Below are 52796 nucleotides of genomic sequence, written 5' to 3' on the forward strand. Positions count from 1 at the left end.
AATTTAATTTCTTTGTGTGACTTGGTGCTGAAGATATATAACGAATATAACTTTCAATTCATTTATTTTAATCATTTTGTCAAAGTTTTTTTAACCCTCTAAATGAAAAAAAAAGACATACACTAATTAATTCATATATGTTTATATAATATATTATATGTAATTAAATCACACGTATAATTAATTGAATTTTGACTCAATTGGGTGTTTTTCTAATAGGTTTTGAAAGCTATTTGTTGGAGATCCTACATCGACTAGAGATGAAGACAATTCATTGTATATAAGTGGATGCAAACCTCAACCTCATGAGTCGGTTTTATGGAGTTGAGTTAGGCTTAAAGTTCACTTCGTAATATAGTATTAGAGCCTTTTCGATCCTATCCTAACGATCCTTTTAAAAATTATGGATGATTCATTGTGTTAACAAGGAAAAATAAAATAAGAGAAAAAAAATATGTCCACTATTTGACAAAGAAAACAATTAAAATATGCTTTCATGTTTTTTTTTCAAAAACATTTAGATCATATATATATATATTATTTTTTAATTACTTTCTAGATAACTAAACAAGAGAAAATAATTTTTATGTTTTCAACTAAGAAATTTATAAAATTGTCTCACTTTTCGTCTTTTTCCTTTGTTTTATTTTACTCTATAAACATAATACTTAGTATCTTGTGACAAAAATAAGAAAATAGAATAATTTGGTAGAACCTCTTTAATAAGTTTATTGAAAAAATTATTAAATAAAAATTAATTTTATAAAAAAAATAGTTATTAATTGACTAAATTAGATATTATTTAAATATTATAAAATTAATAATATCTAAAATAATTTTTATTATTGATAAATAATTTTTAAATTGATATCTAATTAGGTAACAAAATTTCAACTACAAATTATTATTATTATTTTTTTATAAAGCTTTCATGTTAGGCATCATTGTACACCTTGACATCCCAATTAGATTGACACCCCAAGTAATAACAATAATTTGTCATCACATGAAAAAAAATATTATTAAAAAAATAAATGAGAGGATTAGACCAAAACTCCTTCTTTTAAACTTCTTCCATAACATCTATAAGTCCGTAAAACTCAATAACCAAAACAGTTTGAATGTGAATAAACATAAAAAAAACAACCAATAAACTTTTCCATACGCAAGACGAGAATATGTAGAACAATATATAAACAAAAATTCACAGACACATGGAATATATAACTCTATATTACATTAATTTTGAAGATAAACATGAAGATGTATATAGTTGAATATTTCAAATTGTGGTGTGAACCCAATTCCTCATTTCTCTTCATTATTCAAATGTTTGGATGAATGGTCACGAAATGTGTATTGAGGGCAAAAAATCATCAAATTCGTCACATTATATTTGGTTGTTTATGAGAGGAATCTTTACTTAAAATAGAAAAATTCCTTCAACTTGTTCTTTTTGCTGAAATTGAAATGGAAAAGAAAAAAATTGTACTATTTCATCATATGATCCATCAAATCCATGCTAAAAAAAGCAACCTAAAATATTGGAGTATTTGTTTATATTTTACATTGCTTCAAACCCCAAAAGAATAGATTTTGCATGTTGCTTGGTTTGACTTTCCAAATACACTAATATTTTTTTATTGGATTCCAAGAATGAGTGAGAGAAGAAAAAAATAACAATTTTTTTAAATAAAAAATTGTTTTCATGGAAAAATATCTTTCTAATATGTCCTTAGTTTTGTTCTGAAATTATTATTAATATTTTATTTTAAGAACAAATCAAATACATGTTTCATTACTACACACAAGTTTAAGCACTACAATAACCAAGTTGGTTTTATTTAAATCATTACAAAATCATTTATTAAAAAAACAAATTTTGAGATAAAAAATAATTAATCGTTATATTAATTAAATTAAATATTATTTTAAAAATTAAAAAATATTGATATATAAAATAATTTCTATTATTAATAAAAATTATAAATTAATTTATAAATCAGTATCTAACTATTTATCGATTTTACAACTGAATTTTATTGGTAGGTAACTATATATCAATTTAGAAACTAGTTTATAAATTTTATTAATAATAGAAACTAATATAAATATCAATAATTTTTATATTTTTAAAATAATATCTAATTTAATCAATTTAATTAATTATTTTTATTTCTAAAATTAGTTTTTATTTAATAATTATCTTGTAATGAATATGTGTTTAATGCTCTAGCAATTTTAGATAAAGTTTTCTTAAACCTAAAACTAATGTTCTTATGTGCATAGCTTGATTGTAAGACAACCCTTTTAATTTAAGGGACTAAATAAATGAAGCCATGAAACTATTATTATTTTGATAAAATAAATGTAGTTTAAGAGGATGAGAGGCTCCCACATGAACCCTCCAAAGTAGGGCACCATAAAAGAAAGAAGAGACACACACAAACAAACACCTCTACATGTATTGGATCAACTACTTTTCTCATCATCTCACTTTGATTTTTTTTAGGTTAAAGGATGAATCATCCAAAGTAAGATTAAGTTGTGGTGAAGGGTTAAGAATTTGAGGTAAGAGGTGATGATTTGTAGTGATCCACAACAATAAAACCTTTGAAAAGGTGTGTGTTGTGTCTCTTTCATTTTGATATATAATCAAAGTATATGGGCTAGGGTTTAGAACAAGTCATTTTCCTTCATGAGTAAACCCTTGTTGGATGAAGACATAACATGAATACAACCATTGGTCAACATTAACAAAAATCAACACATATTATTTAATATCAAAATAATAAACCCTACTTATGACTTTTTCTTTCATTCTCCTACACACATTTTTTCTTTCTCTTTAACTTAATGCACTTTTTGTTGCCTTTGCTGAGGGTTCTTCTTAATCATTTTTTTCTTTGCTGCAAATTAATGTTTTTAATTTAGTTTATCCAATCATAAAAAAATATCCAGTCATAAGTTAGGATTCTGGTTCAACTTTAGAGATTTTTATATATATATATATATATATATATATATTTTTGCTAAAAAGAATGAAACCTTTTTATTCATTTAAAAAAAAAATTGCTAGAAAAATTATTAAATAAAAACTAATTTGAGATAAAATAATGACTATGTTAGATATTATTTTATAGCATGAAACCTTTATATATTGAAACTTTATTCATTTAAAAAAAAAGTTATTAAAAAAATTATTAAATAAAAATTAATTTGAGAGGAAAAAAATAATATTAACTATATTAGATACTATTTTATAGACTAACAAATTATTGGTATAGTTTTTAAATTAGTATTTAATTAGTTAATTGATATCTAACTAAATACTAATTTTAGAATTTAAAGTAGTTAGTAGTTAAAATCTTGTTAACTAATTAAATACAAATTTAAAAAGTAATTTATAAATTTTATTAATAATAGAAACTACTTTAAATATTAATAATATTTTTAATTTCTAGTATAATATTTAATTTAATTGTGTAATTATTTTTTTTACTCTAGAATTTGTTTTTATTTAACATTAGTTATTGTAGTACTGGTAAAACTTTGTTATTAGAGTATAATTTTGTAAATTGGCAATAGATTAATCAGCATTAAAATTCTTCGTTAATTCATCTGCATGAAATAATTTATTTTTCGGCTCTGATAATAAATAAAATTGAACTCAATTATGTACAAAATTCAATTGTTTTTCAACTGTATAAATATTCTTTTTATGTTTTTATAGTTCTTATGTTTTTCATTTTATGATTGTTTTATACCATAAAACGACTAATATCGGATATTAAAGTATAGAAAAATTACTCATACATAGAATAAAACATAAATGTTTTAATTTAAGTATTAACACATTAACGTATGTGCATCATGAAATAATTAATTAAATCCTCAACTAATTAAGAACAGTAATTAAGCATCTTCGTGCTGTATCGTTTATTTTTTCTGCAGGAAGAAAGTATATAAACAAACAGAATAAATAGTGCAAAATGGAAAGTTTGATGAATAATTTGGTAAATTTTTCTACTAAACTATTTTTGCACGACGATAATACTTATTTTACATAATTAACATAAATTTAAAATTCCTCAAAATAAAAATTTAAAAAAGACCATGTTTTCTTATGTTAAAACCATTTTAATATGTTTTTTAGCCCTAAGTATGTTTCAGGTTCCAACTTACTTTTATTTTGAATACCAATAAATTTTTTCTTTAAATTGAATATTTAATAAATTAAATTTTTATTTTAAATCTCCTTGGTTGTAATGGTTGATAAATTATTTGTATTAACTATATTTCGTTTCTTATATTGACCTAAGAAGTCACCAAAAATTGGAGTTGTTACAATAAACAAAATATTGAAGAATTAAAAAAAATTATAATATTTTCTAAAATTTTATGTACCTTTTTTTGTTAATATATGAGTTTTGATCTAATCTCTCGTATTTTTCTTTAATAATATTTTTTTTCATGTGATAATAAATGATTGTTGTTATTCGAAGTCAACCTAGTTGAGATGTCAAGTTTCATAATTATATAGAAGATTTTATAGAACAAATATTTTCTAAAATTTAAACCAGAATAAATACAAATAAAATTTGTATTCATAAACTTAAACCACATTTTTAAATTTATTATGGTTTAATTTAAAAAATATTAAATATTAAAAACAAAAAATAGGAGAGGTTGAACATATTTAAGTTTATTGTTTTATGAACTTTTCTACTAAAAAGTGAGTAGTAGTAAAAGACTCATTACTTTTTATCTGTCCAACACTAAAAATGGCAAATATAGAAAATAATTTACTTAGCCAAATGGAGTAGTGTTGAATTGAGTTATATGATATACACCATGAAAGATGGTTAGTGACAAACAAAGTGGAAATTTTTTATTATTTATTATTATTATTATTATAATAGTTGTTGAAGAATGGTGAATGGTGAATATGGAAGCTTGAGCATGAAAGTGAGTTTTTGCCACTTCCACTTCAAAACCATTTTGTCCTCTTGTTGGAAAAAAGAGTGGCAAATATCACCAAAGACAAAAATTAGTTTTGCTTCAAATAACCAAAGGGATTTTTTTTTTAATTATAAAGTATAATGCAGATGTTTGTGCATCCTCTTCATGAAAATAAATTTATTGACTTTTTTAACTACTTTCAACAAATATATTTGAAGTGATTTTTGATTAATTTACAATGTAAAAAGGTTCCTACATGTGCTGAAATCAAGTTTTCATCTTCCAGTTTGAGTGTCATGTTTGGTGTAAATTTCATAAATTTGAGGTGAATTTAGTTTTGTTCATTTCTAGTTCCTAAGAAGTAATTTTCAAAGGTCTAAAACCATGTTTTAAAATTTGAAAAGTATTGAACTTTGTGAAAAGTTAAACACAAAGTAAAGCTGTGTTCAATTTCATGGCATTTTGAGTTTGGAAACTAGAGGGTGAGAAGAAAGGAAGAAAGAAAAAACCAACAAGTGGTGTGTTTCATTGGTTGTTGTGTTTCCCACCAAGTTTACCTTTTTCTGGGTCCTTCAAATCCTTCTGCCCCTCTACTCAAGTGGGTCATCCTTTGTGGCCCCTACTACTTCTTCCACTTGTTGTTTTTTCTCTCTCTTTCTCTCTACTCTATTTACAATTTACCCTTTTAATCTTCTCTTAAACACTCCACCCTCCTTCTATTTTTGTGCTAGAAAGATCCATCTTTCTCAATCTGGGGTGCTCAGTGATTCTCGTTTTTTTTCCTCTTTCTGCTTCCTAAAGATGATGATGATGAGGATGTGTGGAGTGGTGTAATAGTGTTACAGAACATTTGAAGTTGGTGGAGTTGAGGCTGCACATGTTTAATTCAGTTGGTGTATTTTCTGAGACTCTCAACAGTGTTTATCTGTTGTTACCTGGGGTAAAGGAATCTGCTCCATTTCAATCCAAGGCATCTGGATCGCCTTGATTGGGCAAGGGTTGAAAAAGGGTACTGTTGTTTGATTTGGTATTTATTTGGGTTTAAAGAGCCAGCAAAAAAAAAAAAAAAAGAAGAAGCTTTTTCTTTAATGGTTCTTCTTCTATGAGAAAGTGATTTGGATTTCATGCTTGGTCCAAGATCATTATGGAGGTGTTTCCACTTCTCTAGCATTCAGTGCTTTTGCTCAGTGGAAAGATATGAAGAACCTTCTTAAGAAGCTTCACATCATGTCTAACCGATCAGAGAATGAACAAGGGTCTTCTTCATCCAAGGGCAGCAAGTCCAATATTGGTTCATCTTCCAAGAAGATTCTGCGCTCAAAGCCCACTCAAAGTTCTGAGCAAAAGCCCTTATCTGGGCTCTCCAGTTGGTTGCATTCAGTTGCCAATAGGCAGAGTCCTAGTCCTCCTCCCTCTTTGAGCCAGGCAGGGGGCGTGAGAATGGAGGCATCTGATGCAGTGAGCAGTGGTGGTTTGGATGTTGTGTCAGATTCAGCTAGGCTTGATTCAGAGTCTAGTGCTTCCAGGGATCCTGAAGTGGAGGAAGAGTATCAGATACAGTTGGCCTTAGAGCTGAGTGCAAAGGAGGATCCGGAGGCTGTGCAGATTGAAGCTGTTAAGCAGATCAGTTTGGGATCTTGTGACCCTGGTTATACACCAGGTGAAGTTGTGGCCTACCGGTATTGGGTAAGTCACTTCATTCACATTCTTCTTGTTTTCATGCTGCTGCTGGAAGAAAAGTCATTGGAAGTCGTAAGTTTGATAATCAGGTCATTCTTAGCGGAATATGATTATACGAGACTTCTAGAATTTTGAAAAGATTTTCAGATGTGTAGATTGGTACTTCATTCTTCATTGGCATTGTTTGGACTATGAAGTTTTAATTAGGGGTATAGATCTTAGCATGAAGATGAATGAAGAGAAAAGAAAAATGGAAGAAAGGGTATGAGACTGTATTTACATCACATGCGATTGCACTTATTCATGTGGGGTTTTTCCTTTGACCTTTCTTACCCTTTTGGTATGACAGGGATAGCAAATCGTGATAGTTGGTAGAATTTGGACATTGTTAAATATATTAGTAGCATTCTGAACTATGCTTTTAGGGTGGAAATTCTAACATCATTCGGCATCAGCTGTATTTCTTGAGAAGTGATGTTTAAATCATGGCAAAGATGCATTGCATCCTTGCAGTATGGACTAATCTGGCGTACAACCTGGATATTAATGATGGTTTAGAATATAACAAATTGATTGGCTTCTCGATACGAAAATAAGGGAAAATTTCATTTGGATTTTAGAGTTAAAGTTATGTTTAAATACAGAGACCAAAATATGATTCTTTCAATGGAAGTTTAAGGTCTTTGGCCCTTGAATAAAGGAAAAACTTATTTCTCTTAAGATTCTGAAACCACTCTGATAAAATGATGGACATAATGTTATAAATGTTATGAACCATTTACCGGTCCTTTTCACCTAGCAACTTAAGCTTTGAGGGATGTTTGGTTCATGACAGAACAAACTTATATTGTCTAGACTTTGATTTGCAGCCCTAATACGATAAATTTCAGCAAAAGTAGGTGGGCTTGTGCATTATCAATGCATCTAGCTCAAAGGGTTCGGGTGAGGGCCTGCGGTAGATATGTAAGAGACCATTTGTGTCTTCACCTAATAACTTAAGCTTTTGGAATAATTGGTCCATGACACATTAATCAGAGAAATAATATTAATTCTTATTTACATAACTTGCATATAGGTATTTTCTTGTTCAAATGCCTCTTAAATTGTTTAGTGTCCAATCCTTAATCTTTTAGTCATACAAAATGTTTGTATAGAATGTTGCTAGCCTGGTATACTTTGCTGGGATGGTTTCCATAGAGCTTATGCATTTGGAATTATTAGTGTTATTCTAAGCTTTTTATGAGATCTTTGGTTATAGACTTGGAGTCACGGTTGTCCTTTTATAGAGATAATTGCAGATCTTTTTTACTTTCTTTAGGCTTCAAATGCAGTTTTTGGTTCTATGGTTTAGGATTTAGTATTTACATAGATTGATATATATTGTTTTGATTGTTTTAGATGATGCATGCATCAAACGGTTGTTATATAAGGAACTTACTCCTATGTGTCATCTGGTTAGTTGACCCTATTTGTCCTACTTATATTCCTTTCTAACTTATCTCATATCGTAGATTTATCCGTGCTTCACAGAATTACAATGCTCTTGGTTATGATGACAAGATCTTGGATGGTTTCTACGATCTGTATGGGAACTTAACTGAGTCAAAGCCTACAAGAATGCCTTCCCTTGAAGATTTGCAACTGCAAGGAGCATCAATCTCAGGTAGTGCTTCGTGCGAAGCTGTCTTGGTCAATAGGGCTGCTGATTCAAATTTGTTGAAACTTGTGCAAAAGGCCCAGGAGTTGACTGGCAGATCAAGTTCAGATATTGAAGTTATAGATAGCAATTTGGTTCGCAAGCTTGCAATATTTGTGGCTGACTATATGGGTGGACAAGTTGGAGATCCTGAAAGTATGACAAGAGCATGGAGGAGTCTTAGTTACAGTCTCAAAGCAACCCTTGGTAGCATACTTTTGCCACTTGGTTCTCTGACTATTGGATTGGCTCGGCATCGGGCATTGTTGTTTAAGGTATTTATCCCACCAGTTTTGTTTTGTGGTTTGAGTTTCAATTAGGAATTATCCCATGTATTAGTTGTAGAAGGCTCTAATGAAAGTTGTTGTTAGGTTTACACCAAAAAAGTTGTTAGAATATGTCAAGGTTCAAGAGAAGGATCAATTTTGGGTGAACTACACAAACTCTGATGTCTTTATTATATTCTCTTACTTCTTAGTACTTCACAATTTTACTATACATTTATGATATAACAACAAAAGCTTTTTCCTGTTGGTTTGGGCTGTGTATATGGATCAAGCACGTTATTATGTCTAATATAGCATAATTTTTATGTTTGTGAACTTTCTCTATTCTCTGATGTATTTTCCAATGAGTCCTGGTATGCAGTAAAAAATATTGATTTATAATAAATGTAGGTTCTAGCTGATAGTTTGGGCATCCCATGTCGGTTGGTGAAGGGGCTGCAATATACAAGTTCCGACAACGTGGCTATAAACTTTGTCAAGATTGATGATGGAAGGTAACTTTCATTAGTTTTTATTTATAGTATTGGCAAGTACGCTGAATCTTTTTGTTTATAATTATCTGCACATTGCCAATGCCATTGAGATATTATCTGTCATCAATTTTCTATTGGATAGAAAACACACGGAATGGCGTCTCTCAATGTTTTGTGTCATATTGTTCTAGGATAGAAGCTGTATTTTAACATGTGCTTGATTTGAATTTCAGGGAATACATTGTTGATCTAATGGCAGATCCTGGAACACTTATTCCATCTGATGCAACTGGATCACAGATAGAGTGCGATGAATCTTCCTATGTGGCCAGTCCTTCATCTAGAGACCTTGATTCCTCACATGTAGCATCATCCAGCAGTGGTGTTGGAAGTTCATACGAAGAAACTTTGGATTTGGGGATGTTGGACAAAGGAAACAGATCAAAACATATAGGTAAATTATCTGATGTAAGCGTGCCCTCTACGGGAAAGGAAGAATCAATAAGACCCTTGTTTGAATTTAAAAGCCCTCACAATGTTGAGAAGATCGCGGAGCAGGAAGCTCCTGGCAGACCTAATCATCCACATGTACATGCAAGATCTCCATCTTGGACTGAAGGGATCAGTTCTCCTGCAGTACGTAGGATGAAAGTCAAAGATGTTTCTTTATACATGATTGATGCTGCAAAGGAAAACCCTCACTTAGCCCAGAGACTTCATGACGTTTTACTTGAAAGTGGTGTGGTTGCTCCTCCAAATCTATTTTCTGAAATTTATGATGATGACTCAGGTTCCTCAACTGAGGCCTACTTTCCAACAGAAGAAAATGATGAACCTAAGCAGGGAAGTGGACAGAAAGAAGCTGAGCTTGATGGTAATCTCTTTCATGCTCGAATTTTGCCTCCTTTGGCTCACAATAGAGTTCAGAGCAAAGCAAGTTCTAGTGATCAGGTAGAGCATTCTAAACCTGTAGAAGGTTTAGGAATAAACCTTCCTCTTTATACAAGGGAACCAGCTGTACAGCATATACCATCTCAGGTAAAATATGGTCAAAATGTTGCTGCTGCTGCAGCTGCCGCCGCTGCCGTTGTTGCATCTTCTATGGTAGCTGCGGTGGCAAGATCTAGCATTGACTCAAACATAGATCTTCCAGCAGCAGCAGCTGCTACTGCTACTGCTGCAGCTGTAGTAGCAACAACTGCTGCTGTCAGTAAACAGTATGAACAAGGCAGTCGAAGCGATGGAGATACAGACAGTGCTGGTTATGACCTGAAGGGTAGTGGTGATGGAGAACATATAGCTTTAGGAGCAAATTCAGAAGCTGACCGAAGATCTGATAGATCAGTATTAAGTAATGATAGCACAAAATCTGACTCTGCATTAGATGATCAGGATGTTGCTGAGGTTGACATTCCGTGGGAGGAAATCTCCCTCGGTGAGCGTATTGGACTTGGTATTAACTGTACTTTCTTCTATAAGAACTGATTACATTATTTTCTTAGATGGTAGGTACTATTTATCTGGTTTTGCACGTTTGATATGCAGGATCATATGGGGAGGTGTATCGTGGTGAATGGCGTGGAACTGTGAGTTTCTTATATTCTTGAACTTGAATCTATTGATATTGTTATTTTCACCAAGGCATGTGTTATCCAACTTTATTTTACTATTATCCTTTTTTTAAAAATGAAATAAACAGTGTCAAGACTTATTACTGATGCACTTGCACCTGGGTATGTGCTACAAATTATGAAATGTAATCTTTTTTTTAGTTGAATGTGCCTGTGCCAATGCCAAGAATTCTTGGGCTTTAGTTGCATTCTGATCTGAACAAAATATTTTTTTTTGCAATATTTACTACTAGCTCACTTCACATTTTATTATTGTCTGTATTGTTAGGATAATTTTCTGCTATATTATAGATTATAGAATTCTTACACCTACAGTACATTTCTGCTTTTTGGTTCGTAGGAAGTTGCTGTAAAGAGATTTCTAGATCAAGATATATCTGGTGAATCACTTGAAGAGTTCAAAACTGAAGTACGCGCCATCTCTACTTCCCCACTGTATTTCTTTTGGATTGTTTACTCATTTTTGCAGTGTGATCTAGTGGTTTATGTTTTCAGTTGCTTGCATTGATGTGATTTGTGTGCTTCACCTTCTTAACAACATATAATAAGGCTGCAAATTTTTTTTGTTAAGATTACTAAACTTTTCACTTTTCTAGTCTAATTTGAAAATTGTAGTATACTTCGATTAGTGTGGATTTTAGCTTTTGCTTTAAAATATGAGTATTGGTTCAATTTAATTTCCGCTTTGTTTACAGATTTGCTAATTTATTCAAATCCTAATTCCTCAGGTGAAATTTAAAAGTTTTCAGTGTAGAACTCCCTAAACTATTACAAGGTTTATGTTTCTATTTACCAAATAGATCAAAAGTCATCCCAAGGTTGATGAAGTCTTGAGAGGGTTAAGAACACGGGACATAAACACGAAGATAAAGAAATAAAATTTCATTAATAATCCAAATTAGAGATTCAGGAATTAGAATTATATTGAAATTCACCCAACCCTAACAAAAAGGGTAAAGCTAGACACAGAAAATAGAAGCAAAAATAAAGAAAAGGGACCCCTTGAAGAGACTTGAGTTTCCACCCTTTTTGTCCTTCCCATACCTTAGCTTTTGGAGAGATGATGAATGCTCTTAAAAGTGTGTGAAAAAAATCAAAATATCCCAAATTCTTTCTTTAATCCTATTTATGAATGATGATCTAGAGGTCCAGGCTCAATGCTTTCAAAAGCTTTAATCCTTTAAAACTCCAATTTTTCATCTTTATTTGTTAACTTAAAGTATAAAGAAAATATTGAAAATAAATAAAACTTCTAACTAAATTTTACAGATTATCTCTTTCACTCTAGTTTTCTAAAATTTATTTTGTTCAAAGCAAACTAATTTTAAATTCAACATTAGTGGCTTAAAATCCCTTTGAATATAAAAGGAAAAATTAGATAATCCAACAGATTATGATTATCTATTTTCTACTTTCTTTATTTACGAGAATATCTTATGTTTCTCTCTGTTAAAAAGTTATGTCTTTTCTCTAATCAAATTTTTTCTTTGATGAGGATAAATAAAGCTTTATGTGATACAGTCCATGTTGATAAACTCATTTGTTTTGTTCTGCTATTTTTTCTGATGTATATTCAGATACTTTACAATGTGTCAGATTAGATCCACTTTCTGTGATTTTCATGAAGCTAATGTGCATTTTTACTTTGAATGCCAACACTATTGTGTAAATTAAATTTCAGAAAGCTTATGATATTAATTTCAATAGGTCAAAATAATGAAAAGATTGAGGCATCCAAATGTTGTTCTCTTCATGGGAGCAGTAACTCGACCTCAAAATCTTTCAATTGTTACTGAATTTCTTCCCAGGTACTTCAAATTCTTGATTTCTCAGTGATTCATTAGTTATGTGGGATTGTTTATAGTCAAATTGAATTTTTTTCCAGAAATTGATATTTCCCTCCTTTGAAATTGTACTGCATGAAATTTTTTGTATCTATATAGGAGAATGTTTTGACAAACTTCTCTATAACATTTTTAGAAAATTGAAAGAGATAAAACGAGCTAAAATTAGCTTATACATTGGTTAAAAATAAGAATTTAGAGAAACTGTATTAGAGAACTTCTGCAAATTGGCTTATGGAGAAACTCATTTCACTTTTTCACATTCTTCTCTTCTGTTCTTCCCAAATTTGTTTACTAAATGATGTGGGCAAGTGGCATATAGCCCCAATGCTAATTGGAAAGAAATAGCTAAACTTTCTGAGATTTAGTGATTTATTTGTTTTTTAATAATCTGAATTGCATATTCTAATAGATGAATATTCTACACATGCATTTTCAAACTTTTTGTACACACTTTTACATCTTATTTATTTAAACCTAACTTGTCTTCTGTCACATGTATGAATATTGACATAACTTTTGTGTTCAAATTTTATTAATTTGGATCCCTACAACTTCCTTTACACTTGTGTGTTTCCACAGGAAATTTGACAATTTACAAGACCATTTAAATTTATTGGGTTTTAATTTTTTCGTTTGGATAAAGTAATTCAATTACTACCAAATACACAAATTATTTAAATATCAATTAATAATTAAAAAATATCAATATTGATGATATTTTTTAGTTGATCTTGGTTGATTTTATTTTTTGGTCAAATTTTGTCAAGATTTTTCAACTGACATTGATGAAGTTTTTTATCAATTGAGTCGACCAACACTTTTTTGTCGACTTTTCAGTTGATGTCAGTTGAAAAATCCCTCCAAGTGACATTGATAAAAAGCAATTGTAGTTAACATTGGCTGCAATTTTTTCTAAACAACATTAAAAAAATTCTAACAAATTATTGACAAAGAATAGCACTAATAAAAAAAAATCACTACAAACATTGACAAACAAAATAGACATCAATTTGTATCCGCCAAAAAAAACCTCCTTGGCAAAGAAAACCTTGACTCGAGTGAACAATAAAAGTGGTTCACAAAAAAAAAATCCTAACAATGTAAATAAAAAGATAACTCATGTTCTCTTAAACAATAAAAACCATGGTGTCAACATCAAGCAAAAAATATTGCTCACAACAATGTCTCGGTTCAAACCGACAATGCCCCAACCAAAATCAAGTTGAGGAGAAAATATAAAAATAGAAAACATGAACTTGAGAGTATGAAGAAATTTAAATTCTTATTTTTTTAGGGTGGAATTTGAAATTCTCTAATTTTCTATTAATCCCATTACTCATAAAATTCTAAAATTTCAATTTCTTTTAACTATCATTACCCAAACAACATATTTTGTCACAAAGCATTTCAGATTTTCTATAAGGATGGATTATCCTCTTAAAATCCTCTATCTAAAACACTACTATGGTATTTATTTAATGTGATTGATTAATACTTTTGGAGGGCTTTTTTGTTTTTTTGTTTTTCTTTCTTCAAATACTGAGATCTAGATTATCTTCTGCAGAGGAAGTTTGTATAGATTGCTTCATAGACAAAACAATCAATTAGATGAGCGAAGGCGTTTGAAGATGGCTATTGATGCTGTAAGATTTATTGTTTTTCATTGATGCATCACTGATTAGAAAGGAACTGCTAATTTGCTATAACCAACCTATAAAGCTCATTTGATATAATTTGTTTCTTTTGAATCTCAGGCTCGAGGTATGAACTATTTGCACAACTGCACTCCAGTGATAGTGCATCGGGATTTGAAGTCCCCAAATCTTCTTGTTGACAAAAATTGGGTTGTGAAGGTGCAATCTATTTTCATGATAAAAAATTATTGGTATCATGGAGGATGCTTTGTGTTGACTTTGATGATGTTTGATTTGTCTGTTGAATAGGTATGTGATTTTGGCTTATCACGAATGAAGCATAGCACATTCCTTTCTTCCAGATCAACTGCAGGAACAGTAAGCTATCTTAAAACTCTATTCATTTCAGCTTATTTATTCTTTCATCCCTTTGCTTGCATGGTTGTTCACAGTGTTAAATGTTTAATTGAAGTCATGCCATATATGCATCTGTACATACACATACAATAGTGAAAAGTGTTCATGAATGCAATATCAGAATAAAACACATCACATTATAGGGCAGGTAAATGCTGGTTAGTGTTTCAGCCAGCGATATTCATCTATGTATATGGTTGTCTCTTTTTCCACGTCTCGTATTTATCATAGGTTTTTTCTTTATTTGAGCATTTCCTATGCATTCAATTCTTGCATTGCCATTCTTTTTACGTCTCATCTTATCAATAAAAGATTGTCCAGCTAAATATATTAGTTAATCCATTTTTCATATCATGTTTTAGGCTGAGTGGATGGCTCCCGAGGTGTTGAGAAATGAACCTTCAAATGAGAAGTAATTTTTTTACTCAAGTTTGTCACTGTTAATATTATTTTTTATTGTTATTTATCTGTTACTATTGTTGTTGTTATTGTTATTATGCCGGAGGGGTACAAGGTGCAGTTGCATCCTTTCTCTTCTTTCAACTCCTCCTTTACTTAAAATTGTCACTAAATGATATGCTGCATATTTGTACCACATGTGAATATTTGTTCTGTTAAGTGTAGCATGTGTAGGCTTGTTAAGAAACAACTATTATTTTGCATTGTTATACAATAAATCTTTGGCAAGTAGTAACTATCTATTTTTGCATTGTTATATGGATAATTTCTCATGAAGAAAGCTTGTTGGAGTCCTTGATATTCTAGGTGTTGTCTTTCTGCCCTGTTGCCATTTTTCATGATTTTATTTAATGGTTTCCTAAGAAAAAAAAGCTAAATGTTGTGGTATTGTGCAATGTCTGTTGCATACAGTTGAAGCAAAACGCCTGCTCTTTCAAGGGTGTTTTGTGTATCCTTTGATATGGTATTGAATAGGGCTTTATATACGTATTACTGTCATTTTCAAACTTGTTAGGCCCAAAATTTTCTCTTAGCTTCCTTTCATTGTTGTAGTTACCTTTTTCCTCTATTTAATACAATATTCTTTCATCAACAAGAAATATTTGAAGCTTGTTTACTTGTTCATATTGGCTTTACCACTTTTTAAAAACCCTTCATGGTTTTATGATGCTAATAAGGTGTGATCCAATATCTAGGTGTGATGTATATAGCTTTGGGGTCATATTATGGGAGCTCTCTACTTTGCAGCAACCCTGGGGTGGAATGAATCCAATGCAAGTTGTTGGTGCTGTGGGTTTCCAGCATCGCCGTCTTGACATTCCTGATGATGTAGACCCTACCATAGCAGACATTATCAGGAAATGCTGGCAAACGTGAGTAAACTTTTCATTCTAAAATGTTTCTAAACTTTTGGTGCATTTTTTTCATGACAGCATTTGCTACATATGTTGGTTTGCTTTGTCTGAAATAAACTAATCTCGGAAAACATGTTCATGTATTATGAAATTGAACACGGTTTTTAATAACTTTATTGACAAGTGACTGCAATCAGCTGGTGTGTGCATCACTATATAAGGTTACCAGGTAAAACAATAGTAGGAATGATATGATTCAAATGCTTCTGTAGCAATTGTTTCAGAACACAACCAAGTTATCTTGTTGCATAGTGATACGTAACATGAAAACTTTTATAAAAAAAAAACCAAGTGATCTTACATGGATGTGTCTCGAAAATTTTCTATTTTGCTTAATTGGGTGTTTTTCTTTTTGTATTATAGAGATCCAAAGTTGAGACCTACATTTGTGGAAATATTGGCGGCTCTGAAGCCATTACAGAAGACAATTTTTAGCTCTCAAGTGCCTCGACCAAGTGCATCGGGGAAGCATGAGAAGGGTCAGTCATCGCGTGTTGTAGAAGACACAGCAAGATAGGAAACAATCATACAACTAACCAAATCTTTGTTCATTTTGCTGCTGAAAAGGTGGAGAACAAGTTGTCAAGTTGTATAGAATTTTTTGCAATGAAAAAAGTGAGTGGTTGAAACCATCACCTTACTTACATTATTGTCCAACTTGTGATTCTTTCCACTCTTGTTTCTTTCCTTTTTACTTTCTCTCATTGTTTTCTCTTTTGTTGTTGGTTTTCCTTTTGCAATCTGCAAGTGCAGTCATTGTCAGGTTGTCCCATTTGTTTGTACACAATTCTTTTGTAATTGTGGTAATATCAATTCTCAATTTTGCTGTCCATAAATAATTATGAAATTTTGCAGCTGTAACTTTTAACAGTTTAAGAAAGATGCAGAAGGAGTGAAAAATTGTTCAAATGCCTTAAATTTTGTGTGCCTAGTTTGAGTGTGCCAAACGTTTTCCCTCACACTGCATATCTGGTATGTGAAAGTGAAAGGACATATTTGGTGTGTGAAAGGACAAAAGTAATACAAGGTGTTCATATTTAATATAACTTTGTGGTGTTTTTCTATACCAGAATTAAACCTTTACTTCCATAGCACCTTGATTTTTAATAGGGTTAAATATTTTTTTTCGTATATATACTATATAATACGAAAATAGTTTTTTGTTTTTAGTTCAAATTTTAGATTATTCAGGTGAATTCTTGGATATGTGAAATGATTGTTAGTTTTTTCAAAGATTATTAACTTTTCTTTAATTCGATGTTATTTTGAATGCATATTGATGTCCCTTAGAACTAATTTTAGTGGATTGATGAGGTGAATTTCAAATGAAATCAATTTCATATATAAAAGTACTTATTCTAATCATTTTCATATTACAAATATTTATTCTAATATTTTTATATTACAAGTATTTAGATGGTAAAAAAATATATTTAATCTTTTTTTTTGAGAGAAATTACTAATATAAAACTCTGATTCTGACAAAAAAATATGAAAAAGAACACTGAAAGGAGGTTGGTATGAGGTAAAATGAACTCACATATCAAAGAAAATCATTTAATAAAGTTCTCTATTTTTTAATGTGATCTGACACAGAAAATGCGAATCTAGTATCTGTACATAAAAGGGGATCGATGAAATAATTCATCACTTAGGAAAAAACTAACACTACCACAAGATCATACATACATATATCACATATGAACTAAAAGGAAAGTGGAGAAACTAAATGGGAAGAATCAAGAGCTGAATGATCAAAGACTCTTGCAAAATACCAAAACTTCATCATGTAAGCTATAATCATGAACAGCAATAATTAGGTTGTATAGTAGCAGTGACTTCATCAGCTATATGGATTTCCTTCCCACTAGGAAGATTCAATGATGTGCCATTCATTTTGATTTCCAAACTTTTGTGGCTTATGATGTCATGAATCTTGGTGATCATTTCTATGAATGCTTCCTCAACATTCTGATTCTGCAGAGCAGAGGTTTCCATGAAGCATAACCTTTCTGTTTCTGCATACCCTTTTCCTTCTTCTTTCTCAACTTCCCTTGATTGCACCAAATCACACTTGTTTCCCACCAAAACAACCACCATGTCATCTCCTCCAAACTCTCTCAACTCATGAAGCCATTTTCTTACATTCACAAAAGTTGCTCTCTTGGTTATGTCATACACCAGCATTGCCCCCAAGGCTCCTCTGTAGTATGAACTTGTGATAGCCCTAAACCTACCACATAATTGTTCACAAGTATTTCAGAATCAGATATCAGAACAAAATTATATGAGTACACTGCTATGTAAATTCAATCAAGAAAATCCAATCAAAATAGTCAAAAACATATTCTTAATATTTTCAGATCCAAATCAAGCAAGAAAATGATGTTAGTGCTTCCACACCTTTCTCAATCTCATCATTCAAATTGATCAATGAAGCAAGGTGCATTGGTTTGCCAACTTTTCAATTATGCTAGAGGAGATAAATCATTTTTAGCTAATACACTTAATTTTAAAGTTTCATTAAGTCTTTCTAATTCCAACTCTGTTCAAAATTTGACTTAAATTTCTTTTCAAAGTTAGGTTTGGTAATAGTCAATTCAGATATAAATGTATTAGGTTATATTAAGTGAGCCAAACAGCATCTCAACAAATCCAAACACTTTTTTTTATAACAGAAAATCAGGAAGTCAATGAGAATTTTTGTGGAGTTATAATTATTGTTTTTTGCCATTTTAATAGTATTCATAATAATTATGCTCAAGATTTTGTATAAAAAGTGAGAATGTTATTAGATGTTTTTATCTTTAGAGAAATGAGATTATATTTAAAATAGAGAAAATTAATTTATTGAGAAGAAACTTGAAATACTAAAAGTATATGTAGTTCTAGGAAAAACAAATGTAATTGAACTTAAAATTTTAATTCTTTTAAAGTGAGAAACAATTTACAGCAAACTAAAACTTTTCAAATGTTAGTTTTCTTTAAAAGAGATCACATAGTATAAGAGTTTTTTTCCTACAAACTAAGTGCATCTACTTTTCTTTGACATCAATTCAAACATTAAATTTGCTTAAACCTAACTACTTTTTCTTTTCTTTTTGTTGTCTTAGAAAAGTAGAGGCCCAAAGTAATTTTTCAAGTGTTTGCTTTAGAAGAAAGCAACCAAGTCTTCCACAACTCAATGATCAACAAGTGTTCATTTTATGGGCATTTTTTTTATATAAACCCTAAAAGATACATGTAAATCCTATGTTGAATTCAACCATGATCATCTCAGTGTATCAAATGTGTTTAGGCCCCACATAGAAGGATTTCTAGATATTTCTTCCACACCCAAAACCTAATCTATATTCAATTAATCTATGACTCAGTAAAGAAGAATTATGAGATATTAAATTCAAACTTCATTATCATTATTAAATAACAATAAAACTATACTCAATTGGCACCCCTCTGAATTTTTCATTGATCTTTTAAAGTGATCTTTTTCCATTTCTTTTTCTTTTTTTCTTCTTGCTTATATTCTTCTTTCTTTGTGTTCTCCTTTCTTCTTTTTACGCTTGTTTGTTCTTTTTTCTCTAAGAAACATTTTTTCTTAAAGAAAAAAGAACAACAAAGAATAAAAAGAAGAAAGAAGAACACAAAGAAAAAGAATAGAAGCAACAACAAAAGAAGAAAAATGATGTAGAGGAAGAAAACAAGAAGTGAAATACCAAAAGAAAAAGTAAGAAGAAAAAAGAAGAAAATGTAAAAGAAAAAGAATGAAGAAGAGAAAAGAGAGAAGAAGAAGAAGAAATGAAAGAAAAGAAAGATTAGAAAAGAAGGTTTCGGGATTTGTTTTTCTAGGCAACAAGGTAATTACTTTACATATTTTTTTTCTATATATGTTTGAATGCATATATTTCTCCTTGTTCTTCATTTTTCTTCTTATTTTTTTATTCTTTCTTTCTTCCTCTTATCTTTTTCTCTTTTTTTGTTTGTTTTTGTAAGCTAAAAGGTAATTTACATTTACATTTTTTTTTATCATGTATATCTTTGAAGGGATATATTTATTCTTCTTGTTCTTCCTTTTTTTTTCATATTTTTTCTTCTTCTTTCTTTCTTTCCTTTTTCTTCTTTGTTTTTTTTTTTTGTTAAGCTTCAATTTAAATTAATTTTACATTTTTTTCATGTATAGGTTTGAAGTGTTATATTTCTTCTTTCTTTTACCCCCTTTCCTTAGTCAACTATTTGAGAAATCCTTTTAATTATAAGATATTATATTCAACTAAAAAAATAAGATAATTAATATAATATAATATAATTTGTTTAATAATATATTATACTCTTCACATTACTTCTTAAAATAAGTTACGAAAGTTCCAAATATTTCAAAATTAATTTTTACTAAAAGTTAAAAGCAGATATAGGTAGAAGTACTTTTTATCGAATCTAATATTTATTTATACAATATTTTAGGCTACAAAGTAAATTAATTAACATTCATTTTTGTGTTGTATAGGTTTGAAGGCATATAGATCTTTCCTTTTTACATCTTTCTTTTTTTCTTCTCTTCTACTTTCTTCTTTCTTTTTCTTTTGCTCTTTCACTTCTTGTTTTCTTCCTCTACATCATTTTTCTATTTTTCCTGTTGCTTCTATTCTTCTTCTTTGTGTCCTTCTTTCTTCTTTTTATTCTTTGTTGTTCTTTTTTCTTTAAGAAAAAATGTTTCTTAGAGAAAAAAGAACAAACAAGCGTAAAAAGAAGAAAGGAGAACACAAAGAAAGAAGAATATAAGCAAGAAGAAAAAAAGAAAAAGAAATGGAAAAAGAAAATGTAAAAGAAAAAGAATGAAGAAGAGAAAAAAGAGAAAAGAGAGAAGAAGAAGAAGTCAAAGAAATGAAAATGAGAAAATAAGGTTTCCGGATTTGTTTTTCTAGACAACAAGGTAATTACTTTTAATTTTTTTTTTCTATATATGTTTGAATGTATATATTTTTCCTTGTTCTTCATTTTTTTTCTTTCTTTATTCCTCTTACCTTTTTTCTCTTTTTTTTGTTTGTTTTTGTAAGCTAAAAGTGATATATTTCTTCTTCTTAATTTTTTTCATCTATTTCTTTTTTTCTTTTTTTCTTTCTTTCTTTCTTCTTCTTCTTCTTTGTTTTTAATTTTTGTAAGCTACAATGTAAATTACTTTTACATTTTTTTTCAATGTATAGGTTTGAAGGGATATATATATATTTTTTTTCTTTCTTTTGCCCCCTTTCTTTAGTCAACCATATGAGAATTCTTTTTAATTATAAGATATTATATTCAACTAAAAAATGTAAATATAAATAAAATAAGATAATTAATATAATATAATATAAATAGTTTTATAATATAATATATTTTTAATTTTTTTGGATATGTTTGAAGGGTTATATTTCTTCTTTTTCTTTCTTTTTTCTTCTTTGTTTTTTTTAAGCTATAAGGTAAAATATTTTAAAAAAAAATTCTTTTTTTTTCTTTTTTTTCTTTTTTCTTTCTTTTTTCTTCTGTGTTTTTAGTTTTTTAAGTTACAAAGTAAATTATTTTTTATTTTTTTTCATATATAGATTGAAGGAATATTTGTTTTTTCTTCTTCTTTCTTGTATCCCACTTTCTTTTGTTAACTGTTTGAGATCTCTTCTTAATTATAATATATTATATTTAATTAAAAAAATATAAGATACAGGTACTCAATCTAATATTTATTTATACAATATTTAGAGTAAAATATATATATATATATATATATAATTTAAATAAATAAATCTAACTGGTCTTTTTAGTATATTATATTCTTTTTTATATCATGTTTCGTTATTCTGTGAGTGCTTAAAATAATAATAATAATCACTTAAAATTATACATTAATTAAGCACAAATATAGGTGATATTTGAATCAACATTTAGATGAAGATGTGTATGCATGTGTCTCATTCTTATTTTAAATTATTAAATCACATTTAATTTGTTATGTAACCTGAAAAATATATTTGTAATTATTTCTATGATCTTTATTTTGTTTCATTAAAAGAATATTTCTTTTGGTACATAATTAAAAAAGTTTTGTTTAAAGGTGTATTGTTTTTTAGGAAACAAATATTAATTCTATTGAATTAAATTATTTTCAGATATTTATGTTATTTATAGTGTTGTGGTCGAAAAGATTTGATACATGAAGACAGAAAATCAATATAAAATGTTTAGCCAAAGAACTATGGGTAGCACCTTTTTAAAGGCATAAGATATTTTTTCTTATAATATTTGTCCTTATTCTTTATTTTTATTTTCTCCTTTTTTCTCAATTTGGCTATATACACTGAACGGAGTAAAAGTTTTTACACTAGTAGTTCAAATCCAACCGAAAAATCTTCTACTAACTACTTTGATTCAGCTTTTCTGGAGAATCTAAACTTAAAATTAAGAATTAAAAACATGAATGCACGACGTTACGAAGTTACGAATCATAAGAAAAGTTCAATTTCTTATTTTCCATCATGATTCTGATTCGATCTAAGTCTAATATTTCAGTTCCAGTGGAGCAATTCACCAGAATGATAATTATACAGATAGAAGAAAAAGCAAAAGAGGAAAAAAAAGAAGGAAAATCATACCACGGAAGTAGCCACCGGAGACGGCGTCGGAATTTCAATCGGCGGCTAAGACTGATGAACTGAGCCATTGGTGTTCTTGGAGGTCATCATCATCGTCTTGAACTCCTCAAAGTTGACGAATCCGTCGCCGTCGGCGTCGACGGACTTGATCATGTCGCTGCATTCATCGACGGAGCACTTGAGGCCGAGGCGGTTGAGCGCGAGGTGGAGCTCCTCAGCTGAGATCAGGCCGTTTCTGTCGCGGTCGTAGAGGTCGAAGGCGTCGTGGAACTCGCCGTCACCGCCGTCCGCGGCGTCGGAGCGGCAGAAGGCGGCGAACTCGGTGAGGCTGATGAAACCGTCGCGGTCAGTGTCGAGGTCTTCCATGACGCGGCGGAGGTCCTCCGGCGAGACGCCGGATCCGAGCGTCTTGAGAACGCTGCCGAGCTCGTCCGTGGAGATCTTGCCATCGCCGTTGGCGTCGAAGCGGTTGAAGACTCTCTCGAGTTCGTTCATGTCTTCGAAGTAAGGAAATGAAGCGGGATCCGATTTAGGTTTCGGGTCGGATTCTGAAGGCACGGGTGGGTTCGTTGTTGCCATTGCTTCTTTCGTTGGATACAGCCTTTGGTTTGAATGAACGGTTGAGGGTGCTTTTCAGTGTGGTTTGGTTTTATAGTAGTTTTGTATTATTACTGTTCGGTGTGGGACTATAACAGATTCGCAAAATACCACTTTTTCGACTTTTTTTTTGGTCAATGTGCTTTAAAAAAAAAAATCAAAATGTACAAATCTATTTCACTGATTAAAATTGATTAAATAAAATAAGGTTTACAAAAGTTATATTTTCAATAAATTTTAATAAACATATATTAAAGAATCCATTACCCATTTTTTTCACTCATTTTTATGGTATATGAAGCACCTATAAATTAATTTGTTAAAAATATCTTATATAGTTTATTTAATATTTAATGATTAATTTACACCTAAAGTAATACTAAACTTATAATGTGAGATTGTTGTGTTGAGTGACAGTGTTTGTGATAGAGAAAGATTGCCAAAAGAACAAGAATGGCACATTTTCATGCCAAAAAAGTTAAATTGATTGCTTGAAGGATGAACATTGGAATTTATAGTTGCCCATTGAGAGTATTCAATGAACATTGAGTGGACTTTATGCATCACTGCATGTGATTTAACTGCCAACCCTTCAATGCATGCCTTTCAATGTGGAGACCACCTACTATTCAATATTTTTAGATTTATTTTAACACCATGCATTATTTTTAATGTGATATAAGATCTCAAACATCTCATTTAATTTTGTTTTTTTAGCAAAATTCTATTGACAATTTAATATTTTAAACTATAATATTTAAGATTATATTTTTTAAATAATGATTTAAGATTATCTTTGTATAAAATAATTAAAAATTCAAGAGATATTCCAATCTTATTACACCCAACAAACATGAATATGCATAACAAAAAAAATAACTTATGACCTGTAAAACAAAATCATCATTCTCTAAATCATTGTACAAGACTCCTATATACCTAGTTATTCTAAACATAGAAGAACTTGGTACATACAAAAGCATAACTCCAACCTCAAAAAACAAAAAACCTGCAGAATTGGATAAGGGTTTGGACATGAAGTTATACCTCTCTCAAGATAAAAACTTGCTAAAAATAAGTACCTCTCAATAAATCATATCATTCTTAAATATTAAGCTTACATTAAATGGAATGTATCTCAGACCTTGCATAAGTGAGAATTAATTTGAAAAAATGTCAACTAATTTTTGTACTAATTGTAGATTTCACTTAGATCTTAAGTAACTTTTTGGTGGTTCTTTAAAATAAAATCCTACAATTTAATTTTTAGGTTGTGAGAGTATAAAAAATATATATTTGTTGAGATCTTGAGAGTTCTTTTACAATAATTTATCACCTATGTTAAAAATTATTAATGTGACTTTAGTGCAAGATCTTGCAAAATAAGATATTGTAGTTAAGATCTCTAAGTGAAGATCTTACAATAATGGCATTAAGATATGAGATTTACTTTTCTAAAAAAAAAAAAACTGACTGTATAAAGGATAGAATTTTATCTTGATATGAGACTTGTTCAAATATCAAACTTAGCTTGAAGATAGAACAACAACCTAGTATACAAACAACATATCTCCAAAGATTTTGAATGCTTGCTTCTAGTTATATATGTTGCAACCTTATTATACCTCCAAATTCCATTTAGCTTAAGTTAATTCAATAAACATAATTTTTTCTAAACAAATATCATACACATAAAACTTTACTTCAATCCAACCATCAACATTTTACATGTCTAATTTAATATTAACTTTTTTTATTATGTATATTTTTTATTTGTTTTTTTATCGGCAAAAAATAAATAAAATAATATGGAACTACATCAACCAAACCTACAAGAGAAATTCTGATAAAGAGAACATCAATCAAACCTATAAGATCCAAGAGAACTACATAGTCTTGTGTCCCAAAATCAACATCAACAAAAAAGTTCATCCAAAACCCTACTTCACTAATAATTTCATGAAGAAATAACTGCTAAGAAGTTTTATTTCAGATATACTTAGTTGTCCCACAACCTTATACAAAACACAATATACTAAAGATATGGATACAAAATACAATCACATTAAGACCATAAATATGTTTAAACTTCTAAAAAAAACCTCCTCAGAGGCACAACTTTCACTTAGCTCATTCAAAAGAATAATGTTCAAGCTCAATTCTGCGTACAAGATTGAATTGCACAATTTTGTAAAGATGAATGCAGCACCAACATCTTGCATCTAGTCTGAATCACCATATCAAACTTTTCTAGGTAATGTATTGTACCATGCATTACTAACAAAAAAACCTTTTTCGACCAGCTAAATTATCTATAGCTTAAAGGAATATATTTTGCAACCAGTCATACATCTAGAAAAACAATAATTCATTAAAGAGATTTTAAGTATAAAACGGGGTACATTGATCAAGAAAGAGAAAGAAAAAAGTTGTTAATTTGCATTTCAACCTCTGTCGAGATTTGAGTTGGGTCATTTGCAAAATTTTCTCAACATCAATAATCACTTATTTGAACACAACACAGTTTCTATGTTCTCATATTTGCCAAACTATTGCAAACCACATCACATGTCAATATTGATTATGCTTTTACTCAACAAAGCTAAAGAAAACTGATGAAAGTGATTAAAGAGATTATTGTGTTGGACTTCCTAAATACTCACACACCTAAGACGAGAGTTTCAAACCTCCATAACTATGCCACAACCCAAAAATAAATGATAGAATGTGTTCTTACCGGAAATGAGACGGATAAATATAAAATGTATCATGTCTACTAGTAAAATTGTTCTTATATATCTCCTCGGACCTATATTTACCAAAACTTTAAATCTAAACCATTAACATCTCATTTTAACACCATGTATTACTCTTCTTATTAATGTGATACGAGATCTCAAAAAATTTATTTTGTGTTAAAAAAAACATTTGTTCTTCACTTTCTTTTCTTGATAGTCTTAATAAATGATATCTCTATTTTCTTTAGTTTATATACTTGAATTTGGTTAATGAAAAGTTGATTAGGATAGTGTTGTCTATATTTTCAATTTTTTTTAATGAAATCAAAATACAACTTGGTATATCATATCTTTTTTTTATGACAATGCTTATGAATATGTGTTTAACCAATTTCAACAAATCATGAAAATTCATTGATATCCTTCATAAAACTTCGTGTCTTCATACTCCTTAACAAAATGAAGTGAGTAAATACAAAAAACATACATCTTATTGAAACTATTAGAGCACTTCTTCGTCACTATTCTTGGGGGTGTTGGCCTTACAACATCTTATCTCATTAATCGGATGACATATTTTATCCTTAATCATGAGAAACCCTGTTTTGTCCCTTTTTTCTCATTCCCTTCTATACATGTTTTTTGTTCCACATGCTTTGTACCTAACCTCAAACTTGATGAGATAAACTTTCTCCTCAATCATTCATGTGTTTTTGTTGGATATCATTACTCTTAAAAAAGATATTGATGTTTTTTTTAATCTTTATAGGTATTTTGTGTTTGTGATGTCTCTTTATTTGAGTTTTTTATTCCATATGATACATTTGTTTGTGCGATTGGTGACACATGTAGTCACCTTCCTACCATCGTCATTTTTCTCTCATCAACACCAGATGACTTTGTCATAATTTAGGATGTTTCTCTTGCATCACTTTAAGAAATTCAAGGTTGTTCATGACTTAATGATATAGTGGAGACCAAGCTCACTTCTTTCAAGAAACCATCTCCTTAGAATCTGATCCTATCTGAAAATGATGTTCCTATTGCTATTCAGAAATGTATATGTTCTACCCGTAATCCTTCTTTCCATTTTACAAACCTTAATTATTTTAGGCTTTCTCCCATACAATATACTTGTCCTCATTATCTTCTATTCATTTTCCTAAGTCTCTAAGTGAAGTTTTATCTCACCTGGAGTGACAACAAATAATGATTGATGAGATGTGCAATAATGGTACTTGGAAATTAGTTTCTCTTATAGCTGGCAATGCAATTGTTGGATGTCGATTGTTGTATACTCTTAAAGGTTGATTTGTTGCCAAATGATATACACAAATTGTTTCCAAATGATATACACAAATCTATGACCAATATTATACTCACATTTTCTCTCATACTACAAAAATGACATCTATTCAACTTCATTTTTTTACTACAATTATTCAACATTGCACTCTATTTCAAATTGACATAAAAAAAATGTTTCTACATGGTGACCTTGATAAAGAAGTCTTTATAGTGACTAATTTAGAATTTAAAATAGTTAGTAGCTAAAATCTTTGTAGCTAATGTTAGGTACCAATTTAAAATTAGTTTATAAATTTTTATTAATAATAGAGAAATAGTTTGTTTTTTTTATGTCTCTACTACTTTTCCAAATTAATCTCGTGGATACATATAAAGTGATTCATATTCAACATCTTTTTCGTTAATCAAGGGTTCTAATAATTGATATGTTTCGGCAAATTACTTTAGATATGAGAGACATTTGTCTCGGCATCTCTCTTACTCAAGTTTGAAACCATAGCTTGACCAATATGCTTTAGTTTAAAATATAGTTTGAAAACATTAAACATTGTATGTAATTATTTTTTTATCAGCAATAAGCAATTAAATTAAATCGGTCCACTTAAGGGATATATTCACCAATTAAGAAATCATCATCGATTAAGAAACAACCTAGCACATGGAGATGGCAAATGAATCTATCTCTGTATTGTTCGAACTTGTCTTGATTTTAATGGAGATTCGTCATATTAACTATGTAAGGGTATGAGTATGGATAACACACAGTTTTTTAAATTAGGTACGGGAATGAGGATGTGTATATGTACATATTCACCACATCCTTATCTCAATTCTCATTCTCGTCCTTGTTTTTTTATTCTTAAGTTTTTTAACTTATTTCTAAATCATACATTTGATCATTTTTACTCTTTTTTATAATTATTTAACCTTTATTCAAATTTTATTTGATACTCTCAGTTGATACTTATATAGTTATAATTTCTTTCTTCGATATTTGAGAAAAGAAAATGTGTATCCTTTTGGCATTGAATACTTGATAATATCATGTTTTTTTTGTTGTAATTTTTATTTTTACAAACAAGTTATTTAATTAATATTTGAAATAGTAGATAAACTGTTATATATATATATATATATAATATAAGAATAAGATGAAAATAAATTTTTACTTCGAAGATGTAAATGAGATAGTTAAACGCGTGTCTATCATGTCCCATTATCATCCTACTAGCACACAAGCAACATAGTAATTCTAGATTATGAAAATTTGCTTCCACTTATATGTTTCAATTAATAAACTTATTATACTTTTGTTTAAAAAAAAAATCATTTGTATCTTCCATAAATGTTGTAAATTACTCCAACTCTAAATTGTATTTATTATTAGTTAATTCATTAAACACCATTTTGTCGCAAATAGATATATCATATAAATAAAACTCTACCTCATTCTAACTAACAATACATTTCACACACTTAAGTAACATTAATTAACTAGATGAGACTTAATTAATTCTCCTTATCAAGATGTAAATGTCTACTTCCAACAGTCCAAACTATATTACTATATCTCCCAACGTTTTAACTCTACCATTAACACTTCTCCTTAATAAAAATTAAAGTTTTTTTTAACCCAACAGTAAAAAAAATTGAATACTTTATTTTTAAAAAGTTAGACTATTTCCATTTACTAATGAATATATATATATATATATAAACTTTTAAATATATAATATTTGAATAACAAATACCTTCAAAACATTGAAGCTTAAAAATAATTTAGAGAAAATACAAAGTTTAGAAAAGTTCTTATAATATAAAATAAAGAATGAAACAATAATTACCTATTTATACATTTTTTTTTTTATCCATTAAAAATTATATGTTTAAAAATTCAAATCTTACAAAATATGTCAGTTGAATGACTTATTAATGGTTTAGAATGTTATTGTCTGGTCGTAATCTTAAAAAAATATAAGAAAAACTTAGGCATTATATTGAGTTTTTAATCCAAAACTAAGAATCTGAAATGTCAAGAAAATTCGTTTTTTATTATTACTCAAAAAATTTATTATAATTTTTTTTTCATATGTCTAAACTTTGCAAAATTTTCTATCGAATTTTACTACATTGACAATCAAGAAAGAAAAAAAAAATATAATATTAGATTTTTACACTAATTTTAAAATTCATTATTCCGTTAGAAGAATGATAGTTATATTGATTCGGTATATTCAAAGACACTATTGGTACAAAATGAACAATTACATTTCAGTAAATTTCGATTTATTAATCTCCTTTTTTATGGAATCGATCTTTCTTTGACGGTACAAGAATATGGGGAGTTCAAGATGTTTGAATATATTATTTCTGATGGATGTTTGTTAGAATTTATTTTTAATTTCTCATGAATTTAAAGTTGTAAAAAGTATATATTTGCATGCTCGATGTACATTTTAAAACATAACAGTAACAAAAAATTATGTTTCTTAATTTTTTTTTGCCAATTTTCTCTTAAGGAATTTTTTTTATCAACAAAAACCGAATGAATAAATAAAAAGTATTTCAAGCCTCAACCCTTATACAAAAGACCAACATAGTATCATTCCCTTTAACCTCCTTGCACATACAACTATAAAGTAAACTATTACAATTGAACCACTAAAACCCATCTACTCATAAACCTGACCTCATAATAATTTTTTACAGACATCATGCAAATTAGTGGTTCAGGACATCATTCAGAATATGAAAAATATCTTTAACGAAAATATCTTTGTATATCAGCATCCTCTTACAAAGATGAAGATACAATTTTTCAAATTAAAATTTTATGTTTTAATGAAACTTACTCTTCTTTAAACTATTTAACGTGCTCAAGAATTCACATAACTATTTGATTTCTAAAAAGTATAGTTTCAATGATGAATAAAAGAAAAATTAATATTCTTAGAAATTGTAATTTTCAGAATTCAGTGAATCATAAATTTCCAGATACAAAAAAAAATGTTTTGATTCATCAAAAAGAAAAACAGACAGAAAGTAATATTTAGATACTATCAGATATACATACATACATACATACATTTTTTCTGTATCATGCAGAGGAAGTAAAGCAGCATAGTTATAGTTTGTCACTGAAACTGAGTTAGACATAATAATAGTTCTTTTCTGCAAAAGGATATGCATGATTCAAGTTTCAAGTTGCATTGTTCTGATGAGGCTTGGTGGGAAGTAAAAAAGTGAAAAGCTTTTTGCCCTAAGTTTCCAAAAGCAGAACTTGATTCTCTTGCTGATTGTTTTGCTTTGTTCAGTTCAGTTACCTTTAAAACCGATCAGTGCCTGCTACACTACACTGTTACACTGTTTATGCAGTGAGCAAGAACTAGGGACTGATCAACTTGTACGGTTTAATAGTTAAGTGAGGAAGAGGAATCCCTCAACATATGAGCTCAATCATTTTCACAAATCTTTAATTGCATGCCCCTTGTTCACTTCAAAACCACCCGTGATCACTTTCTAAATATACTAACTTCACTTACATAACCACTATATTATATATTTTTTCATTCAATAAATGTAATATCATCTCAAATATATGTTATTTCTTTGTTGTTTTACCATCCATTAATCTCACAATATTATCTGGTTTTTTTTTTTCATTTTACCTTCCATATCATAGAAATGAGGATATGATTACGAATTTGAGTTTATTTATGTTAAAGCGGTACGATTTTACTAGTTTTTTTTTTAATTTGAAATTGTGTCTATATGACCTAACTTCAAATAAAAAATTACATTAAAAATGTGTCACTTTATCACGATTTCATCTTGATATGTCATAATCACTTTTTTAATAAAATGTGACACGTTACCACCATTATAAGAGTAATTAGTTGTCAAAAAAAAGTGAGGACCAAGAGACATTATTAGTGTCCCCAAATCCTACATAATTGAGATATAAAATTAAATATTAATTATAGTGTGGACAAAAAGTTTTAAACAGACACTTAAATCATAAAAAAAAATAGTTGTGTCCCCCATATTTCCCACTAATTCATTAGCAACCTTTGCATTAGTGTCAACTTAATGGGACATTAAACTCACTCTAAGTATCATTTAGTGTCTCCCTTTTATGTGGATTTTTTGGGAGACTAATATTATTATTTCTTGTAGTGCACGATTAATCTCTATATTTATCATTACTAGAAAATCATTTAATAGAAACTAATTTTAGAGACAAAAATATTAGTTGCTATATTTACAAAATTAGATACTATTATAGAAACTAAAAAATCATTGGTATCTTCTATTATTCATAAATGATTTTTAAATTTGGATCTAATTAGATAACAAGATTTAAAATAATTGATAGCTAAAACTTATGTAACTAATTAGATACCAATTTAGAAACTATTTATCAATAATAGAAACTAATAATTTTTGTAGTCTCTAAAATAGTATCTAATTTAGTCAATATAGAAACTAACAAATTTTTATCTTTAAATTTAATTTCTAATTAATGATTTCCTTGTAATATACTCAATTTGTAATTTTCAAAAAATCGTCTCTATTTCAATAATTTGAAAAAAAAATTACACCAGTAAATTATTTTATGAGTTTGATTATCATGCTTTTTATATAGTTAATTATAGTTGGTTTGTTATAAATTGTACATAGACAAACATCATGTGTTCTTTAATACCATTCTCTTCTTTCATGTAAATGCTAAAAACAACATATTTTTTTATAAGTAGCAATACAGTTTGCACTCAAAAAAGAGTTGAGTTTATAACTGTGTAATAACATACCGTGGTCCCAAACTTGATCATTTTTGTTGAGGATTCTTTGTTATGCCGCAAACTTTGACCATTTGCAATTTGTTTTGCTTTCATTTTTTCTACTTTCACTGGTAGAAATACACAAGAATCTAAAGACACGTTTAAAATGGTTCTTTTTTTTGTTGTACTTGTCTATAGAAACAAAACAGTAAACTTGTTTGGGTATGTATTATTTTTTATATAGTTCTTGAAACAAGTTTGTGAAAATTGCACTTGAAAAGTGTGCCCTTCACACTAGCTTTTCACATTTAAAAAAATACTTAAAGGTTAATAATATTTATATAAATATTTAAGCTTCAAAATTGAGAATATCCATTAATTGAATACTAGAATTTCACTTTAAATGCCCTTATTGCCTTGTTTCCCTTCTCTTGCATTGATGTTATTTCTTCATTTATCTTAAACTGCATTTGGAAGATTACTTACTCAACTAGAATTAAATTAATGCAACAAAAGAACAAAAATCATAATTGTTCCAACATGCAGGTCTGTCACATCTTATGCCCTTTTCATGTCTTAAAATCAAATACTAAGATGAGATGTAAATAACACAACTTTTGATTCAACCAACATAGTCCAAATGCAGTTTAAGGTAAAATACATTACCTTCATTCAAAGTCAGTGTCATATTACAGCACCAATTCCTTGAAACATAACATCATCTAACAACTAACAATAAAAGCAGTGCCATATTCCAACAAAACAACAACATGAAAACACATTCCCATCATTTTACAAACATAGCATGTGTTTCCCATATTACTCCTTCATAGGAAGGAACTCAAAAAACTGGCTTGGGGTCAAGTTACTGCAATTCATTGCTGAAGCTGATATCTCTGTCTCTTTATCCCTCATGTTGTCACTGCTAGCATCACCACTCCTTAATGGGAAAAATTGAAGGGTTTGAGACTCCACACAGTTATCATCTTCAGTAGTACTACTGCTGCTGCTTAAGTAGATAACACTGTTTTCCCTCTGGGGTGAAATAAAAAAGCTGAGATCATGTGTCTTAATGAGGTTTGGGTCCATTTTTCTTGTTGTTACTGTGCTTGTTGTAGTGGCCATAGTAATAGCTGAAGAGGCATTAGGAGGACTGTTTATGAGGTGTGTGACAGGTGCAGCAGGAGAAGGACAAGGTAACTGCATCACATGCCACGTTGCATTCCTCTCCAAAAGGTTTCTTCTTTGTTGGAATTCCCCTTCATCGAATTGGAGCCATCCAACTGTTCTACTCTCTACAGCCTCTGCTTTTGCAGTCCTCTGTGTTGAAACAGATTCCTGTGGATTTGAATTGCAGCCATGCAAACTCATGAAATTGAAAACCACAGTATCCATCCATCTATATATCTCCATGTCAAAAATGAAAAACAAAAAACAAAAGGAGAAAAAGGTATTGGCTAGCACATATTTCAATTGTGCACTCCAAGTTCCTAGAAAAATACTTGTATAGACACAATCTATATAACAGACACAGCCAATAAAAACATTATATATATTTTGCACTGTTTTTTACATGAACTTTATCACAAAAAAGTAGTATTATAACCCAAATTTCTATTCATTCAATTAAAGGGTGTATGCATGGTCTAAAGAGAAGTCAAATAAAAGTAGGGTTAAGGTTGTCTTTTCCGTCACAAAAGGTGCTCAGTTGGATAGAATATTATATCGGGATGCCCTTAAAACTACTGACCTAAATATCATGAATGAGCACAAGACCCAAAAGCAAAGCTAAGTTGCATAACAGAGCAGAGCCGACAGAAGGGAAGGAATTCAGCTTTTAGGCCCTTTTCATTTCCCAACAAACGAAGCTTTTGTTGGGTCCTTTCCCTATACCTAGTGCAGATCTTTCCATAATATACATGTTTCCAACATCTACTTGATCTCTAGTAATCATATGCTAATAATCACCACTTAGTGGATATGATTATCAACTTTTGACCATTAAGCAAATCCCAAGTTAAAAAACAAACAAACAAAAGGCTAGAGTAGATACTATAAACTAGTCCATGAACAAGACAAATACATATAGCAGAAGCATGATATTAGGCATATATGGAATATTATTAGACCTCTGCAATAGTACTGCAGTTTGTTGAAGGTGTCCAATTTTTTGTCTGTTTAACTTCAAACTCGGTCCTACTTGCAGCTGTCGACAAAGAGAAAAACAGAACAACACAACTTGACATAAGCAAACAATCAGAACAAGAAAAAGAAAAATCTACACATATAATTAATACAGATCTCAATAAACAAAACTGCATAATTATGAATAAATGATTATGGATTAATTGAGAATGGTATGAGGGTGTCATGTCACCTGAATCTTTCTTCTCAGGAGTTTCGGCATCCGATTCCATTTGGCGGCGACGCTTTTGCCTCTCCCTGGCTTTGTGATTCTGAAACCAATAGAACACATTCTTCCCTTCTATGTTACCAAATCTTCTAAGTTGTGCAGTGATATGTTGGATTTGTTCAGCAGATGGTGTCCTTGTTCCTCTTCTATACAACTCTTCAAGGGCTCTCAGTTGCTCTCGGGTTGGATTCCACCTTGAACTCACCACAGCGGGTGCTGTACCATTGAACTGCTCTCTCTTGTTTTGTTCTGATAAAAATAAGACATTAGAAAAGGAAGAACACAACAAATGCACATTAACAAAAACTAGAGGGAAAGAGATTATGTAAATACCAAGATGGTGATAATCATACTGTGAAGGGAAATGATTGCCATGAGGGTGAGTCAAGCTAAGAGTGGTTGTTGGTGGTGCAGTGTTGAGAGAAGTGATTGACCTTGGCATGAGAGGCATGAGTTTCCTTCCACTGAAAGAATGATCAACCATGTTGAAGTCACCACCTTCATTGTCACCCACCATCCACATTTTGGTAGAGGCAATGAGAGGAAAAAGGGTAGGGTTTTTGGTCTCTCCCTTTTGTGTGGTCACAAGGGTGATGGTAGAAAAAGGTTATAAATAGCACAGAATGAAGCTACTAGGTACTGTAGCTTTATCAGCTTATGTACATATAAGATTAGAACTAATGAAAGAGAATATATGCTAAAACAATGAAAGGGGTGTGTTATATCTATAAAGTGGGAGTGCTTTAAATAGATGTATTTATCTGTCTCTATCACACCTTGTCACTCGGCAATGGGAATTGAAATGATAGAGCTAGCATACTAGAATGGTGTTGAAGTTGAAAAAAGCAAAAACATAGAAAATGAAGTAAGAGTGTGAGTGTAGTGTAAAGAGTAGAGGTAGCATGCAAGGAGGTTTGTGATGAAGAGAGGGTGGACCAGATAGAAAGAAAGATGGTAAGTCCTAGCTAGTTGAAATGAAAAGTAGAGAAATTGATATAGATGGTATAGATGGATGGTAATAAAGCAGTGAACTTGATGTTGGAAAATGAGTTGGTTGATATAGAGAGATTGGTGTGGTGTTGGTGTAACATGGAACAAAAGTGAAGGTGAGAGAGGGAAATTATGAAATGAAAAGAAAAGTAGAAAGAGGGGGTGTGGAAGAAGAGAAGGAAACGTGGAATTCTGGTATATTTTTGGGGAGTAGAGGAAGAAAAAGGACGTAACGATCATGAGGGTTATGAGGTATTGACCCTTTTTTTCTACTCTTCTCATTCATTTATTGGTCTCCTCATGTGTGGTGCCTTTCACACTAATTCTCAATCCAAACTGCCCCTCTCTCCCTCTCAGCTTATCCTTACCCTTTTCTCTGTCTATTATGCTGTCCAACCACACCTTCTCTCTCTGCTGCATATCCACTGTACTCATTTTTGTCTCTACTACATTTTCACCTTCACACCTACACATGGATCTTCACCTTTTTTTTATATATATTATACCTGTATATGCAGGGAATTTCCTAATGCTACTAAGTGATATATTTACAACTTATACCATTCTGCAATCTTGTTTATTTGTTTCAAATTTTAGTTTTATACTTTTTTTTCATACATGAATCACAAGTTGTATACAGACCAAAATGTTAATTTTACTGATATACATATTACTGATATATATAACAGTTTAAGAAATATGTATTGTTTAAGAAGATGTACTTATATAGAGTCAACAATGTTTGGTTTTTGGAATTATATCTATGAGAGATTATTTGGTATGTTTATAGTTGTGAGACCCTAGATGATATAAAGGATTTTGATACTTTTCTGTTTGTTTAATTGTGCAGTTTTATGCACAAATGTTCTATTTTAGTTTTTTTTTTTCATTGTTGCTGATAAATATATATATATATATATATATAATTAATTAAGGTTAACCAAAATTAAGTATTAGATTATGAGTTAAAAAATGGTTAAACAATAGGATGAGTTATGCAGTCATTTATGTTTGATTCTTACTGTGGAAATAAGTTAGTCTAATCAATCATAAAAAACACAAAAAAAGTAAAAAAGACTCGTTTGTAAAAAAAAATAAAATATATATATATATAAAGTAACTTACAAATCATTAATTTTTTTTTTCTTTCATTTCAGCAAACATTCATTTAAGACATTTTAATTCTATCTTTACAACATAAGTCGATCTTTAATTACACATTACTATTACTGTGTATAATATATATAGTACTATGTATTTTTTATTATATTTTGCAAACGAAAGTTTGGAATATATTATTTTTTTAATTGATATATTTAATCTATTGAAATTATGTCACGTGGTCTAAACTTTTAGCATAGGAATATCAACTTCTAACGATTTTAATTCCTTGTTTTTAAACATTTTTAGTGCTTTTAAAGCCTATTTTGAATATTAATCTACTTAAAAGAGAAGAATTAAAATTTATCTAAATTATTCACACCAATAATTAAAATTTATCTAAATTATTCATACCAAAATAGAGAATTGTCTTTATAATTAGCTTTTCATTTGTTTTTTTTATTGATAAAGAATAATAACATTAAAATAAAACATTAAAACAACCTATTAATTTTAATTTATATGTAGAAGCTCACAGTTATCTCTGAGAACTAGCTGTTATATATCTTTGTTGCCTATTATGGTTTAGATACAAACCATCAGACCTAAGTGAAATGTGTGGGATGAACTTGGAGCATACATTTTTATTTTATTTTTTTAATAAGATTGAAATATCTCACCAATATCTTGCCAATACTCCTATTTATTATATTTTTCATTACTAATAAAAATAATAATGATTAAAAATAATACATACAAACATCACGTAAGATTAACATAAGAATAAAAATATTTCACTTTGTTCGTTCTATGTGTTTAAACTAATGAAGGATTACACTAAAGAAACAATATTTCTTTTAGTTGTTTCTGATTCTTTATTCTTAATGGAATCAAAACAATTATGTGAAAAAGTTATTTTCTAGTTAATTCATTGAAGTTACACAACATGATTTGAACTTTTTATCACAAAAAAAAGTATTAACTAAGACTCTAACACCTTGATTTTTAGAAAGTTTTAACAATTACTACTAAATCTCTTTCAAAGATTTATTAGTCTACTTTCGAACAAAACTAATTTTGAAATTATTTTGTTGAGTAAAATAGAAAATGATTTTACATAATTCTATAAACATTTCCATGGAGTTTCTTTTTTAATTTTGAGTTTTCATAGTAAAAAAATATTTAAAATTGTTATTAGAAGACAATGAGTAGATCTTTATGTTGCATTTACTATTAGGACTAATATTCCGTAAATGCTTTGTAATCGATATAATACTTGTCTTAATTATTAAGGAAAAATCAGGTTTAGAGTTACTCATATTTTTCGTAAATGGAATACGTGTGCTGATAAGTTGGCTAATTTAATATTTATTTACAGAGAATCATTTCATTGGTATATTAGGCTTCTATCTAGTCTGTTCTTAGCCTATGAATCATTTTTGTTAACATATGAGTTTTGGTTTTGTCTCCTCATAATTTTTTTTTTGTATTTTTTTTAATAATATTTTTTTTCATGTGATGACAGATGATGGTTGTTACTTGAAGTGTCAGCCTAACTGAAATGTCAAGTTGCATAGTAATACCTAACATGAAAACTTTTATATATAAAAAAAAACAATGAGTGGATCTAGAAATCAACATATTCAGTATAAAATATATAAAAAAATAAAATAACTTTCACTCTTCCCAAAGAAAAAATATAACCATTTTCGTGCTCTAGGTGAAAATTATTCAATATATTTGTTTCAATTTTACTTTTTGAATAGATGTTGGGAGCTTCCTAAAAACCAGACATAACCTAATTCCTTAGATATAGTTAGATGTTTTTGGCTCTTTAGTTGTTTATGTAATATTGTTACTGAAATAGGAAATGTAACACAGTACTAAAATTCTTTTGAAACTTTTAACATGACCTAGTAAGCTAATATATTTGCTTCAGGAATCTAATTTTCATGGTTCAGACCTATTTATTTAGATTAAATTGAAATTGAGGGTTTCTTAGTGTCCTCATTATGTAGCTAGGTTTGCATTTCCCTCTTTCCCTACCTCTGCTTCTGTCTCTGTACATGGCCTCTCAGACAATGGTCCTTTAGTCATTAAAGACATTGAATTCAATTATTGACATACAAATTTTACACAAAAAGTTATACTACAGGACAACAACAGAAGAAAATTAATGAGTCATTTCTCATTAGAGACATTGTATTCATACAAAGGGTTATATCGAAAAATCCAACGAAAATAGGTATAATTTTTAAAATAAAAGATATGAAAATATAGATTTATATATATTATAAATTATAAATTAATATGTATAAAGAAAGATTTTTTTTTTTAATTTAAAGATTTATTCCATAATTTTATAATCATAATAAAAAATTATATTTAAATTTTTAAAAATTAAAAAAATTATTTGTTTTTATTAAATTATATTAGAATCGCGTTATAATTTTCAAAAATTCAACAAATTTTTTTAAATTAGACACTTTATTAATATATATTTTACGAAAGAAAAATGTTCAAATTTCATAAATTACAAAAGAATAAAACATATAAAACAATTAACGTAATAAAAAGTAATAATAATATGAGGAAGGAACAATGTTATATTGATAACCCTATATCAAATTATAATTTAGAAGAACTTCTTTTACTAAAATATAAATTTTATATAAAAAATAAAATAATTCTAAAAATTTTACATTATGTAACCGACATATACATATTTGATTATAGACATCACATGTAAAATATTTTATTTGAGTATATAATTGTTAAAGTAATATTTTTTATAAAAAGTATTATATGAATTTATTATTATTATATAAAGGAATTAGTGATTTCTTGTCACATCATCATGATTCTGAAAAGACTGAGTTGTCTTACAAGTTATTAAGGTGGAATTTGAAAAAACAAAAAAGAACTGTATTGTGTCATTATTGGTTAATTATTTGGTTGCTTTTCTGATGTGTTGAGGCCTACCATCCTGCAAAATTCTGAAGGTTTGTGTTATTTATGAGATGTGGATGCAGAAATTTTGATGGGTTTCTGATGCAGAAGAAAACAATGCCTCCACCTAGACTCTTCATCTTCATCTTGTCATTTCTGACTGGAAAACATGAACTTGATGGGTCATGTAACGGCACTTTTTTAAAAATAGAAACAAAAGCCCTTGCATGCAATTTTTTCTTCTTCCTTATCTCCATTTCTCTCCTCATATTTTTTTCTCCCTTCTCTTAATTTTCTCTTCCAATCTTCATCTATTTTAGAATCTAATTGGACCACGTTGTAACTAGTGAGTTAAGGAACATTTCTACCCGATCAGATTTTTAAACAGATTAAGTTCATTTTTACTCTAAAGATCATTTGTTCTCTATTTTTTCTTAGAATTTAGTCATTAATTTTGGTGGGGTCAGTTGAGAAGTTTAATCGTCTCATCTTATTCTATTATATACTGAATTTTTGTTCTATTTGGATAATTTGCATTAGGCCTGTAAATCTCGAAGCTTATCCAAATTGTGGGGAATAAAATTCTAAAAGTTGCTTGGAAAGCAAGCAATTGAGGTAAGGGAAGCTAAATTTAATTTTTAATAACACCCTAGGATAGAAGATCTGAATGTGGAAGGGACGTGGTCCCAATATTCAATTTCTCTTGCAAGGATATTGTGTGTGTATATATTGTGTTGTTTGTTTATATATTATTTAAAATTTATAAAAATATTAGATTTTGATGGTTTAATTTTTAACTGTTGTTTTTTTATGTTAATTAAGCTTTTGAATATTGTGGATCGTGTTTGGAATGATATTGTATGATGAAATGATGTGGAATTGAATTCATACATTTGGGATAATGTATGGACTGATGTTTGCTGTGTATTAAGTATTGACGCCTATGTGGTAACAGAGATCTCCGAACTTCACTGATGATCTAAGTCACATGGACTAATATATCAGGTGGTGAGAAGCTGATGAGGGAGTTCATGCACACCGTGACATATGAGATGCACGACTTAAGTTGTATTGAACTTACCATGATCCTTTCTGTTGGATTCGCTGGTAATCTTTGGATCAGGTGTTAGTCTCTGGTAGGACTTACTTAATACGGGTCTTCCGGAAGACGTTGTTTGTTGAATATTCTAGATGTGTAGATCCATGTGAGATCTATGTGATTGTTTTATTGTTGAGATTTGAAAAGGATTGAATAATTTGAGAAATTAATCATGTAACTTGGTTTTCTCTTTTGATTTAATTGTGTATATTATAAATTCTATTTTCACTAGCTTACCCTTGCTTTTCTTGTTGTGTTTGAACTGCGATGACTGTACTATGTACACGAGTAGATGACCATACAGGTGCAGGAGAGTCCTAGAGGTTTAAGAGTTTTATTTTGAGCTATGGATATGTAAATACTTGTATTTCTATAAATCCTAATCATGTATTAGGAATGTTTTGAAAAACTCCAAGTTTGTATAGAAACTAGTAGGACTTTTATTGTAATAGTTATATGTAAATTATGGGGTGTTACATTTAATGGTATCAGAGCAGTTCATCCTTAGGATAACCTGAGGTAGTGGGTTTATTGTGTTTCTCCTTCGTGTAGATTTTTGTTTAAGTTTAGCTTTAACACTTAGTTAAAAGTTTCCAATAAGATGTTTGACAAAATTGTTTTTCTTGAAATCTTGTTTGCGTTCGAGTCAAATTAATTGTTATGAATAAAGATGAAAGTATTAAGAATGAAAAGAATCTTGATATAGTGGTGAGGGTGCACACTCATGACTAGATCAAGATGATTTTCTATCTTAATTCTAAATAGCTAAAGTACATTTCAAAGATAAGTTTTGATTGGTTTTTACTTGTTTCGTATGATTATTTCTTTGAAGTTAATTTGTCTTAAAGATGTAGTTGGAAAATTTTAGTAATTTCTATCCCAATTCTTTATGTGCTTAGAAGATGGCACGTAGACCACCTACTCCTCCTCCACCAGTAGATATGCCCAACTTAGCTCGGACAATAGAGATGATGGCAACAGCCTTGCAACAACAGAGTGCTACTATGGCACAACAGCATCAGGCCGCCCTTCATCAATTAGAAACAGCTAGATTAGCAGCAGAAGCATCCCAGCTTCATCAACAACCCCATACCTTTAGTCTGGAGGATTTTCTGAGACACAATCCACCCAAATTTAATGGTAAGGTAAATCCAAATGGAACAGACCAATGGGTGAGAGATATAGAAAGAATCTTTGAAGCTACTCAATGTCCTGAAGAGAGAAAGTTATCTTATGCCATCTATATGCTTATTAAAGAAGCTGAGTTTTGGTGGATAGGCATGAAGCAAATGATGGAAGACAAAGGAGAAAATGCCACTTGGGAGAACTTCAAAGTAAGATTCCTGAAGGAGTATTTTCCTGATAGTGTCAGGTATGCAAAAGAAATTGAATTCATGCAACTGGAACAAGGAAATCTTTCAGTCACTGAATATGCTACTAGGTTCAAACACCTAGCTAGATTCTACACCCAGACCATGACTCAGGCTTGGAGATGTAGAAAATTTGAGTTTGGGTTGAAGCAAGACCTTAAAGAAGTGGTGATTCCTATGTCCATTAGAGATTTCCATGCTCTAGTGGAGAAAGCAAAAGTAGTGGAGAGTTTGAAAAGTAGTAGCAGACTTGCTAAGCCTCAAGTGGGGGGGACCTTCTAAAAGCATGCCTAAATATGAAGATAGAAAGAAATCTTATTTCAGACCTCAATCTTATAGTAGTGGAAGACCCAGTTCTCAATCACCGCCTAGTTTCAGATGTTTTCGATGCGGTGGGCCACATGTTGTTAGATTTTGCCCTCATTCAGTGTCAAATGTGACATGTGATAGATGTCACAGGTATGGTCATGCAACAAAAGACTGTCGTGTCCAATGGAGAGCTCCAAATTCTGGCAGAGTGCAGCAAGTACAACAAAATAGTAATCAAAAACCCAAAGCTGATGGCAGGAGTTTTTGCTATTAGTGGAGCTGAAGCTTCACAGTCTGATAGCCTTGTTAGAGGTATTTGTTCTATCCTTTGGAACATAGTTATCTGTATTGTTTTATAGTAACTTCTTCCATGTGTGTTGAGTGTCTTGTAATTATAGATGGGCAGAGATACAAGATCAACATGATTTGTATACCTCTAAAAGATTTGGAGGTTATATTGGGAATGGATTGGTTGTCTGCTAATCATATCCTTATAGATTGTGGTCGGAAGAAGTTAATTCTCCCTAAATTAGAAGGAATGCAGGTTATCTCAGCTCATCAGTTTGAGAGAGAGATACAAGAAGGTGCAAAATGTTTTGTGCTCTTGGCTTGTTCTATAGTTACTGATAAAGTACAAAAAGATATGTTTGTAGTTCAGGAGTTTATGGATGTATTTCCTGATGAAATTCCTGGACTTCCACCTAAAAGAGAGATAGAGTTTGCAATAGACTTGATTCCCAGAGCAGACCCTGTGTCAATTTCTCCATATCGGATGGCACCAGCGGAGTTAGCTGAATTGAAGAAACAACTAGAAGACTTATTGGAAAAGCAATTCATTCGACCTAGTGTTTCTCCATGGGGAGCTCCAGTGCTATTAGTGAAGAAGAAGGATGGTTCGTCACGTCTATGTATATATTATAGACAATTAAACAAGTTAACAATAAAGAATAAATATCCCCTTCCTAGAATTGACGATCTGATAGATCAGTTGCATGGGGCAGTTGTCTTTTCTAAGATAGATCTGCGCTCAGGTTATCACCAAATTTTAGTGAAAGCGAAAGATGTTCAAAAGACTGCTTTTAGATCAAGGTATGGTCACTATGAATTTCTGGTTATGCCATTTGGTGTGACTAATGCTCCAGCTATTTTCATGGATTATATGAATCGGATATTCAGACCTTTTCTTGATAAGTTTGTGGTAGTGTTCATAGATGATATCTTGATCTATTCTCGTACAAGGGAAGAACATGCAGAACATCTTAGAATTGTCCTAAACATTTTGAGAGAAAAACAGTTATATGCTAAACTTTCAAAATGTGACTTCTGGATGTCAGAAATACAATTTTTAGGACATGTCATCTCTGCACAGGGAATATCAGTAGATCCTTCTAAAGTGAGGTTGTACTTCAGTGGGAACGTCCTAAAACAGTTACAGAAATTAGAAGCTTTGTCGGGTTAGCAGGATATTACAGGAGATTCATAGAAGGCTTTTCTAAAATAGTGGCTCCTTTGACCCAATTAACTAGAAAGGATCATCCTTTTGCATGGACTGAACAATGTGAGAGAAGCTTTGAAGAGTTGAAAAGAAGGTTGACTAATGCTCCTGTATTGACAATCCCTGATACCAATCAATCTTTTGAAGTTTTCTGTGATGCTTCCTATCAGGGATTGGGTTGTGTTCTGATGCAGAATAAGAAAGTTGTTGCCTACGCTTCTCGTCAGTTAAAGGTGCATGAAAGAAATTATCCAACTCGTGATCTAGAATTGGCAGCAGTTGTCTTTGCTTTAAAAATATGGAGACATTTTCTTTACGGGGTTAGTTTTAATGTGTTTAGTGATCATAAAAGCTTGAAGTATTTGTTTGATCAGAAGGAGCTTAATATGAGGCAGAGGAGGTGGATTGAATTTTTAAAGGACTATGATTTCCAGCTAATATACCATCCTGGGAAAGCAAATGTTGTTGCAGATGCGTTGAGTCGTAAAAAGATACAAATGTCGTCGCTTATGATTAGAGAGCTAGCATTGATTGAAGATTTCAGGAGTATGAATTTGGAGGTTTTCATGTCTTCAAATTGCATTAGTTGTAATACACTTGTTATAACTAATGAATTTTTGGAGAAGGTAAAGGAGAAGCAGTTGGAAGATTCAAAATTGAAGAACTTCATGGGCTTATTAAATACTGACAAAGCTAAAGACTTCTCTTTAGGAGTGGATGTTATTTTGAGATTCAAAAATAGAATATGCATACCAGAGGACAATGAACTAAAACAAATAGTGTTATCTGAAGGTCATAAAAGCAAACTCAGTTTACATCCAAGAATGACCAAGATGTATCAAGATCTCAAGAAGTCTTATTGGTGGCATGGCATGAAGAATGGTGTAGCTAAGTTTGTAGTTGCTTGCTTGACTTGTCAAAAATCAAAGATTGAACATCAACGACATGGAGGCATGTTAACTCAGTTAGACATTCCAGTGTGGAAGTGGGATAGTATCTCAATGGATTTTGTTACCCACTTACCACGTACTTTGCGGAAGCATGACTCTGTTTGGGTCATAGTGGACAGGCTAACAAAGACGGCACACTTCCTACCTATAGACTTGAGAATCTCTATGCGGAAGTTGGCCCAAATTTACATAGATGAAATAGTCAAATTGCATGGTGTACCTACTAACATAGTTTCTGATAGAGATACCAGATTCACCTCCAGATTCTGGCAAACACTTCAAGAATCTCTGGGGACTAAACTTAGACTTAGTTCAGCATACCATCCTCAAACTGACGGACAATCAGAGAGAATTATCCAGTCCTTAAAGGATTTGCTCAGGACTTGTGTGTTAGATCATTTGGGCAGTTGGGATGAAATTCTACCTTTGGTAGAGTTCACTTACAATAACAGTTACCAAGCTAGCATAGGAATGGCTCCTTTCGAGGCATTGTACGGAAGAAAGTGTAGGACACCTCTGTGCTGGTTTCAGGATGGTGAGAGTGTGTTAATTGGACCAGAATTAATACAACAAACCAATGAGAAAGTCAAAATGATTCAGGAAAGATTGAAAACATCTCTCAGCATGCAAAAATCTTATGCAGATCAAAGAAGAAGACCTTTAGAATTCTCTGCGAGCGAGCATGTTTTTTTGAGAGTTACACCGTTCACTGGTGTAAGAAGAGCACTCAAATCCAAGAAATTGACTCTTAAGTTTATAGGACCTTATCAAAATTCCTGTGGCTTATGAAATTGCTTTGCCTCCTCCTTTAGCTAACATTCACAATATTTTCCATGTATCTCAGCTAAGAAAGTATGTACCTGATCCTAGCCACATTCTAGAGTCTGATTCCATCCAAGTGAAAGAAAATCTGTCATTTGAAGTGAAGCCAATCAAAATTTTAGATTCACAAGTGAAACAACTTCGTGGAAGAAGTATTCCCATGATTAAAGTATTGTGGGATCTCATATCTGGAGACTCCACTTGGGAAATTGAAGAGAAGATACGAGCATACCCTAATCTCTATATTGGTAAGTTCATTTTCGATGACGAAAATTTTTGTAGTTGGAGATAATGTAATGACACTTTTTTAAAAACAGAAAAAAAGCCCCTGCATGCATTTTTTCTTCTTCCTTATCTCCATTTCTCTCTCTCCATATTCTCTTCTCTCCCTCTCTCTTAATTTTCTCTCTCAATCTTCATCTATTTTAGAATTTGATTGGACCACGTTGTAACTAGTGAGTTAAGGAACATTTCTACCCGATCAGATTTTTAAACAGAGTAAGTTCATTTTTACTCTAAAGATCCTTTGTTCTCTATTTTTCGTTAGGATTTAGTCATTAATCTTGGTGGGGTCAGTTGAGAAGTTTAATCCTCTCAACTTATTCTATTATATACTGAATTTTTGTTCTGTTTGGATAATTTGCATTATGCCTGTAAATCTTGAAGCTTATCCAGACTGTGGGGAATAAAATTCTAAAAGTTGCTTGGAAAGCAAGCAATTGAGGTAAGGGAAGTTAAACTTAATTTTTAATAGCACCCTAGGATAGAAGATCTGAATGTGGAAGGGGCGTGGTCCCAATATTCAATTTCTCTTGTAGGGATATTGTGTGTATATATTGTGTTGTTTGTTTATATATTATTTAAAATTTATAAAAATATTAGATTTTGATGGTTTAATATTTAACTGTTGTTTTTTTTATGTTAATTAAGCTTTTGAATGTTGTGGATCGTGTTTGGAATGATATTGTATGATGAAATGATGTGGAATTGAATTCATACATTTGGGATAATGTATGGACTGATGTTTGTTGTGTATTAAGTATTGATGCCTATGTGGTAACAGAGATCTCCGAGCTTCACTGATGATCTAAGTCACATAGACTAAGATATCAGGTGGTGAGAAGCTGATGAGGGAGTTCATGCACACCGTGACATATGAGATGCACGACTTGGGTTGTATTGAACTTATCCTGATTCTTTCTGTTGGATTCGCTGGTAATCTTTGGATCAGGTGTTAGTCTCTGGTAGGACTTACTTAATACGGGTCTTCCGGAAGACGTTGTTTGTTGAATATTCTAGATGTGTAGATCCATGTGAGATCTATGTGATTGTTTTATTGTTGAGATTTGAAGAAGATTGAATAATTTGAGAAATTAATCATGTAACTTGGTTTTCTCTTTTGATTTAATTGTGTATATTATAAAATTCTATTCTCACTAGCTTACCCTTACTTTTCTTGTTGTGTTTGAACTGCGATGATTGTACTATGTACACGAGTAGATGACCATACAGGTGCAGGAGAGTCCTAGAGGTTTAAGAGTTTTATTTTGAGCTATGGATATGTAAATACTTGTATTTCTATAAATCCTAATCATGTATTAGGAATATTTTGAAAAACTCCAAATTTGTATAGAAACTAGTAGGACTTTTATTGTAATAGTTATATGTAAATTATGGGGTGTTACAGTATGTGGAGTTTTTTTTTTCTTTTGTTAGACTTTCTCATCCTTCTATATTATTTAGGAGTGAAGTTAAATCATTACAAGAAATGTATTAAATAAAAATTTAAATTAAAGATAAATATAACTAATTATTATATTAATTAAATTATATATTATTTTAAAAATTAGAAAAATATTTATATTTAAGGTGATTTCTATTATTAATAAAAATTTATAAAATAGTTTATAAATTAGTATCTAAATTAACTATCAAAGTTTCAGCTACTAATATTATAAATTTAAGGATACTTTCTTTTTTATCATCCCAAAAAGAAAAGATTTTGTTGCGAATGAACAAGATTTCGAGGAATTGACCATACATAAAATCATAATTATTGATATAGGTCTTCTTCATATAAAAAGGGAATCTTTTGTTACAATAGAAGCAGAAGTGATATTAATTATTCAGGAAACGAAGTTGATTTGCTTTATAAAAATAATATATCAATTAATATCTATGAAATGGTTTCACTGGATTCACCCAATTGTCTAAATCGTGGGATATGATCGAGAAATAGGAATTTGTGTTATCAAAAGATTTCTTGTAATTCTTTCTGGTATGGAATGAGTCAATCATCCACTTTGGTATCTTATTGAACAAAAATGGTGATATTGTTCCTCCGTTGATCAAGAATTTTGATTTTTGGGAAGTATCTTGGTCATCCAATAATAAGGATTTCCTTTTTTTCAAATGAAATATTTGGAGACCTATTGATTATAATAACTGATTAGAGAGTGGATCATTTAGAACTTTCAATTCATAAATGTGGATCTCAAACCTATGAATGGAGATACCCCAAAACTCACAAAGAAAAAAGAAGGAAGTGAGAAAGAGAAGAAACTTTGGCAAAGAAAGAAGTAACTTGCAAAAATAAACAAAGTGACTTAGCAAAATCTTTTTTGTCGATAATCTCAGACCAATCAATCGAATATTGATTAATATGTAATCAATCGAACACTATTTGAAGGTTATTCTGCTAAAAAATGAAATAGTCCAAATGTTCCTGGAAATTCTTGCTCCCATTAGGATCCAAATTCATAGATCTCTCCGTTCGAGAAATCAAAATAAGAGGATTAACCATTTCTTCTGACTTTTTTTCAAAATTGAGAAATGTTAGTTGATTGTGTATTTCATTCTAGTTCGATGATTCAAAGTATCATTTCCTATTTGATATCTTTGAATTCCATATTCGAAGTTGCAATTGAATCGATTCAATACATTTATTATTTAAACATGGGTGCTATATTGGATTTGATTCAGATTTCGGATCAATCTATATTGATTGACTGCCTCCATTATGTTGTTAGCAAATACAATTATTTTAGGTTTAGGTTTTGGATCTTCTAAATTATTCCCGCATGAGGTCTGGACCCACTTTTTTATGATCATTCGATAAAAAGATTCATTATGTTAGTAGAAAAAGAGGAGGTAGAACAAATAAATAGTGTTTTTTCGATTCATCCCTAGAGTTCAATAACTCGTTCAAGAAATGTTTTTTATCCAATCCAGAGGAATAAATTAATTAAGACCAATTTGGAATCTAAAATAGTAACTAAAACTTTTGTAGTTAATTTAGATACTAATTTAAAAATCATTTTATAAATTTTTATTAATAATAGAAACCACTTTAAATACAAATAATTTTTTAGTCTCTAAAATTAGTTGTAATTTAATTAGTTTCTTGTAATAAATATACTTTATATACCTCTTTCTTCTTTAATCTATCAAAATAATTTTTAAAAACAAAATCATAACAGAATTTTTACTTATGTGTTATGTTAAATGATAACTCATCTTTTTATAAATTCCTAAATGGATATTAATTAATAAGAAACCAATAAAGGTTAATGTTTAAGGTATGTATGTCTTTTTTTTCTTCTTCTTCTGTCTTTCTTTTTCATATTCTTCGTTTCCTTTTTATTCATCTTTTTCATTATGTTATTTTTATTGCAAAAAAAAAGTGTTTTTTTATTTTTTTTAATTTCAGTTTAAATTTCATGTGTACTCATTGTTAACTTTTAAAAACTATATACCTGAAAACTAATTTTAAACTCTTTTCTTTCTTTAGCTAATGTCAATTTCTTTCTTCATCTCCCTATTTTTTACCTATACTTTCATACGTCAGATAGATTTTTTTTTTTCATTTTAAATTGTATAATATGGGGATCTTCGGAACTTTAATTTTAGAGTTCATAAAATTTTAGCTTCAAAAATATATTAATAACTCTAAAATTTGAAATACAATTGTATTTTAAATTTTAGAGTTTATAATTTTGAAATTTAACAAAAAGGAAAGAGGGATTTCAATGAAAAATATGAAAAAAAAGGGTAAAATTACCATTTCATGCCTTCTATGAGGTGTAGGAAAGAAGAGTCAGGATTTAGGGTTTAGTAAGAAGAAATTACATTAGCTAAGTTCTATTTATAATGTGACTCTTTCTCTCTGCACCCCAACAAATGACTTTCTACACTACATCATTCTTTGAAAAGAATATTTTTGGAATATACTTTCCAGAATACATTTTATAAATTTTGGATTTATTATTCTAAAAATTAAAAAAAAAATGTAGGGGTGCAGGAAATACCTTTTTGCTTATAGAACTCTTATTCCGGAATCATCCAAAATTATCAAGGATAATTCTGGTATTGCATATAATGTAGGGGTGCAGGAAAATATGTAGGGATGCAGGAAGAAATATCCTTATAATGTTCTAAAGCAAGAAGAATGGGCCTAAGCTGCATCGAAGTGGGCCGAAACAAAATAGTAAGTGAACTAAAATTATAAGGCAGTTTCTTCCTGCACCCCCATATTTTTCTTCCTGCACCCCCACACTCTTATGAAAAGACTAAATCGCCCTTATTAGTTTTTAAAACTCCAGAAATATTCCTAACCTAAAAAAACCCTAAACAGGTGCAGGCAAGGATGCTCTCTTGTGCAGTCGTGTCTTTCATGTTCTAGCAGCAGCACGCTTTCATGTTCTAGCAGCAGTGCGACACCTCTAAATCCTTCTCCTTCAATCTCACATTTTTTGTTTGTGATTTAAAATGCTCTTGACAAAGGTAAGTAAATTTCTTTATCCATGAATTCATAAGTCAAAAACATTATTCTTTATCCAACAATCTATAATTCAAAAAGATCATTCCAGATTCAGGACTCCATAACACAAAAAAACAATTTCGGATTCATAAATCCATAATGCAAGTGATGCATTCCGGATTCAGGAATCCATAACACAAAAAAACAATTATGGATCCACCAATCGGTAATGCAATTTAGGCTTCCGGATTCAACACTCCGGAAAACAACAATTTATGACCTTTTACCTTCCGGAACACCCCCTCATCTGGAAAACACAATTTAATCAATTCCGGATTCATGAATCCAGAATATATTATTGGATCCCGATATCCGGTAGCCCCTTTTAAAATTATAGGTCAAGGTTAATGTTGGTATATTTAAAATTGTGGGGGTGCAGGAAGAAAAATGTGGGGGTGCAGGAAGAAGCCAAATTATAAATTAGGACTCTTTCTTCCTGCGCCTCCATATGTTATTCTCCCACCACCATAAGTTTTCGTATTTCCAAAAAATGTCCCTATGTAATATTTCAGATTACGTAAACCAGAAGTCATTTCTCAAATTCGTAATTAGCTTCCAGATTACATAATCCATAAGTATTTTTTCAGATGCATGATTAGTTTCCGGATTACATAATCCGGTTTTACTTCCGGATTATGTAATTCGGAAGCCTTTTTTCAAATGCGTGTTTAGATTACATAATTCGGAAGCTATTATCAAATCCAGACTTCCAGATTGTGAAATCCAGAATACCATTCTAGATTATATAATCCAAAATATGGAGGTGGTACAAGAAGAATAAAAAAGTATTTCTATAGTTTATAAGGGGGTGCAAGAAGAATATATGGAGGTGCAAGAAGAAACCGTCACAAATTAGCTCTGAATTCAATGTCATGATCCAATTGTCCAAAATCAACTGGAATTACAAACATAAATCAAATAGTAAATTAATGTAGGAAAATACAAAATTTCAACATAAAAGTATACGGTATTTATATAGTATTTACTAAATCTCCTACACACAAAAATACAAATTCATACTAAAAACTAAGAATAAGAAAGAAGTTAGAGCCATGATCGTACATTGAAGTATTATATGTAACAAAATTAAGTTAGAGGAAGCTTCCACCATTACACCTAAACACATTATTGGAAACTTACCTACCTACTTAAACCCAATGTAAATACATATTACATAATAATATATATATATATATATATATATATATATAAACCTGTTACTCAACCTGGTTAGTACACTTTTATGCATAAGATGTCAATCTTCAAAAAGTATTTTAAAAAACAAATGTCTATACGAAGAAAAACTAATATAGAGAAAAGAGAAACAATATTATTCATATGACAAATATTGTTTCAGGAAGGAGATTGACATCTATTTGACATTTGGCTCGATCAATAAATAATGCAGGTAACAAAAATATTATATAACTTGATTATGTATGTAGTTTTATTCACTCATTCATTTAACTTGATATTTGAAGGATCTAACGATAACGAAGCAACACCAAGTAACACCCATGTTACTGAACCTGGTTAGTACACTTTTATGCATAAAATGTCAATTTCCAAAAAATCTTTTAAAGGACAAATGGAATATCTATATGAAGAAAAACTTATAGAGAAAGGAGAAACAATATTATCCACAATACAATTTCTACTTTCAGGAAGGACATTGTCATCTATTCGACATTTGACTCGGTCATTAAATAATGCAGGTAACACATATTATTGCTTTAATTTTTTCTATATAATTTTATTCATTTATTTAGCTTGACATGTTATTATTGCTTTAATTTTTTCTATATAATTTTATTCATTTATTTAGCTTGACATGTTATACTTTTACCCCACATAACTTTTAAGGATCAAATGATAATGAAGTGGGACCAAGTAACACAAATGTCATTGACATTGAACATGGTTAGTATACTTTTATTGCAATATATACGTGATAAAAGTTCAATGAAATACTTTACTTTTTTGATAAATTATTATACATGTAAAAATACAACATAGATTTTGACGAAGCATAACTGTGCTCGAAATTTTAGAAATACTATTGCGATGGTAATGTTTCAATTGTCTACTCTGACTACATGTGCACATTCATTTATTTAACTTGACAGCTTATACTTTTACACCACATAACTTTCTCGGATCAAATGATAATGAAGGAATGCAATATAGATTTCGATGGACGCATAACTCAGCTCAAAATTTTAGAAATACTATGGCGATGGTAATGTTTCAATTGTCTACTCCGACTACATGTGCACATTGTCATGCACGATTATTTTACCATGAATCACGTGATATGTGTTGTTCGGGTGGAAAAGTCATACTTCCCCGTGTTACTGCTCCGGATGAGTTGATTCAAATATTTTCCGGTTTTTCTTCTGAAAGTAGACATTTTAGACAACATATTAGAAGTT

The 52796-nt window shown here is 30.2% G+C and overlaps 4 protein-coding genes and 1 long non-coding RNA gene across 7 annotated transcripts; 2 read left to right on the plus strand and 3 right to left on the minus strand.

The window, feature by feature from the left end:
- Nucleotides 1–6032: 6032 nt before the first annotated feature.
- Nucleotides 6033–16918, plus strand: LOC137837949 (putative serine/threonine-protein kinase SIS8). 2 transcript variants are annotated; one of them, XM_068647133.2, is made up of 13 exons: nucleotides 6033–6648; nucleotides 8173–8613; nucleotides 9016–9119; nucleotides 9332–10551; nucleotides 10644–10684; nucleotides 11070–11138; nucleotides 12437–12537; nucleotides 14141–14219; nucleotides 14331–14429; nucleotides 14520–14588; nucleotides 14990–15039; nucleotides 15782–15958; nucleotides 16364–16918. In XM_068647133.2, exons 1-13 carry the CDS (start codon nucleotides 6160–6162, stop codon nucleotides 16515–16517), a joined length of 3093 nt encoding a protein of 1030 aa, XP_068503234.2. In that variant the 5' UTR covers nucleotides 6033–6159; the 3' UTR covers nucleotides 16518–16918. The 2 variants fall into 2 exon arrangements, with proteins under 2 accessions (XP_068503234.2, XP_068503235.2); XM_068647134.2 differs by having other exon boundaries at nucleotides 6508–6648; nucleotides 8154–8613.
- Nucleotides 16919–17800: 882 nt separating this feature from the next.
- On the minus strand, nucleotides 17801–18187 carry LOC137837950 (ras-related protein RABA6b). Its single transcript, XM_090301069.1, has one exon. It carries the CDS (start codon nucleotides 18185–18187, stop codon nucleotides 17801–17803), a length of 387 nt encoding a protein of 128 aa, XP_090157195.1.
- LOC137837952 (putative calcium-binding protein CML26) lies at nucleotides 18094–23261 on the minus strand. Its single transcript, XM_068647136.2, has 2 exons — nucleotides 22624–23261; nucleotides 18094–18233 (listed from the first exon to the last, which is right to left on the minus strand). Exon 1 carries the CDS (start codon nucleotides 23200–23202, stop codon nucleotides 22669–22671), a length of 534 nt encoding a protein of 177 aa, XP_068503237.2. The 5' UTR covers nucleotides 23203–23261; the 3' UTR covers nucleotides 18094–18233; nucleotides 22624–22668.
- LOC150028137 (uncharacterized) lies at nucleotides 19444–22917 on the plus strand. 2 transcript variants are annotated; one of them, XR_016520638.1, is made up of 2 exons: nucleotides 19444–19857; nucleotides 22541–22917. It is a non-coding gene; the product is annotated as an uncharacterized LOC150028137 (long non-coding RNA). The 2 variants fall into 2 exon arrangements; XR_016520639.1 differs by lacking the exon at nucleotides 19444–19857 and adding an exon at nucleotides 20418–20930.
- Nucleotides 23262–32642: 9381 nt separating the features above from the next.
- On the minus strand, nucleotides 32643–35123 carry LOC137837953 (WUSCHEL-related homeobox 1). The gene is made up of 4 exons (XM_068647137.2): nucleotides 34794–35123; nucleotides 34425–34709; nucleotides 34177–34253; nucleotides 32643–33385 (listed from the first exon to the last, which is right to left on the minus strand). The coding sequence occupies exons 1-4, from the start codon at nucleotides 34981–34983 to the stop codon at nucleotides 32867–32869; spliced, it is 1071 nt and encodes a 356-aa protein (XP_068503238.1). The 5' UTR covers nucleotides 34984–35123; the 3' UTR covers nucleotides 32643–32866.
- Between the last annotated feature and the right edge of the window lie 17673 nt (nucleotides 35124–52796).

Source organism: Phaseolus vulgaris, chromosome 4 (assembly GCF_051622355.1).
Source record: "Phaseolus vulgaris cultivar YP4 chromosome 4, ASM5162235v1, whole genome shotgun sequence".
In the NCBI taxonomy this organism is placed as follows: domain Eukaryota; kingdom Viridiplantae; phylum Streptophyta; class Magnoliopsida; order Fabales; family Fabaceae; genus Phaseolus; species Phaseolus vulgaris.

Excerpts from the sequence above, each read along its gene's own strand:
- LOC137837949 (XM_068647133.2), top strand. The coding sequence starts at position 6,160 with ATGAAGAACCTTCTTAAGAAGCTTCACATCATGTCTAACCGATCAGAG. Across the intron at positions 8,614-9,015 it reads ATCGGGCATTGTTGTTTAAG|GTTCTAGCTGATAGTTTGGG; the intron begins GTATTTATCCCA and ends TAATAAATGTAG. Across the intron at positions 14,220-14,330 it reads TGAAGATGGCTATTGATGCT|GCTCGAGGTATGAACTATTT; the intron begins GTAAGATTTATT and ends TTTGAATCTCAG.
- LOC137837953 (XM_068647137.2), bottom strand. The coding sequence starts at position 34,983 with ATGTGGATGGTGGGTGACAATGAAGGTGGTGACTTCAACATGGTTGAT. Across the intron at positions 34,254-34,424 it reads TCCTGAGAAGAAAGATTCAG|CTGCAAGTAGGACCGAGTTT; the intron begins GTGACATGACAC and ends CTTTGTCGACAG. Across the intron at positions 33,386-34,176 it reads ACTGCAGTACTATTGCAGAG|GAATCTGTTTCAACACAGAG; the intron begins GTCTAATAATAT and ends TCAAATCCACAG.
- LOC137837950 (XM_090301069.1), bottom strand. The coding sequence starts at position 18,187 with ATGCTGGTGTATGACATAACCAAGAGAGCAACTTTTGTGAATGTAAGA.
- LOC137837952 (XM_068647136.2), bottom strand. The coding sequence starts at position 23,202 with ATGGCAACAACGAACCCACCCGTGCCTTCAGAATCCGACCCGAAACCT.